General features: G+C 42.7%; 2 protein-coding genes across 2 annotated transcripts; one reads left to right on the forward strand and one right to left on the reverse strand.

The window, feature by feature from the left end:
* Nucleotides 1-47,245: 47,245 nt before the first annotated feature.
* Nucleotides 47,246-50,525, reverse strand: LOC311286774 (piggyBac transposable element-derived protein 3-like). The gene is made up of 2 exons (XM_084403047.1): nt 49,578-50,525; nt 47,246-49,039 (listed from the first exon to the last, which is right to left on the reverse strand). Exon 2 carries the CDS (start codon nt 48,855-48,857, stop codon nt 47,436-47,438), a length of 1,422 nt encoding a protein of 473 aa, XP_084259173.1. The 5' UTR covers nt 48,858-49,039; nt 49,578-50,525; the 3' UTR covers nt 47,246-47,435.
* Nucleotides 50,526-55,929: 5,404 nt separating this feature from the next.
* LOC311286005 (uncharacterized protein) lies at nt 55,930-58,026 on the forward strand. Its single transcript, XM_084401976.1, has 2 exons — nt 55,930-56,431; nt 57,037-58,026. Exons 1-2 carry the CDS (start codon nt 56,118-56,120, stop codon nt 57,932-57,934), a joined length of 1,212 nt encoding a protein of 403 aa, XP_084258102.1. The 5' UTR covers nt 55,930-56,117; the 3' UTR covers nt 57,935-58,026.
* Nucleotides 58,027-61,290: the final 3,264 nt, after the last annotated feature.

A 61,290-nucleotide genomic window follows, 5' to 3' on the forward strand; every position in this document is an offset into this window, starting at 1 on the left:
TAGGATATTTTGGGTGGTTGCTAGGCGGTTGCTAGGGTCTTTTGGGTGGTTGCTAGGGTCTTTTGGGTGGTTGCTAGGCGGTTGCTAGGGTTTTTTGGGTGGTTGCTAGGGTGTTCTGGGTGGTTGCTAGGCGGTTGCTAGGGTCTTTTGGGTGGTTGCTAGGGTCTTTTGAGTGGTTGCTAGGCGGTTGCTAGGGTGTTTTGGGTGGTTGCTATGGTGTTGCTAGGGTGTCCTAAGGTATTTTGGGTGGTTGCTAGGGTGTTCTGAGTGGTTGCTATGGTGTTGCTATGGTGTTCTAAGGTATTTTGGGTGGTTGCTAGGGTGTTCTGGGTGGTTGCTATGGTGTTGCTAGGGTGTTCTAAGGTATTTTGGGTGGTTGCTAGGGTGTTCTGGGTGGTTGTTAGGCAGTTGCTAGGGTGTTCTGAGTGGTTGCTAGGATGTTGCTAGGGTGTTCTAAGGTATTTTGGGTGGTTGCTAGGGTGTTCTGAGTGGTTGCTAGGGTGTTCTAAGGTATTTTGGGTGGTTGCTAGGGTGTTCTGGGTGGTTGCTAGGCGGTTGCTAGGGTGTTCTGGGTGGTTGCTATGGTATTCAGGGCGGTTGATATGGTGTTACTAGGTGGTTGGTAGTTGTCACAGATGGTTACTATGGAGTTTTTATAGAGTTCTTAGCATGATCTTGGCATGATTCAACACTTAACTAATTGCTATTAGCATGTAGCTATTCACTGCTAGCATGTGTAGCATGTTGGAAGTGCTGTTTGCTAGCATGAGTCAAAAGAGCCAAAACTCATCTCTATACGATGTTCTGATACAGAGATATAGGTCTTGCAAAACGGTTGCTAGGGTACTCAAGTTTGGTTGCTATGGAGTTGCTTGGGAGCTGGAAGCATTAAACTAAAGAAGTTTAAAGTGGTTTGAAGTTTAAAGTAGTTTAAAGTAGTTTGAAGTTTATGATAGATATATAAATAAGTTAGATAGATACACACAAACACACACACACACACACAAACACACACACACACACTCAGACTACCTCACTCAGACACACACACACACACTCAGAGTTTATGAGTTTAGAGTTTATATGTGTACGAGTTTTTGAGTTTAGAGTTTATAAGTTTAAATGAGTTTAGAGTTCAGAGTTTATTAATTTATGAGTTTAAGAGTTCATAAGTCTATGAATTCATGAGTTTATTAGTTAATTAGCTATTAAATTTAAGTTAATTATTTTATAAATGTATGAGATTAGAGTTTATTAGTTTAAATGAGTTTCATTGGCTAATATATATAGAACGGCAGTTTGGTTTAGTCTTCAAGGTGTTTAGATTTAAATTTTTGTCGGTTGGTGAGTTTGAATCTGGATTTGAATTTTTTAGAACTCCCCATTGTAAGTCAATGGGAGTTTTTCCGAGTTTTGATCGTCATTTGTAGGAAAACCGTAAGTCCGATCAGTCTGAAAAGATAAAGCAACGCGAGTCAGAACAGTTTGAGTGTCTGAGCCGAGTTTGGAGTATGTAGAGTTAAAGCTCTAGGACGAGTTTCATATAGAAATTTTAGTCTCGGAATAATAATAATAACTAGATGCGAAAGTTCGTCGAGACAAACTTTAAGTTGGCTTGAGAAAGTTTAGACCGGAAAGTATTTTGCTAGGCGGTTGTTAGGATGTTATGGGTGGTCGCTATGATGTTGCTAGGTGGTTGCTAAGGTATTCTGGGTGGTTGCTAGGCGGTTGCTAGGGTGTTTTGGGTGGTTGCTAGGCGGTTGCTAGGGTCTTTTGGGTGGTTGCTAGGCGGTTGCTAGGGTCTTTTGTGTGGTTGCTAGGTGGTTGCTAGGGTGTTCTGGGTGGTTGCTAGGATATTTTTGGTGGTTGCTAGGGTATTTTGGGTGGTTGCTAGGCGGTTGCTAGGGTCTTTTGGGTGGTTGCTAGGGTCTTTTGGGTGGTTGCTAGGCGGTTGCTAGGGTGTTTTGGGTGGTTGCTAGGGTCTTTTGGGTGGTTGCTAGGCGGTTGCTAGGGTATTTTGGGTGGCTACTAGGGTGTTCTGGGTGGTTGCTAAGCAGTTGCTAGGGTGTTATGGGTGGTTGCTAGGGTGTTTTGGGTGGTTGCTAAGATATTTTGGGTGGTTGCTAGGGTCTTTTGGGTGGTTGCTAGGCGGTTGCTAGGGTATTTTGGGTGGTTGCTAGGGTATTTTGGGTGGTTGCTAGGGTCTTTTGGGTGGTTGCTAGGCGGTTGCTAGGGTGTTTTGGGTGGTTGCTAGGGTCTTTTGGGTGGTTGCTTGGGTGTTCTGGGTGGTTGCTAGGCGGTTGCTAGGATATTTTGGGTGGTTGCTAGGCTGTTTTGGGTGGTTGCTAGGGTATTTTGGGTGGTTGCTAGAGTGTTTTGGGTGGTTGTTAGGCAGTTGCTACGGTGTTCTGAGTGGTTGCTATGGTGTTGCTAGGGTGTCCTAAGGTATTTTGGGTGGTTGCTAGGGTGTTCTGGGTGGTTGCTATGGTGTTGCTAGGGTGTTCTAAGGTATTTTGGGTGGTTGCTAGGGTGTTCTGGGTGGTTGCTATGGTGTAGCTAGGGTGTTCTAAGGTATTTTGGGTGGTTGCTAGGGTGTTCTGAGTGGTTGCTATGGTGTTGCTAGGGTGTTCTAAGGTATTTTGGGTGGTTGCTAGGGTGTTCTGGGTGGTTGTTAGGCAGTTGCTACGGTGTTCTGAGTGGTTGCTATGGTGTTGCTAGGGTGTTCTAAGGTATTTTGGGTGGTTGCTAGGGTGTTCTGGGTGGTTGTTAGGCAGTTGCTAGGGTGTTCTGAGTGGTTGCTATGGTGTTGCTAGGGTGTCCTAAGGTATTTTGGCTGGTTGCTAGGGTGTTCTGAGTGGTTGCTATGGTGTTGCTATGGTGTTCTAAGGTATTTTGGGTGGTTGCTAGGGTGTTCTGGGTGGTTGCTATGGTGTTGCTAGGGTGTTCTAAGGTATTTTGGGTGGTTGCTAGGGTGTTCTGGGTGGTTGTTAGGCAGTTGCTAGGGTGTTCTGAGTGGTTGCTATGGTGTTGCTAGGGTGTTCTAAGGTATTTTGGGTGGTTGCTAGGGTGTTCTGAGTGGTTGCTATGGTGTTGCTAGGGTGTTCTAAGGTATTTTGGGTGGTTGCTAGGGTGTTCTGGGTGGTTGCTAGGCGGTTGCTAGGGTGTTCTGGGGGGTTGCTATGGTATTCAGGGCGGTTGATATGGTGTTACTAGGTGGTTGGTAGTTGTCACAGATGGTTACTATGGAGTTTTTCTAGAGTTCTTAGCATGATCTTGGCATGATTTAACACTTATCTAATCGCTATTAGCATGTAGCTATTCACTGCTAGCATATGTAGCATGTTGGAAGTGCTGTTTGCTAGCATGAGTCAAAAGAGCCAAACCTCATCTCTATACGATGTTCTGATACAGAGATATAGGTCTTGCAAAACGGTTGCTAGGGTACTCGAGTTTGGTTGCTATGGAGTTGCTTGGGAGCTGGGAGCTTTAAACTTAAGAAGTTTAAATTGGTTTGAAGTTTAAAGTAGTTTGAAGTTTATGACAGAGAGATAGATAGATAAATAAGTTAGATAGATACACACACACACACACACACACACACACACTCACAGACTACCTCGCTCACACACTCACTCAGACACACGCACACACACTCAGAGTTTATGAGTTTAGAGTTTATAAGTGTATAAACTGATGAGTTTATAAGTGTATGAGTTTTTGAGTTTAGAGTTTATAAGTTTAAATGAGTTTAGAGTTCAGAGTTTATTAATTTATGAGTTTAAGAGTTCATAAGTCTATGAATTCATGAGTTTATTAGTTAATTAGTTATTAAATTTAAGTTAATTAGTTTATAAATGTATGAGATTAGAGTTTATTAGTTTAAATGAGTTTCATTGGCTAATATATATAGAACGGCAGTTTGGTTTAGTCTTCAAGGTATTTAGATTTGAATTTTTGTCGGTTGGCGAGTTTGAATCTGGATTTGAATTTTTTAGAACTCCCCAATGTAAGTCAATGGGAGTTTTTCCGAGTTTTGATCGTCATTTGTAGGAAAACCGTAAGTCCGATCAGTCTGAAAAGATAAAGCAACGCGAGTCAGAACAGTTTGAGTGTCTGAGCCGAGTTTGGAGTATGTAGAGTTAAAGCTCTAGGACGAGTTTCATATAGAAATTTTAGTCTCGGAATAATAATAATAACTAGATGCGAAAGTTCGTCGAGACAAACTTTAAGTTGGCTTGAGAAAGTTTGGACCAGAACGTTTTTTGCTAGGCGGTTGCTAGGATGTTATGGGTGGTCGCTATGGTGTTGCTAGGCGGTTGCTAGGGTATTTTGGGTGGTTGCTAGGCGGTTGCTAGGGTATTCTGGGTGGTTGCTAGGGTGTTTTGGGTGGTTGCTAGGCGGTTGCTAGGGTCTTTTGGGTGGTTGCTAGGCGGTTGCTAGGGTTTTTGGGTGGTTGCTAGGGTGTTTTGGGTGGTTGCTAGGCGGTTGCTAGGATATTTTGGGTGGTTGCTAGGGTATTTTGGGTGGTTGCTAGGCGGTTGCTAGGGTCTTTTGGGTGGTTGCTAGGATATTTTGGGTGGTTGCTAGGGTCTTTTGGGTGGTTGCTAGGCGGTTGCTAGGGTCTTTTGGGTGGTTGCTAGGGTGTTCTGGGTGGTTGCTAGGCAGTTGCTAGGGTGTTATAGGTGGTTGCTATGGTGTTGCTAGGTAGTTGACAGGGTATTTTGGGTGGTTGCTAGGGTGTTCTGGGTGGTTGCTAGGCGGTTGCTAGGGTATTTTGGGTGGTTGCTAGGGTGTTCTGGGTGGTTGCTAGGGTATTATTGGTGGTTGCTAGGTGGTTGCTAGGATATTTTGGGTGGTTGCTAGGGTCTTTTGGGTGGTTGCTAGGGTCTTTTGGGTGGTTGCTAGGTTATTTTAGGTGGTTGCTAGGGTCTTTTGGGTGGTTGCTAGGTTATTTTAGGTGGTTGCTAGGGTCTTTTGGGTGGTTGCTAGGCGGTTGCTAGGGTCTTTTGGGTGGTTGCTAGGGTGTTCTGGGTGGTTGCTAGGCAGTTGCTAGGGTGTTATAGGTGGTTGCTATGGTGTTGCTAGGCGGTTGCTAAGGTATTCTGGGTGGTTGCTAGGTGGTGGCTAGGGTGTTCTGGGTGGTTGCTAGGCTGTTTTGGGTGGTTGCTAGGGTGTTTTGGGTGGTTGCTAGGCGGTTGCTAGGGTGTTTTGGGTGGTTGCTAGGATATTTTGGGTGGTTGCTAGGCGGTTGCTAGGGTCTTTTGGATGGTTGCTAGGCTGTTTTGGGTGGTTGCTAGGGTCTTTTGGGTGGTTGCTAGGCGGTTGCTAGGGTGTTCTGGGGGGTTGCTATGGTATTCAGGGCGGTTGATATGGTGTTACTAGGTGGTTGGTAGTTGTCACAGATGGTTACTATGGAGTTTTTATAGAGTTCTTAGCATGATCTTGGCATGATTTAACACTTAACTAATCGCTATTAGCATGTAGCTATTCACTGCTAGCATATGTAGCATGTTGGAAGTGCTGTTTGCTAGCATGAGTCAAAAGAGCCAAACCTCATCTCTATACGATGTTCTGATACAGAGATATAGGTCTTGCAAAATGGTTGCTAGGGTACTCAAGTTTGGTTGCTATGGAGTTGCTTGGGAGCTGGGAGCTTTAAACTTAAGAAGTTTAAATTGGTTTAAAGTTTAAAGTAGTTTGAAGTTTATGACAGAGAGATAGATAGATAAATAAGTTAGATAGATACACACACACACACACACACACACACTCACACAGACTACCTCGCTCACACACTCACTCAGACACACACACACACACACACACACACACACACTCAGAGTTTATGAGTTTAGAGTTTATAAGTGTATAAACTGATGAGTTTATAAGTGTATGAGTTTTTGAGTTTAGAGTTTATAAGTTTAAATGAGTTTAGAGTTCAGAGTTTATTAATTTATGAGTTTAAGAGTTCATAAGTCTATGAATTCATGAGTTTATTAGTTAATTAGTTATTAAATTTAAGTTAATTAGTTTATAAATGTATGAGATTAGAGTTTATTAGTTTAAATGAGTTTCATTGGCTAATATATATAGAATGGCAGTTTGGTTTAGTCTTCAAGGTATTTAGATTTGAATTTTTGTCGGTTGGTCAGTTTGAATCTGGATTTGAATTTTTTAGAACTCCCCAATGCAAGTCAATGGGAGTTTTTCCGAGTTTTGATCATCATTTGTAGGAAAACCGTAAGTCCGATCAGTCTGAAAAGATAAAGCAACTCGAGTCAGAACAGTTTGAGTGTCTGAGCCGAGTTTGGAGTATGTAGAGTTAAAGCTCTAGGAGGAGATTGAGTGGAATTTTTTGGTAAGAAGAATAATAATAATAACTAGATGCGAAAGTTCGTCGAGACAAACTTTAAGTTGGCTTGAGAAAGTTTGGACCAGAACGTTTTTTGCTAGGCGGTTGCTAGGATGTTATGGGTGGTCGCTATGGTGTTGCTAGGGTATTCTGGGTGGTTGCTAGGCGGTTGCTAGGGTGTTCTGGGTGGTTGCTAGGCGGTTGCTAGGATATTTTGGGTGGTTGCTAGGGTCTTTTGGGTGGTTGCTAGGCGGTTGCTAGAGTCTTTTGGGTGGTTGCTAGGGTGTTCTGGAAGGTTTCTAGGCGGTTGCTAGGATATTTTGGGTGGTTGCTAGGGTCTTTTGGGTGGTTGCTAGGCGGTTGCTAGGGTGTTCTGGGTGGTTGCTAGGCGGTTGCTAGGATATTTTGGGTGGTTGCTAGGCTGTTTTGGGTGGTTGCTAGGGTATTCTGGGTGGTTGCTAGGCGGTTGCTAGGATATTTTGGGTGGTTGCTAGGGTCTTTTGGGTGGTTGCTAGGTGGTTGCTAGGGTATTTTGGGTGGTTTCTAGGGTGTTCTGAGTGGTTGCTAGGATGTTTTGGGTGGTTGCTAGGGTATTCTGGGTGGTTGCTAGGCGGTTGCTAGGATATTTTGGGTGGTCGCTAGGGTCTTTTGGGTGGTTGCTAGGCAGTTGCTAGGGTATTTTGGGTGGTTGCTAGGGTGGTTGCTAGGCGGTTGCTAGGGTATTATGAGTGGTTACTAGGATGTTTTGGGTGGTTGCTAGGGTGTTGCTAGGATATTTTGGGTGGTTACTAGGGTGTTCTGGGTGGTTGCTAGGCGGTTGCTAGGATATTTTGGGTGGTTGCTAGGCGGTTGCTAGGATATTTTCGGTGGTTGCTAGGGTCTTTTGGGTGGTTGCTAGGCAGTTGCTAGGGTATTTTGGGTGGTTGCTAGGGTGTTCTGGGTGGTTGCTAGGCAGTTGCTAGGGTGTTCTGGGTGGTTGCTATGGTGTTGCTAGGCGGTTGCTAAGGTATTCTGGGTGGTTGCTAGGCGGTTGCTAGGGTGTTCTGGGTGGTTGCTAGGATGGTCTGGGTGGTTGCTAGGCGGTTGCTAGGATATTTTTGGTGGTTGCTAGGGTCTTTTGGGTGGTTGCTAGGCGGTTGCTAGGGTATTTTAGGTGGTTGCTAGGGTGTTCTGGGTGGTTGCTAGGCGGTTGCTAGGGTGTCCTGGGTGGTTGCTATGGAGATTTTAGGCCATTACTTATTGGCTGCTCAATAATATAAATCCTCTGAGGGAGAGAGAGAGGGAGAGACGCAGGGCTGTCAGGCCCTTTTGGAGTCTGTGTGTGTGAAAACGGCGGTTTGGATATGAATATTTTTAGAATGCCCAATGTTAAGTCAATGGGAGTTTTTCCGAGTTTTGATCGTCATTTTTAGGAAAACCGTAAGTCCGATCAGTCTGAAAAGATATAGCAACTCGAGTCAGAACAGTTTGAAGGTCTGAGCCGAGTTTGGAGTATGTAGAGTTAAAGCTCTAGGAGGAGATTGAGTGTAATTTTTTGGTAAGAAGAATAATAATAATAAGTTTAAATAGGATTTCAGTAAGTTGGCTTTCTCAAGCCAACTTAATAAGTTTAAATAGGATTTCAATATGTTGGCTCTCTCAAGCCAACTTAATAATAATAATAATAAGTTTAAATAGGATTTCAATATGTTGGCTCTCTCAAGCCAACTTAACTAGATGCGAAAGTTCGTCGAGACAAACTTTAAGTTGGCTTGAGAAAGTTTGGACCAGAACGTTTTTTGCTAGGCGGTTGCTAGGATGTTATGGGTGGTCGCTATGGTGTTGCTAGGCGGTTGCTAGGGTATTTTGGGTGGTTGCTAGGCGGTTGCTAGGGTATTCTGGGTGGTTGCTAGGGTGTTTTGGGTGGTTACTAGGCGGTTGCTAGGGTCTTTTGGGTGGTTGCTAGGCGGTTGCTAGGGTTTTTGGGTGGTTGCTAGGGTGTTTTGGGTGGTTGCTAGGCGGTTGCTAGGATATTTTGGGTGGTTGCTAGGGTATTTTGGGTGGTTGCTAGGCGGTTGCTAGGGTCTTTTGGGTGGTTGCTAGGATATTTTGGGTGGTTGCTAGGGTGTTTTGGGTGGTTACTAGGCGGTTGCTAGGGTCTTTTGGGTAGTTGCTAGGCGGTTGCTAGGATATTTTGGGTAGTTGCTAGGGTCTTTTGGGTGGTTGCTAGGGTATTTTGGGTGGTTGCTAGGCGGTTGCTAGGGTCTTTTGGGTGGTTGCTAGGATATTCTGGGTGGTTGCTAGGGTGTTTTGGGTGGTTACTAGGCGGTTGCTAGGGTCTTTTGGGTAGTTGCTAGGCGGTTGCTAGGATATTTTGGGTAGTTGCTAGGGTCTTTTGGGTGGTTGCTAGGCGGTTGCTAGGATATTTTTGGTGGTTGCTAGGGTCTTTTGGGTGGTTGCTAGGCGGTTGCTAGGGTATTTTGGGTGGTTGCTAGGATATTTTGGGTGGTTGCTAGGGTATTTTGGGTGGTTGCTAGGGTATTTTGGGTGGTTGCTAGGGTGTTCTGGGTGGTTGCTATGGTATTCAGGGCGGTTGATATGGTGTTACTAGGTGGTTGGTAGTTGTCACAGATGGTTACTATGGAGTTTTTATAGAGTTCTTAGCATGATCTTGGCATGATTTAACACTTAACTAATTGCTATTAGCATGTAGCTATTCACTGCTAGCATGTGTAGCATGTTGGAAGTGCTGTTTGCTAGCATGAGTCAAAAGAGCCAAAACTCATCTCTATACCATGTTCTGGTACAGAGATATAGGTCTTGCAAAACGGTTGCTAGGGTACTCAAGTTTGGTTGCTATGGAGTTGCTTGGGAGCTGGAAGCATTAAACTTAAGAAGTTTAAAGTGGTTTGAAGTTTAAAGTAGTTTAAAGTAGTTTGAAGTTTATGATAGATATATAAATAAGTTAGATAGATACACACAAACACACACACACACACACACACTCAGACTACCTCGCTCACACACTCACTCAGACACACACACACACACTCAGAGTTTATGAGTTTAGAGTTTATAAGTGTACGAGTTTTTGAGTTTAGAGTTTATAAGTTTAAATGAGTTTAGAGTTCAGAGTTTATTAATTTATGAGTTTAAGAGTTCATAAGTCTATGAATTCATGAGTTTATTAGTTAATTAGCTATTAAATTTAAGTTAATTAGTTTATAAATGTATGAGATTAGAGTTTATTAGTTTAAATGAGTTTCATTGGCTAATATATATAGAACGGCAGTTTGGTTTAGTCTTCAAGGTGTTTAGATTTAAATTTTTGTCGGTTGGTGAGTTTGAATTAGTGGTGGAAAGTTTGATTCTTTCCAGAGACTCGTTCATTTTCAGTTCGTTCACCAAAATGATTCGTTCAGACTCGTTCACTGATTCGTTCAGTGATAATTTCTTCATATTAGATATATACTGCAGCAGGTGGCGAAAAAGAGTGTATTTTATGTTATGTTTTAATGAACGTATTTACTTGTTACAAAAAAAAAGTGATTTGGCTTTGTTAAAATGTGTGCCTTATTTACTAAATTAATAACATAAGTCTAAATAAGTGGTTCAGATGACCAAACCAAGGTTTTCTTGCATAATTAACATTTTAATTATTTAGTCAGACATACACATTCATAAATCTGGGATTATATTAAACGTTGATGTTCTGTATGTTGAATATGAATATAAACAATTATATGTGCACACCTATAACTGCGCTTTGAATGAGATTAAATCACATGCTAAATGACCGATCTACCCAGTACTCTCATTCACGAACGAAAGTACCAGTTCAATTCGTTCACGAACGAGATCTCTCCCTCTCGTTCAGACTCAAAACAGAGCGATCTCAGCAGTGATAGGCAAATTCGTTCAGTAGATCCAACCAAATACATGCCCCTTCACAGCCCGAACTGAAATGCTATTTGCTGACGTTATGAGACCTAACCAATACTGTCATATTTTTTTGGTTTGTTTTAGTTTTTAGAGAAGTGCATATGACATGAATAAAACGTAATGAATTCATTTTGATACTACAAAATGAACACAAGTAGTCAAGTAAATTGTTCAAAGTGCAAAATACCACAAAACTAAGACTAAAACACACAACCAAAATATAAGAAAAGCAGGTAACGAGAAGTGTAAATTTAAATCAGGTAAACAGTCAAGTGCGCCCCCCTTAACTCAAACCAAGTAAAAAATGACGATGTTAATTTGTCTTTGTTATATTTAACCAATATATTGCGTTATTAACCTGTTTTCATTACAATGGTAAAGTGTAAATTTGTTTATTTGATGCAAACATGCTAACTACACAAACCTAACTCTATCGGTTCGCCATCATTATCGTTCAAACAACTGGTTATTTTCGTTCATGAACGACATACCAGTTCGTTCAACTCGTACACAAACGATAAGATCTCTCTCTCGTTCAGACCTATGGTTCAGACTCAAAAGCAACTCGGTCAGTCAGTGAAGGGCGTATTCGTTCACTACATCCAACAAATCACATGCTCCGTCACATCTCATACTCGAAGGCTATTGGCTCGAGGTTCATTCTTTGACAGGTTGAAAACACCGGTTCACTGAGCTGCGCATGCGCTGCTAATAGCGCCGCACTGCTGTGGAGGGAGGGATTTCAGTGAACGAGAAATATGAGTCAATGGATTACGTGAACGAGAACGATTCGTTCACCTAAAGGATTCGTTCAAAAAGAACGATTCGTTCACGAACGTAACATCACTAGTTTGAATCTGGATTTGAATTTTTTAGAACTCCCCATTGTAAGTCAATGGGAGTTTTTCCGAGTTTTGATCGTCATTTGTAGGAAAACCGTAAGTCCGATCAGTCTGAAAAGATAAAGCAACTCGAGTCAGAACAGTTTTATAAGTTTAAATAGGATTTCAATATGTTGGCTTTCTCAAGCCAACTTCATAATAATAATAAGTTTAAATAGGATTTCAATATGTTGGCTTTCTCAAGCCAACTTAATAAGTTTAAATAGGATTTCAATATGTTGGCTTTCTCAAGCCAACTTAACTAGATGCGAAAGTTCGTTGAGACAAACTTTAAGTTGGCTTGAGAAAGTTTGGAGCAGAACGTTTTTTGCTAGGCGGTTGCTAAGATGTTATGGGTGGTTGCTAGGGTATTCTGGGTGGTTGCTAGGCGGTTGCTAGGGTATTTTGGGCGGTTGCTATGGTGTTCTGGGTGGTTGCTAGGTGGTTGCTAGGGTGTCCTGGGTGGTTGCAACCGCCCAAAATACCCTAGCAACCGCCTAGCAACCACCCAGAATACCCTAGCAACCACCCAAAACAGCCTAGCAACCACCCAGAATACCCTAGCAACCACCTAGCAACCACCCAAAATACCTTAGTACACCCTAGCAACACCATAGCAACCACTCAGAACACCCTAGCAACTGCCTAACAACCACCCAGAACACCCTAGCAACCGCCTAGCAACCACCCAGAATACCCTAGCAACCACCCAAAAGACCCTAGCAACCACCCAAAATATCCTAGCAACCGCCTAGCAACCACCCAAAACATCCTAGCAACCAGCCAGAACACCCTAGCAACCGCCTAGCAACCACCCAGAATACCCTAGCAACCACCCAAAATACCCTAGCAACCGCCTAGCAACCACCCAAAAGACCCTAGCAACCACCCAAAATATCCTAGCAACCGCCTAGCAACCACCCAAAACATCCTAGCAACCAGCCAGAACACCCTAGCAACCGCCTAGCAACCACCCAGAATACCATAGCAACCTCCTAGCAACACCATAGCGACCACCCATAACATCCTAGCAACCGCCTAGCAAAAAACGTTCTGCTCCAAACTTTCTCAAGCCAACTTAAAGTTTGTCTCGACGAACTTTCGTATCTAGTTAAGTTGGCTTGGGAAAGCCAACTTACTGAAATCCTATTTAAACTTACTGAAATCCTATTTAAACGTATTAAGTTGGCTTGAGAAAGCCAACTTACTGATATGGTACCTAAACTTATTAAGTTGGCTTGAGAGAGCCAACATATTGAAATCCTATTTAAACTTATTATTATTATTAAGTTGGCTTGGGAGAGCCAACATATTGAAATCCTATTTAAACTTATTATTATTATTATTATTAAGTTGGCTTGAGAGAACCAACATATTGAAATCCTATTTAAACTTATTATTATTCTTCTTCTGACCGGAAAAAAAAGTATATGTATCTCCTCCTAGAGCTTTAACTCTACATACTCCAAACTCGGCACAGACACTCAGACTGATCTGACTCGGTGTGCTCTATCTTTTCAGACTGATCGGACTTACGGTTTTCCTAAAAATGATGATCAAAACTCGAAAAAACTAATTCAAAAACTCCCATTGACTTACATTGGGGAGTTCTAAAAAATTCAAACCGACAAAAATTTAAATCTAAACACCTTGAAGACTAAACCAAACTGCCGTTCTATATACTATATGAGCCATTGAGACTCATTTAAACTAATAAACTCTAAACTATAAACACTTATAAACTAATTAACTTATAAACTCATGAATTCATAGACTTATGAACTCTTAAACTCATGAATTCATAGACTTATGAACTCTTAAACTCATTTAAACTTATAAATTCTGAACTCTTAAACTCATTTAAACTTACAAACTCTAAACTCAAAAACTCTTACACTTATAAACTCATCAATTTATACACTTATAAACTCTAAACTCATAAACTCTGAGTGTGTGTGTCTGAGTGAGTGTGTGAGCGAGTTAGTGTGTGTGTGTGTGTGTGTGTGTGTGTGTGTGTGTGTGTGTGTGTGTGTGTGTGTGTGTGTGTGTGTGTGTGTGTGTGTGTCTATCTATCCAACTTATTTATCTATCTGTCATAAACTTCAAACTACTTTAAACTTCAAACCACTTTAAACTTCTTAAGTTTAAAGCTTCCAGCTCCCAAGCAACTCCATAGCAACCAATTTTTGAGTACCCTAGCAACCGTTTTGCAAGACCTATATCTCTGTATCAGAACATCGTACAGAGATGAGGTTTGGCTCTTTTGACTCATGCTAGCAAACAGCACTTCCAACATGCTACACATGCTAGCAGTGAATAGCTACATGCTAATAGCGATTAGTTAAGTGTTAAATCATGCCAAGATCATGCTAAGAACTCTATAAAAACTCCATAGTAACCATCTGTGACAACTACCAACCACCTAGTAACACCATATCAACCGCCCTGAATACCATAGCAACCACCCAGAACACCCTAGCAACCGCCTAGCAACCACCCAGAACACCCTAGCAACCACCCAAAAGACCCTAGCAACACCCTAGCAACCACCCAGGACACCCTAGCAACCACCTAGCAACCACCCAAAATACCCTAGCAACACCAAAGCAACCACCAAAAATATCCTAGCAACCACCCAAAATACCCTAGCAACCACCTAGCAACCACCCAAAAGACCCTAGCAACCACCGAAAATATCCTAGCAACCGCCTAGCAACCACCCAAAAGACCCTAGTAACCACCCAAAATATCCTAGCAACCGCCTAGCAACCACCCAAAAGACCCTAGCAACCATCAGAAATATCCTAGCAACCGCCTAGCAACCACCCAGAATACCCTAGCAACCACCTAAAACATCCTAGTAACCACTCAGAACACCCTAGCAACCACCCAAAAGACCCTAGCAACCACCCAAAATATCCTAGCAACCTCCTAGCAACCACCCAGAATACCCTAGCAACCACCCAAAATATCCTAGCAACCGCCTAGCAACCATCCAGAACACCCTAGCAACCACCCAAAAGACCCTAGCAACCGCCTAGCAACCACCCAGAACACCCTAGTAACCACCCAAAATACCCTAGCAACACCCTAGCAACCATCCAAAACATCCTAGTAACCACTCATAACACCCTAGCAACCGCCTAGCAACCACCCAAAAGACCCTAGCAACCACCAAAAATATCCTAGCAACTGCCTAGCAACCACCCAGAATACCCTAGCAACCACCCAGAACACCTTAGCAACCGCCTAGCAACCACCCAGAATACCCTAGCAACCACCTAGAACACCCTAGCAACCACCCAAAAGACCCTAGCAACCACCCAGGACACCCTAGCAAACACCTAGCAACCACCCAGAACACCCTAGCAACCGCCCAAAATACCCTAGCAACACCATAGCAACCACCCATAACATCCTAGCAACCGCCTAGCAAAAAAACGTTCTGCTCCAAACTTTCTCAAGCCAACTTAAAGTTTGTCTCGACGAACTTTCGCATCTAGTTAAGTTGGCTTCAGAAAGCCAACTTACTGATATTGTACTTAAACATATTATTAAGTTGGCTTGAGAAAGCCAACTTACTGATATTGTACTTAAACATATTATTATTATTATTATTATTATTCTTACTAAAAATGTATACTCTATCTCGCCCTAGAGCTTTAACTCTACATACTCCAAACTCGGCTCAGACACTCAAACTGACGAACTTTCGCATCTAGTTATTATTATTATTCTTACTAAAAATTTATACTCTATCTCCTCATAGAGCTTTAACTCTACATACTCCAAACTCGGCTCAGACACTCAAACTGACGAACTTTCGCATCTAGTTATTATTATTATTCTTACTAAAGATTTATACTCTATCTCCTCATAGAGCTTTAACTCTACATACTCCAAACTCGGCTCAGACACTCAAACTGATCTGACCAGGTGTGCTCTATCTTTTCAGACTGATCGGACTTACGGTTTTCCTAAAAATGACGATCAAAACTCGGAAAAACTCCCATTGACTTAGCATTGGGCATTCTAAAAAAATTCAAATCCAAACCGACGTTTTCACACACACAGACACAAAGGGCCTGACACCCCTGCGTTTCTCTCTCTCTCTCTCTCCCTCAGAGGATTTATATTATCGAGCAGCCAATAAGTAATGGCCTAAAATCTCCATAGCAACCACCCAGGACACCCTAGCAACTGCCTAGCAACCACCCAGAACACCCTAGCAACCACCCAGAACACCCTAGCAACCACCTAGCAACCACCCAGAACACCCTAGCAATCACCCAAAATACTCTAGCAACCGCCTAGCAACCACCCAAAAGACCCTAGCAACCACCCAGAAACCCTAGCAACCGCCTAGCAACCACCCAAAACACCCTAGCAACCGCCTAGCAACCACCCAAAAGACCCTAGCAACCACCCAAAAGACCCTAGCAACCGCCTAGCAACCACCCAACATATCCTAGCAACCGCCTAGCAAAAAAACGTTCTGCTCCAAACTTTCTCAAGCCAACTTAAAGTTTGTCTCGACGAACTTTCGCATCTAGTTAAGTTGGCTTCAGAAAGCCAACTTACTGATATTGTACTTAAACATATTATTAAGTTGGCTTGAGAAAGCCAACTTACTGATATTGTACTTAAACATATTATTATTATTATTATTCTTACTAAAAATGTATACTCTATCTCGCCCTAGAGCTTTAACTCTACATACTCCAAACTCGGCTCAGACACTCAAACTGACGAACTTTCGCATCTAGTTATTATTATTATTCTTACTAAAAATTTATACTCTATCTCCTCATAGAGCTTTAACTCTACATACTCCAAACTCGGCTCAGACACTCAAACTGATCTGACCAGGTGTGCTCTATCTTTTCAGACTGATCGGACTTACGGTTTTCCTAAAAATGACGATCAAAACTCGGAAAAACTCCCATTGACTTAGCATTGGGCATTCTAAAAAAATTCAAATCCAAACCGACGTTTTCACACACACAGACACAACGGGCCTGACACCCCTGCGTTTCTCTCCCTCTCTCTCTCCCTCAGAGGATTTATATTATCGAGCAGCCAATAAGTAATGGCCTAAAATCTCCATAGCAACCACCCAGGACACCCTGGCAACTGCCTAGCAACCACCCAGAACACCCTAGCAACCACCCAGAACACCCTAGCAACCACCTAGCAACCACCCAGAACACCCTAGCAATCACCCAAAATACTCTAGCAACCGCCTAGCAACCACCCAAAAGACCCTAGCAACCACCCAGAAACCCTAGCAACCACCCAAAACACCCTAGCAACTGCCTAGCAACCACCCAAAAGACCCTAGCAACCACCCAAAAGACCCTAGCAACCGCCTAGCAACCACCCAAAATATCCTAGCAACCGCCTAGCAACCACCCAAAAGACCCTAGCAACCACCAGAAATATCCTAGCAACCGCCTAGCAACCACCCAGAATATCCTAGCAACCACCCAAAACAGCCTAGCAACCACCCAGAACACCCTAGCAACCGCCTAGCAACCACCCAAAAGACCCTAGCAACCGCCTAGCAACCACCCAAAAGACCCTAGCAACCACCCAAAACACCCTAGCAACCGCCTAGCAACCACCCAAAAGACCCTAGCAACCACCCAGAATACCCTAGCAACCACCCAAAACAGCCTAGCAACCACCCAGAACACCCTGGCCACCACCTAGCAACCACCCAGAATACCTTAGCAACGCCTAGCAACACCATAGCAACCACCCAGAACACCCTAGCAACTGCCTAGCAACCACCCAGAACACCCTAGCAACCACCCAAAATACCTTAGCAACCGCCTAGCAACACCATAGCAACCACCCAGAACACCCTAGCAACTGCCTAGCAACCACCCAGAACACCCTAGCAACCACCCACAATACCCTAGCAACCGACTAGCAACCACCCAAAACACCCTAGCAACCACCCAAAACACCCTAGCACCCGCCTAGCAACCACCCAAAAGACCCTAGCAACCACCCAAAATATCCTAGCAACCACCCAGAACACCCTAGCAACCACCTAGCAACCGCCTAGCAACCACACAAAAGACCCTAGCAACCACCTAGCAACCACCCAAAACACCCTAGCAACCACCCAAAATACCCTAGCAACCGCCTAGCAACCACCCAGAATACCTTAGCAACCGCCTAGCAACACCATAGCGACCACCCATAACATCCTAACAACCGCCTAGCAAAAAACTTTCCGGTCCAAACTTTCTCAAGCCAACTTAAAGTTTGTCTCGACGAACTTTCGCATCTAGTTATTATTATTATTCTTACTAAAAATTTATACTCTATCTCCTCCTAGAGCTTTAACTCTACATACTCCAAACTCGGCTCAGACACTCAAACTGATCTGACCAGGTGTGCTCTATCTTTTCAGACTGATCGGACTTACGGTTTTCCTAAAAATGACGATCAAAACTCGGAAAAACTCCCATTGACTTAGCATTGGGCATTCTAAAAAAATTCAAATCCAAACCGACGTTTTCACACACACAGACACAAAGGGCCTGACACCCCTGCGTTTCTCTCCCTCTCTCTCTCCCTCAGAGGATTTATATTATCGAGCAGCCAATAAGTAATGGCCTAAAATCTCCATAGCAACCACCCAGAACACCCTAGCAATCACCCAAAATACTCTAGCAACCGCCTAGCAACCACCCAAAAGACCCTAGCAACCACCCAGAACACCCTAGCAACCACCTAGCAACCACCCAGAACACCCTAGCAATCACCCAAAATACTCTAGCAACCGCCTAGCAACCACCCAAAAGACCCTAGCAACCACCCAGAACACCCTAGCAACCACCTAGCAACCACCCAGAACACCCTAGCAATCACCCAAAATACCCTAGCAACCGCCTAGCAACCACCGAAAATATCCTAGCAACCGCCTAGCAACCACCCAAAACACCCTAGCAACCACCGAAAATATCCTAGCAACCGCCTAGCAACCACCCAAAAGACCCTAGCAACCACCCAAAATATCCTAGCAACCGCCTAGCAACCACCCAGAACACCCTAGTAACCACCCAAAATACCCTAGCAACACCCTAGCAACCACCCAAAACACCCTAGCAACCGCCTAGCAACCACCCAAAAGACCCTAGCAACCACCCAAAATATCCTAACAACCACCCAAAAGACCCTAGCAACCACCCAAAACAGCCTAGCAACCATCCAGAACACCCTAGTAACTACCCAAAATACCCTAGCAACCACCTAGCAACACCCTATCAACCACCCAAAACACCCTAGCAACTACCCAAAATACCCTAGCAACCACCCAAAAGACCCTAGCAACCACCCAAAATATCCTAGCAACCGCATAGCAACCACCAATAATACCCTAGCAACCACCCAGAACACCCTAGCAACCACCCAGAATACCCTAGCAACCGCCTAGCAACACCCTAGCAACCACCTAGCAACCACCCAAAATACCTTAGCAACCGCCTAGCAACACCATAGCAACCACCAGAACACCCTAGCAACTACCCAAAATACCCTAGCAACCACCCAAAAGACCCTAGCAACCACCCAAAATATCCTAGCAACCACCTAGCAACCACCAATAATACCCTAGCAACCACCCAGAACACCCTAGCAACCACCCAGAATACCCAAGCAACACCCTAGCAACCGCCTAGCAACACCATAGCAACCACCCAGAACACCCTAGCAACCACCTAGCAACCACCCAAAATACCTTAGCAACCGGCTAGCAACACCATAGCAACCACCAGAACAACCTAGCAACCGCCTAGCAACCACCCAAAATACCCTAGCAACCGCCTAGCAACCACCCAAAATATCCTAGCAACCGCCTAGCAACCACCCAGAATACCCTAGCAACCCCCCAAAACAGCCTAGCAACCACCCAGAACACCCTAGCAACTGCCTAGCAACCACCCAGAACACCCTAGCAACTGCCTATCAACACCCTAGCAACCACCCAAAATACCTTAGCAACCGCTTAGCAACACCATAGCAACCACCCAGAATACCCTAGCAACCGCCTTAGCAACACCATAGGGACCACCCATAATATCCTAGCAACCGCCTAGCAAAAAACTTTCTGTTCCTAACTCCCTCAAGCCAACTTAAAGTTTGTCTCGACGAACTTTCGCATCTAGTTAAGTTGGCTTGAGAAAGCCAACTTACTGATATTGTACTTAAACTTCTTCTTCTTCTTCTTCTTCTTCTTCTGACCCTTAAAATTTACAATTTTAATGCAGCCTAGAGCTTTAACTCTACATACTCCAAACTCGGCTCAGACACTCAGACTGTTCTGACTCGGTATGCTATATCTTTTCTAACTGATCGGACTTACGGTTTTCCTAAAAATGGCGATCAAAACTCGGAAAAAATCATTTGAATTAAAATTGCGGAATGTTCAGGTTTTTTAAACTGCCAAACTGCCAAAAATTCCAATTTAAATCCCTTGAAACCCTAAACTAAATCAAACTGCCAAAAATTCAAATCTAAACTCCTTGAAACCCTAGACTAAATCAAACTGCCATTCTATATAATATAAAAGCCTTTGAGACTAATTTAAACTAATAAACTCATCTATCTATCTACTTCAAACTATTTTAAACTTCAAACTACTTTAAACTTAAAACTAAATTAAACTTTAAACTAATTAAAACTTTTTAAACGTCAAACTTATATAAACTACTGAATTTACTTCATTTTAACTTATAAACTCTAAACGCATGTAAACTCTGAGTGTGTAAGTGTTATCGAGTTAGTGTGTGTGTGTGTGTGTGTGTGTGTGTGTGAGTGTATGTGAGTTAATGTATGTGTGTGTGTGTGTGTGTGTGTGTGTAACCGCCTAGAACACCATAGCAACCACTGAGAACACCCTAGCAACCGCCTAGCAACCACCCAGAACACCCTAGCAACCACCCAAAATACCTTTGCAACCACCTAGCAACCACCCAGGACACCATAGCAACCACCCAGAACACCCTAGCAACCACCCAGAATACCATAGCAACCACTCAAAACACCCTAGCAACTGCCTAACAACCACCCAGAAAACCCTAGCAACCACCCAAAATAACTTAGAACACCCTAGCAACACCATAGCAACCACTCAGAACACCCTAGGAACCACCCAAAATACCTTAGGACACCCTGGCAACACCATAGCAACCACTCAGAACACCCTAGCAACTGCCTAGCAACTACCCAAAAGACCCTAGCAACCACCCAGAACACCCTAGCAACCGCCTAGCAACCACCCAGAACACCCTAGCAACCACCCAAAATACCCTAGCAACCACCCAAAACACCCTAGCAACCACCCAAAATATCCTAGCAACCACCCAAATCACCCTAGCAACCGCCTAGCAACCACCCAAAAGACCCTAGCAACCACCTAGCAACCACCAAAAATATCCTAGCAACCACCCAAAACACCCTAGCAACCGCCTAGCAACCACCCAAAGGACCCTATCAACCACCCAAAAGACCCTAGCAACCACCAAAAATATCCTAGCAACCACCCAAAAGACCCTAGCAACCGCCTAGCAACCACCCAAAAGACCCTAGCAACCACCGAAAATATCCTAGCAACCGCCTAGCAACCACCAAAAATATCCTAGCAACCACCCAAAATACGTTAGCAACCGCCTAGCAACCACCCAAAAGACCCTAGCAACCACCGAAAATATCCTAGCAACCGCCTAGCAACCACCCAAAAGACCCTAGCAACTACCCAAAATATCCTAGCAACCGCCTAGCAACCACCCAAAAGACCCTAGCAACCGCCTAGCAACCACCCAAAAGACCCTAGCAACCACCCAAAACAGCCTAGCAACCACCCAGAACACCCTAGCAACCGCCTAGCAACCAGCCAAAACATCCTAGCAACCACCCAGAACACCCTAGCAACCACCTAGCAACCACCCAGAATACCTTAGCAACCGCCTAGCAACACCATAGCGACCACCCATAACATCCGAGCAACCGCCTAGCAAAAAACGTTCTCCTCCAAACTTTCTCAAGACAACTTAAAGTTTGTCTCAACGAACTTTCGCATCTAGTTAAGTTGGCTTGAGAGAGCCAACATATTGAAATCCTATTTAAACTTATTAAGTTGGCTTGAGAGAGCCAACATATTGAAATCCTATTTAAACTTATTATTATTATTATTATTATTATTCTGACCGGAAAAAAAAGTATATGTATCTGCTCCTAGAGCTTTAACTCTACATACTCCAAACTCGGCACAGACACTCAAACTGATCTGACTCGGTGTGCTCTATCTTTTCAGACTGATCGGACTTACGGTTTTTCTAAAAATGACGATCAAAACTCGAAAAAACTCATTCAAAAACTCCCATTGACTTACATTGGGGAGTTCTAAAAAATTCAAACCGACAAAAATTTAAATCTAAACACCTTGAAGACTAAACCAAACTGCCGTTCTATATACTATATGAGCCATTGAGATTCATTTAAACTAATAAACTATAAACTATAAACACTTATAAACTAATTAACTTATAAACTCATGAATTCATAGACTTATGAACTCTTAAACTCATAAATTAATAAACTCTGAACTCTTAAACTCATTTAAACTTATAAACTCTGAACTCTTAAACTCATTTAAACGTATAAACTCTAAACTCAAAAACTCTTACACTTATAAACTCATCAATTTATACACTTATAAACTCTAAACTCATAAACTCTGAGTGTGTGTGTCTGAGTGAGTGTGTGAGCGAGTTAGTGTGTGTGTGTGTGTGTGTGTGTGTGTGTGTCTATCTATCCAACTTATTTATCTATCTGTCATAAACTTCAAACCACTTTAAACTTCTTAAGTTTAATGCTTCCAGCTCCCAAGCAACTCCATAGCAACCAAACTTGAGTACCCTAGCAACCGTTTTGCAAGACCTATATCTCTGTATCAGAACATCGTATAGAGATGAGTTTTGGCTCTTTTGACTCATGCTAGCAAACAGCACTTCCAACATACTACACATGCTAGCAGTGAATAGCTACATGCTAATAGCAATTAGTTAAGTGTTAAATCATGCCACGATCATGCTAAGAACTCTATAAAAACTCCATAGTAACCATCTGTGACAACTACCAACCACCTAGTAACACCATATCAACCGCCCTGAATACCATAGCAACCACCCAGAACACCCTAGCAACCGCCTAGCAACCACCCAGAACACCCTAGCAACCACCCAAAATACCCTAGCAACCACCCAAAAGACCCTAGCAACCACCCAAAATATCCTAGCAACCACCCAAAACACCCTAGCAACCGCCTAGCAACCACCCAAAAGACCCTAGCAACCACCAAAAATATCCTAGCAACCACCCAAAATACCCTAGCAACCGCCTAGCAACCACCCAAAAGACCCTAGCAACCACCGAAAATATCCTAGCAATCGCCTAGCAACCACCCAAAAGACCCTAGCAACTACCCAGAACACCCTAGTAACCGCCTAGCAACTACCCAAAAGACCCTAGCAACCACCCAAAATACCCTAGCAACCACCCAAAAGACCCTAGCAACCACCCAAAATATCCTAGCAACCACCCAAAACACCCTAGCAACCGCCTAGCAACCACCCAAAAGACCCTAGCAACCACCCAGAACACCCTAGCAACCACCCAAAATACCCTAGCAACCACCCAAAAGACCATAGCAACCACCCAAAAGACCATAGCAACCACCCAAAACACCCTAGCAACCGCCTAGCAACCACCCAAAAGACCCTAGCAACCACCCAAAACATCCTAGCAACCACCCAAAAGACCCTAGCAACCGCCTAGCAACCACCCAAAAGACCCTAGCAACCACCCAAAAGACCCTAGCAACCACCTAGCAACCACCTAAAATATCCTAGCAACCGCCTAGCAACCACCCAAAAGACCCTAGCAACCACCCAAAATATCCTAGCAACCACCTAGCAACCACCCAAAAGACCCTAGCAACCATCAGAAATATCCTAGCAACCGCCTAGCAACCACCCATAATACCCTAGCAACCACCCAAAACAGCCTAGCAACCACCCAGAAAACCCTAGCAACCGCCTAGCAACCACCCAGAATACCCTAGCAACCACCTAGAACACCCTAGCAACCACCCAAAATACCCTAGCAACCACCTAGCAACCACCCAAAATACCCTAGCAACACCATAGCAACCACCATAGCAACCACCCATAACATCCTAGTAACCGCCTAGCAAAAAACGTTCTCCTCCAAACTTTCTCAAGCCAACTTAAAGTTTGTCTCGACGAACTTTCGCATCTAGTTATTATTATTAAGTTGGCTTGAGAGAGCCAACTTACTGAAATCCTATTTAAACTTATTATTATTATTCTTCTTACTAAAAAATCTGACTCAAACTCCTCCTAGAGCTTTAACTCTACATACTCCAAAATCGGCTCAGACCTTCAAACTGTTCTGACTCGGTGTGCTATATCTTTTCAGACTGATCGGACTTACGGTTTTCCTACAAATGACGATCAAAACTCGGAAAAACTCCCATTGACTTAACATTGGGCATTCTAAAAAATTCAAATCCAGATTCAAACTCACCAACCGACAAAAATTAAAATCTAAACACCTTGAAGACTAAACCAAACTGCCGTTCTATTTATATTAGCCAATGAAACTCATTTAAACTAATAAACTCTAATCTCATACACTTATAAACTAATTAACTTAAATTTAATAACTAATTAACTAATAAACTCATGAATTCATAGACTTATGAACTCTTAAACTCATAAATTAATAAACTCTGAACTCTTAAACTCATTTAAACTTATAAACTCTAAACTCAAAAACTTGTACACTTATAAACTCATCAATTTATACACTTATAAACTCTAAACTCAAACTCTGAGTGTGTGTGTCTGAGTGAGTTAGTGAACGTGTCTGTGTGTGTGTGTGTGTGTGTGTGTGTGTGTGTGTGTGTGTGTGTGTGTGTGTGTGTGTGTGTGTGTGAAAGTTTGTGTGAGTGCGTGTGGGCTTGTATGAGTGTATGTGCGTGTGTGTGAGATAGTGTGTGTGAGTTAGTGAGCGCATCTGTGTGTGTGAGATTTTGTGTGTGTGAGTTAGTGAGCGTGTCTGTGTGTGAGCGAGTTAATGTGTGTGTGTGTGTGTGTGTGTGTGTGTGTGTGTGTGTGTGTGTGTGTGTGTGTGTGTGTGTGTGTGTGTGAAAGTGTGTGTGAGAGAGTTAATGTGTGTGTGTGAGAGAGTGTGTGTGAGTAAGTGAGCATGTCTGCTTGTGTGTGTGTGTGTGTGTGTGTGTGTGTGTGTGTGTGTGTGTGTGTGTGTGTGTGTGTGTTTAAACTTATAAACTCTAAACTAAAAAACTCTGAGTGTGCATGTGTCTGAGTGAGTGTGTGAGCGAGTTAGTGTGTGTGTGTGTGTTTATCTATCAATTATATTAATTTCAACTTATAAACTCTAAACGCATATAAACTCTGAGTGTGTAAGTGTTATCGAGTTAAGGCCCGTTCACACCAAGCACGATAACTATAAAGATAACGATAAAGATATAATTCTAAAAATCGTTCTCCATATTAAAGAATAACAGAGTTCACACCACAACTATAACGATAAAGATATGAGGAACGATATCGTTGGGATCACTTTCAGAACGATTTTTTTTCCAGCTGTCGAACGATAAAACACTGACAGCCAATCAGAATCCACTCTAATTTAAAGGTCTCGCGCATTTAAAATGGATCTGGATCATCCGGGCGCTCGCGTGCTTAGAATAAAAAGACCGTTATCGGTCGCTGGTGTGGACACATATATAGTTATCTTTATCGTTATCTTTATAGTTATCGTGCTTGGTGTGAACGGGCCTTTAGTGTGTGTGTGATTGTATGTGAGTTAATGTGTGTGTGTGTGTGTGTGTGTGTGTGTGTGTGTAACCGCCTAGAACACCATAGCAACCACTGAGAACACCCTAGCAACCGCCTAGCAACCACCCAGAACACTCTAGCAACCACCCAAAATACCTTTGCAACCACCCAGGACACCATAGCAACCATCCAGAACACCCTAGCAACCACCCAGAATACCATAGCAACCACTCAAAACACCCTAGCAACTGCCTAACAACCACCCAGAAAACATTAACAACCACCCAAAATACCTTAGAACACCCTAGCAACCACCCAGGACACCATAGCAACCATCCAGAACACCCTAGCAACCACCCAGAATACCATAGCAACCACTCAGAACACCCTAGCAACCACCCAAAATACCTTAGAACACCCTAGCAACACCATAGCAACCACTCAGAACACCCTAGCAACTGCCTAACAACCACCCAGAACACCCTAGCAACCCCATAGCAACCACTCAGAACACCCTAGCAACCACCCAAAATACTTTAGAACACCATAGCAACACCATAGCAACCACTCAGAACACCCTAGCAACCACCCAAAATACCTAGGACACCCTAGCAACACCATAGCAACCACTCAGAACACCCTAGCAACCACCCAAAATACCTTAGAAAACCCTAGTAACAACATAGCAACCACTCAGAACACCCTAGCAACCACCCAAAATACCTTAGGACACCCTAGCAACACCATAGCAACCACTCAGAACACCCTAGCAACTGCCTAACAACCACCCAGAAAACCCTAGCAACCACCCAAAATTCATTAGAACACCATAGCAACACCATAACAACCACTCAGAACACCCTAGCAACCACCCAAAATACCTTAGAACACCATAGCAACCACTCAGAACACCCTAGCAACCACCCAAAATACCTTAGAACACGATAGCAACCACCCAGAACACCCTAGCAACTACCCAAAATATCTTAGAACACCATAGCAACCACTCAGAACACCCTAGCAACCACCCAAAATACCTTAGGACACCCTAGCAACTGCCTAACAACCACCCAGAACACCCTAGCAACCACCCAAAATACCTTAGAAAACCCTAGTAACACCAAAGCAACCACTCAGAACACCCTAGCAACCACCCAAAATACCTTAGAAAACCCTAGTAACACCATAGCAACCACTCAGAACACCCTAGCAACCACCTAGCAACCACCCAAAATACCTTAGAACATCCTAGCAACACCATAGCAACCACTCAGAACACCATAGCAACTGCCTAAAAAACACCCAGAACACCCTAGCAACCACCCAAAATACCTTAGAACACCCTAGCAACACCATAGCAACCACTCAGAACACCCTAGCAACAGCCTAGCAACCACCCAGAATACCCTAGAAACCACCCAAAATACCCTACCAACCTCCCAAAAGACGCTAGCAACCACCCAGGACACCCTAGCAAACACCTAGCAACCACCCAGAACACCCTAGCAACCACCCAAAATACCCTAGCAACACCATAGCAACCACCCATAACATCCTAGCAACCATCTATCAAAAAACTTTCTGCTCCAAACTTTCTCAAGCCAACTTAAAGTTTGTCTCGACGAACTTTCGCATCTAGTTAAGTTGGCTTGAGAAAGCCAACATATTGAAATCCTATTTAAACTTATTAAGTTGGCTTGAGAAAGCCAACATATTGAAATCCTATTTAAACTTATTATTATTAAGTTGGCTTGAGAAAGCCAACTTACTGATATTGTATTTAAACATATTATTATTATTATTCTGACCCTAAAAATTTACAAGACAAACTCCTCCTAGAGCTTTAACTCTACATACTCCAAATTCGGCTCAGACACTCAAACTGATCTGACTCGAGTTGCTTTATCTTTTCAGACTGATCGGACTTACGGTTTTCCTACAAATGACGATCAAAACTCGAAAAAACTCATTCAAAAACTCCCATTGACTTACATTGGGGAGTTCTAAAAAATTCAAACCGACAAAAATTTAAATCTAAACACCTTGAAGACTAAACCAAACTGCCGTTCTATATACTATATGAGCCATTGAGACTCATTTAAACTAATGAACTCTAAACTATAAACACTTATAAACTAATTAACTTATAAACTCATGAATTCATAGACTTATGAACTCTTAAACTCATAAATTAATAAACTCTGAACTCTTAATCTCATTTAAACTTATAAACTCTAAACTGATTTAAACGTATAAACTCAAAACTCAAGAACTCATACACTTATAAACTCATCAATTTATACACTTATAAACTCTAAACTCAGACACACACACTGAGTTTGAGTGAGTGTGTGAGCGAGTTAGTGTGTGTGTGTGTGTGTGTGTGTGTGTGTGTGTGTGTGTGTGTGTGTGTGTGTGTGTGTGTGTGTGTGTGTGTGTGTGTGTGTGTCTATCTAACTAATTTATCTATCTGTCATAAACTTCAAACTACTGTAAACTACTTTAAACTTCAAACCACTATAAACTTCTTAAGTTTAAATCTTCCAGCTCCCAAGCAACTCCATAGCAACCAAACTCGAGTACCCTAGCAACCGTTTTGTAAGACCTATATCTCTGTATCAGAACATCGTACAGAGATGAGGTTTGGCTCTTTTGACTCATGCTAGCAAACAGCACTTCCAACATGCTACACATGCTAGCAGTGAATAGCTACATGCTAATAGCGATTAGTTAAGTGTTAAATCATGCCAAGATCATGCTAAGAACTCTATAAAAACTCCATAGTAACCATCTGTGACAACTACCAACCACCTAGTAACACCATATCAACCGCCCTGAATACCATAGCAACCCCCCAGAACACCCTAGCAACCGCCTAGCAACCACCCAGAACACCCTAGCAACCACCCAAAATACCCTAGCAACCACCCAAAAGACCCTAGTAACCACCCAAAATATCCTAGCAACCACCCAAAACACCCTAGCAACCGCCTAGCAACCACCCAAAAGACCCTAGCAACCACCAAAAATATCCTAGCAACCACCCAAAATACCCTAGCAACCGCCTAGCAACCACCCAAAAGACCCTAGCAACCACCGAAAATATCCTAGCAACCGCCTAGCAACCACCCAAAAGACCCTAGCAACTACCCAAAATATCCTAGCAACCGCCTAGCAACAACCCAAAAGACCCTAGCAACCACCCAGAACACCCTAGCAACCGCCTAGCAACCACCAGAACACCCTAGCAACCACCCAAAATACCCTAGCAACCACCCAAAAGACCTTAGCAACCACTCAAAATATCCTAGCAACCACCCAAAACACCCTAGCAACCGCCTAGCAACCACCCAGAACACCCTAGCAACCACCCAAAAGACCCTAGCAACCACCCAAAACACCCTAGCAACCGCCTAGCAACCACCCAAAAGACCCTAGCAACCACCCAAAATATCCTAGCAACCACCCAAAACACCCTAGCAACCGCCTAGCAACCACTCAAAAGACCCTAGCAACCACCCAAAACATCCTAGCAACCACCCAAAACACCCTAGCAACCGCCTAGCAACCACCCAAAAGACCCTAGCAATCACCCAAAATATCCTAGCAACCGCCTAGCAACCACCCAAAAGACCCTAGCAACCATCAGAAATATCCTAGCAACCGCCTAGCAACCACCCAGAATACCCTAGCAACCACCCAAAACAGCCTAGCAACCACCCAGAAAACCCTAGCAACCGCCTAGCAACCACCCAGAATACCCTAGCAACCACCTAGAACACCCTAGCAACCACCCAAAATACCCTAGCAACCACCCAAAAGACCTTAGCAACCACCCAGGACACCCTAGCAACCACCTAGCAACCACCCAGAACACCCTAGCAACCGCCCAAAATACCCTAGCAACACCATAGCAACCACCCATAACATCCTAGCAACCGCCTAGCAAAAAACGTTCTGCTCCAAACTTTCTCAAGCCAACTTAAAGTTTGTCTCAACGAACTTTCGCATCTAGTTATTATTATTATTCTGACCCTAAAAATTTACAACTCAAACTCCTCCTAGAGCTTTAACACTACATACTCCAAACTCGGCTCAGACCTGCAAACTGTTCTGACTCGAGTTGCTTTATCTTTTCAGACTGATCGGACTTACGGTTTTCCTAAAAATAACGATCAAAACTCGAAAAAACTCATTCAAAAACTCCCATTGACTTACATTGGGGAGTTCTAAAAAATTCAAACCGACAAAAATTTAAATCTAAACACCTTGAAGACTAAACCAAACTGCCGTTCTATATACTATATGAGCCACTGAGACTCATTTAAACTAATAAACTCTAAACTATAAACACTTATAAACTAATTAACTTATAAACTCATGAATTCATAAACTTATGAACTCTTAAACTGATTTAAACTTATAAACTCTAAACTGATTTAAACTTATAAACTCAAAACTCAAGAACTCATACACTTATAAACTCATCAATTTATACACTTATAAACTCTAAACTCAGACACACACTGAGTTTATGAGTGAGTGTGTGAGCGAGTTAGTGTGTGTGTGTGTGTGTGTGTGTGTTTGTTTGTGTGTGTGTGTGTGTGTGTGTGTGTGTGTGTGTGTGTCTATCTAACTTATTTATCTATCTGTCAAACTTCAAACTACTGTAAACTACTGTAAACTTCAAACCACTATAAACTTCTTAAGTTTAAATCTTCCAGCTCCCAAGCAACTCCATAGCAACCAAACTCGAGTACCCTAGCAACCGTTTTGTAAGACCTATATCTCTGTATCAGAACATCGTATAGAGATGAGGTTTGGCTCTTTTGACTCATGCTAGCAAACAGCACTTCCAACATACTACACATGCTAGCAGTGAATAGCTACATGCTAATAATGATTAGTTAAGTGCTAAATCGTGCCAAGATCATGCTAAGAACTCTATAAAAACTGCATAGTAACCATCTGTGACAACTACCAGCCACCTATTAACACCATATCAACCGCCCTGAATACCTTAGCAACCGCCTAGCAACACCATAGCAACCACCCATAACACCCTAGCAACCGCCTATCAACCACCCAGAACAGCCTAGCAACCACCCATAACACCCTAGCAACCGCCTAGCAACCACCCAGAAGACCCTAGCAACCACCCTAAACATCCTAGCAACCGCCTAGCAACCACCCAAAACACCCTAGCAACCACCTAGCAACCACCCAAAACACCCTAGCAACCACCCAGAATACCCTAGCAACCACCCAAAAACCCTAGCAACTGCCTAGCAACCACCCAAAAGACCCTAGCAACCACCCAAAATACCCTAACAACCGCCTAGCAACCACCCAAAACACCCTAGCAACCACCCAAAAGACCCTAGCAACCACCCAAAACACCCTAGCAACCACCCAGAATACCCTAGCAACTGCCTAGCAACCACCCAAAACACCCTAGCAACCACCCAAAATACCCTAGCAACCGCCTAGCAACCACCCAAAACACCCTAGCAACCACTCAAAATATCCTAGCAACCGCCTAGCAACCACCCAAAATACCCTAGCAACCGCCTAGCAACCACCCAAAAGACCCTAGCAACCACCCAAAATATCCTAGCAACCACCCAAAAGACCCTAGCAACCGCCTAGCAACCATCCAAAAGACCCTAGCAACCACCCAAAATATCCTAGCAACTGCCTAGCAACCACCCAAAACACCCTAGCAACCACCCAGAATACCCTAGCAACCACCCAAAATACCCTAGCAACCGCCTAGCAACCACCCAAAAGACCCTAGCAACCGCCTAGCAACACCATAGCGACCACCCATAACATCCTAGCAACCGCCTAGCAAAAAACGTTCTGGTCCAAACTTTCTCAAGCCAACTTAAAGTTTGTCTCGATGAACTTTCGCATCTAGTTATTATTATTCTTCTGACCCTAAAAAAATCTATATCAAACTCCTCCTAGAGCTTTAACTCTACATACTCCAAACTCGGCTCAGACACTCAAACTGATCTGACTCGGTATGCTATATCTTTTCAGACTGATCGGATTTACGGTTTTCCTAAAAATGACGATCAAAACTTGAAAAAACTCATTCAAAAACTCCCATTGACTTACATTGGGGAGTTCTAAAAAATTCAAACCGACAAAAATTTAAATCTAAACACCTTGAAGACTAAACCAAACTGCCGTTCTATATACTATATGAGCCATTGAGACTCATTTAAACTAATAAACTCTAAACTATTAACACTTATAAACTAATTAACTTATAAACTCATGAATTCATAAACTTATGAACTCTTAAACTCATAAACTAATCAACTCTGAACTCTTAATCTCATTTAAACTTATAAACTCTAAACTGATTTAAACTTATAAACTCAAAACTCAAGAACTCATACACTTATAAACTCATCAATGTATACACTTATAAACTCTAAACTCAGACACACACACTGAGTTTATGAGTGAGTGTGTGAGCGAGTTAGTGTGTGTGTGTGTGTGTGTGTGTGTGTGTGTGTGTGTGTGTGTGTGTGTGTGTGTGTGTGTGTGTGTGTGTGTGTGTTGTGTGTGTGTCTATCTAACTTATTTATCTATCTGTCAAACTTCAAACTACTGTAAACTACTGTAAACTTCAAACCACTATAAACTTGTTAAGTTTAAATCTTCCAGCTCCCAAGCAACTCCATAGCAACCAAACTCGAGTACCCTAGCAACCGTTTTGTAAGACCTATATCTCTGTATCAGAACATCGTATAGAGATGAGGTTTGGCTCTTTTGACTCATGCTAGCAAACAGCACTTCCAACATACTACACATGCTAGCAGTGAATAGCTACATGCTAATAGTGATTAGTTAAGTGTTAAATCATGCCAAGATCATGCTAAGAACTCTATAAAAACTCCATAGTAACCATCTGTGACAACTACCAGCCACCTAGTAACACCATATCAACCACCCTGAATACCTTAGCAACTGCCTAGCAACACCATAACAACCACCCAGAACACCCTAGCAACCGCCTAGCAACCACCCAAAACACCCTAGCAACCACCCAAAACACCCTAGCAACCACCCAGAATACCCTAGCAACCGCCTAGCAACACCATAGCAACCACCCAGAACACCCTAGCAACTGCCTAGCAACCACCCAGGACACCCTAGCAACCACCTAGCAACCACCCAGAACACCCTAGCAACCGCCCAAAATACCCTAGCAACACCATAGCAACCACCCATAACATCCTAGCAACCGCCTAGCAAAAAACGTTCTGCTCCAAACTTTCTCAAGCCAACTTAAAGTTTGTCTCGACGAACTTTCGCATCTAGTTATTATTATTCTTCTGACCCTAAAAAAATCTGACTCAAACTCCTCCTAGAGCTTTAACTCTACATACTCCAAAATCGGCTCAGACACTCAAACAGATCTGACTCGGTGTGCTCTATCTTTTCAGACTGATCGGACTTACGGTTTTCCTAAAAATGATGATCAAAGCTCGGAAAAACTCCCATTGACTTACATTGGGGAGTTCTAAAAAATTCAAATCCAGATTCAAACTCACCAACCGACAAAAATTCTAATCTAAACACCTTGAAGACTAAACCAAACTGCCGTTCTATATATATTAGCCAATGAAACTAATTTAAACTAATAAACTCTAATCTCATACACTTATAAACTAATTAACTTAAATTTAATAACTAATTAACTAATAAACTCATGAATTCATAGACTTATGAACTCTTAAACTCATAAATTAATAAACTCTGAACTCTTAAACTCATTTAAACTTATAAACTCTAAACTCAAAAACTCATACACTTATAAACTCATCAATTTATACACTTATAAACTCTAAACTCATAAACTCTGAGAGTGTGTGTGTGTGTGTGTGTGTGTGTGTGTGTGTGTGTGTGTGTGTGTGTGTGTGTGTGTGTGTGTGTGTCTGAGTGAGTGTGTGAGCGAGGTAGTCTGAGTGAGTGTGTGTTTGTGTGTGTGTGTGTGTGTATCTATATAACTTATTTATCTATCTATCTCTGTCATAAACTTCAAACTACTTTAAACTTTAAACCACTATAAACTTTCTTAAGTTTAAATCTTCCAGCTCCCAAGCAACTCCATAGCAACCAAACTCGAGTACCCTAGCAACCGTTTTGTAAGACCTATATCTCTGTATCAGAACATCGTATAGAGATGAGGTTTGGCTCTTTTGACTCATGCTAGCAAACAGCACTTCCAACATACTACACATGCTAGCAGTAAATAGCTACATGCTAATAGTGATTAGTTAAGTGTTAAATCATGCCAAGATCATGCTAAGAACTCTATAAAAACTCCATAGTAACTATCTGTGACAACTACCAGCCACCTATTAACACCATATCAACCGCCCTGAATACCTTAGCAACCGCCTAGCAACACCATAGCAACCACCCATAACACCCTAGCAACCGCCTATCAACCACCCAGAACAGCCTAGCAACCACCCATAACACCCTAGCAACCGCCTAGCAACCACCCAAAAGACCCTAGCAACCACCAAAAATATCCTAGCAACCACCCAAAATACCATAGCAACCGCCTAGCAACCACCCAAAAGACCCTAGCAACTACCCAAAATATCCTAGCAACCACCTAGCAACTACCCAAAAGACCCTAGCAACCACCCAGAACACCCTAGCAACCGCCTAGCAACCACCCAGAACATCCTAGCAACCACCCAAAAGACCCTAGCAACCACCCAAAACACCCTAGCAACCGCCTAGCAACCACCCAAAAGACCCTAGCAACCACCCAGAACACCCTAGCAACCACCCAAAATACCCTAGCAACCACCCAAAAGACCCTAGCAACCACCCAAACACCCTAGCAACCGCCTAGCAACCACCCAAAAGACCCTAGCAACCACCCAAAATATCCTAGCAACCACCCAAAACACCCTAGCAACCGCCTAGCAACCACCCAAAAGACCCTAGAAACCACCCAAAACATCCTAGCAACCACCCAAAACACCCTAGCAACCGCCTAGCAACCAACCAAAAGACCCTAGCAACCACCCAAAACATCCTAGCAAACACCCAAAACACCCTAGCAACCGCCTAGCAACCGCCTAGCAACCACCCAAAAGACCCTAGCAACCACCCAAAAGACCCTAGCAACCACCTAGCAACCATCCAAAAGACCCTAGCAACCACCTAAAATATCCTAGCAACCGCCTAGCAACCACCCAAAAGACCCTAGCAACCATCAGAAATATCCTAGCAACCACCCAGAAAACCCTAGCAACCGCCTAGCAACCACCCAGAATACCCTAGCAACCACCTAGGACACCCTAGCAACCACCCAAAATACCCTAGCAACCACCCAAAAGACCTTAGCAACCACCCAGGACACCCTAGCAACCACCTAGCAACCACCCAGAACACCCTAGCAACCGCCCAAAATACCCTAGCAACACCATAGCAACCACCCATAACAACCTAGCAACCGCCTAGCAAAAAACGTTCTGCTCCAAACTTTCTCAAGCCAACTTAAAGTTTGTCTCGACGAACTTTCGCATCTAGTTAAGTTGGCTTGAGAGAGCCAACATATTGAAATCCTATTTAAACTTATTATTATTATTCCGAGACTAAAATTACTATATGAAACTCGTCCTAGAGCTTTAACTCTACATACTCCAAACTCGGCTCAGACACTCACACTGTTCTGACTCGCTTTGCTTTATCTTTTCAGACTGATCGGACTTACGGTTTTCCTACAAATGACGATCAAAACTCGGAAAAACTCCCATTGACTTACATTGGGGAGTTCTAAAAAATTCAAATCCAGATTCAAACTCGCCAACCGACAAAAATTCAAATCTAAATACCTTGAAGACTAAACCAAACTGCCGTTCTATATATATTAGCCAATGAAACTCATTTAAACTAATAAACTCTAATCTCATACATTTATAAACTAATTAACTTAAATTTAATAACTAATTAACTAATAAACTCATGAATTCATAGACTTATGAACTCTTAAACTCATAAATTAATAAACTCTGAACTCTAAACTCATTTAAACTTATAAACTCTAAACTCAAAAACTCATACACTTATAAACTCATCAGTTTATACACTTATAAACTCTAAACTCATAAACTCTGAGTGTGTGTGTGTGTGTCTGAGTGAGTGTGTGAGCGAGGTAGTCTGTGAGTGTGTGTGTGTGTGTGTGTGTGTGTGTGTATCTATCTAACTTATTTATCTATCTATCTCTCTGTCATAAACTTCAAACTACTTTAAACTTCAAACCAATTTAAACTTCTTAAGTTTAAAGCTCCCAGCTCCCAAGCAACTCCATAGCAACCAAACTTGAGTACCCTAGCAACCGTTTTGCAAGACCTATATCTCTGTATCAGAACATCGTATAGAGATGAGGTTTGGCTCTTTTGACTCATGCTAGCAAACAGCACTTCCAACATGCTACATATGCTAGCAGTGAATAGCTACATGCTAATAGCGATTAGATAAGTGTTAAATCATGCCAAGATCATGCTAAGAACTCTATAAAAACTCCATAGTAACCATCTGTGACAACTACCAACCACCTAGTAACACCATAGCAACCACCTAGCAACACCCTAGCAACCACACAGAATACCCTAGCAACACCATAGCAACCTTCAAAACACCCTAGTAACCACCTAGCAACACCATAGCAACCACCCAGAACACCCTAGCAACCACCCAAAACACCCTAGCAACCACCCAGAACACCCTAGCAACCGCCTAGCAACACCATAACAACCACCCAGAACACCCTAGCAACCGCCTAGCAACCACCCAAAACACCCTAGCAACCACCCAAAACACCCTAGCAACCACCCAGAATACCCTAGCAACCGCCTAGCAACACCATAGCAACCACCCAGAACACCCTAGCAACTGCCTAGCAACCACCCAGAACACCTTAGCAACCGCCTAGCAACCACCCAGAATACCCTAGCAACCGCCTAGCAACCACCCAGAACACCCTAGCAACCGCCTAGCAACACCATAGCAACCACCCTGAATACCTTAGCAACCGCCTAGCAACACCTAGCAACCACCCATAACACCCTAGCAACCACCTAGCAACCACCCAAAATACCCTAGCAACCACCCAAAATATCCTAGCAACCACCCAAAACACCCTAGCAACCGCCTAGCAACCACCCAAAAGACCCTAGCAACCACCAAATATATCCTAGCAACCACCCAAAATACCCTAGCAACCGCCTAGCAACCACCCAAAAGACCCTAGCAACCACCGAAAATATCCTAGCAACCACCCAAAAGACCCTAGCAACTACCCAAAATATCCTAGCAACCGCCTAGCAACTACCCAAAAGACCCTAGCAACCACCCAGAACACCCTACCAACCGCCTAGCAACCACCCAGAACACCCTAGCAACCACCCAAAATACCCTAGCAACCACCTAAAATATCCTAGCAACCACCCAAAAGACCCTAGCAACCGCCTAGCAACCACCCAAAAGACCCTAGCAACCGCCTAGCAACCACCCAAAAGACCCTAGCAACCACCTAAAATATCCTAGCAACCACCCAAAAGACCCTAGCAACCGCCTAGCAACCACCCAAAAGACCCTAGCAACCACCTAAAATATCCTAGCAACCGCCTAGCAACCACCCAAAAGACCCTAGCAACCACCCAAAATATCCTAGCAACCGCCTAGCAACCACCCAAAAGACCCTAGCAACCACCGAAAATATCCTAGCAACCACCCAAAACACCCTAGCAACCGCCTAGCAACCACCCAAAAGACCCTAGCAACCACCGAAAATATCCTAGCAACCACCCAAAACACCCTAGCAACCGCCTAGCAACCACCCAAAAGACCCTAGCAACCACCAAAAATATCCTAGCAACCACCCAAAAGACCCTAGCAACTACCCAAAATATCCTAGCAACTACCCAAAAGACCCTAGCAACCACCCAGAACACCCTACCAACCGCCTAGCAACCACCCAGAACACCCTAGCAACCACCCAAAAGACCTAGCAACCGCCTAGCAACCACCCAATAGACCATAGAAACCACCCAAAATACCCTAGCAACCACCCAAAACACCCTAGCAACCGCCTAGCAACCACCCAATAGACCATAGAAACCACCCAAAATACCCTAGCAACCACCCAAAACACCCTAGCAACCGCCTAGCAACCACCCAAAAGACCCTAGAAACCACCCAAAATACCCTAGCAACCACCCAAAACACCCTAGCAACCGCCTTGCAACCACCCAAAAGACCCTAGCAACCACCCGAAATATCCTAGCAACCACCCAAAACACCCTAGCAACCGCCTAGCAACCACCCAAAAGACCCTAGCAACCACCCAAAACATCCTAGCAACCGCCTAGCAACCACCCAAAAGACCCTAGCAACCGCCTAGCAACCACCCAAAAGACCCTAGCAACCACCTAAAATATCCTAGCAACCACCCAAAAGACCCTAGCAACCGCCTAGCAACCACCCAAAAGACCCTAGCAACCACCTAAAATATCCTAGCAACCGCCTAGCAACCACCCAAAAGACCCTAGCAACCACCCAAAATATCCTAGCAACCGCCTAGCAACCACCCAAAAGACCCTAGCAACCACCTAAAATATCCTAGCAACCACCCAAAAGACCCTAGCAACCGCCTAGCAACCACCCAAAAGACCCTAGCAACCACCTAAAATATCCTAGCAACCACCCAAAACACCCTAGCAACCGCCTAGCAACCACCCAAAAGACCCTAGCAACCACCAAAAATATCCAAGCAACCACCCAAAATACCCTAGCAACCGTCTAGCAACTACCCAAAAGACCCTAGCAACCACCGAAAATATCCTAGCAACCACCCAAAAGACCCTAGCAACTACCCAAAATATCCTAGCAACCGCCTAGCAACTACCCAAAAGACCCTAGCAACCACCCAGAACACCCTACCAACCGCCTAGCAACCACCCAGAACACCCTATCAACCACCCAAAATACCCTAGCAACCACCCAAAATATCCTAGCAACCACCCAAAAGACCTAGCAACCGCCTAGCAACCACCCAAAAGACCCTAGCAACCACCCAAAACACCCTAGCAACTGCCTACACTCTAAAAAATGCTGGGTTAAAAACAACCCAATTTGGGTTATTTTGGCAACCCAGCGCTGGGTCAAAAAGGGACGTACCCAGCGCTGGGTTGTTTTAACCCAACTATTTGGGTTAAATGTTTGACCCAGCATGCTGGGTTGTCATTTTAACCCAATTATGGGTTAAAAATTACTACAGTGCTGGGTTTATGTAACCCAAAATGGGTTGGAATTTTAAACTAGAAAGTTTTGTAAATAAAATTACTAAAATAACACATCTACAGCAATACAGACTTCAGAAATCAAAATATTAACATTTATTTTTGTTTTATCAAGTAAAATTGTCCATTTGTGAATACATTTTTTTTTTTTTTTTATCACTCCCTCCCCATTGACAAAATTCAATGAAAATGCATGAAACCATATCACAGAAAGACTTGAAATAACTTCTTGAAGAAAATATTAAGTGAAATCTAAAAACATTTCACAACATTTACATCAAGATCTTGAGCATAAGATATCATGTGAGAGAAATACTCGGTAAGAATCAATTGTAGTGTAATTGTACTGTAGAAGTAAAGTACAAGTATTTAGAAGTAATAGTAAATAATAAAGAACAACAGCATAAAAGAGGCAAGGTCGCAGACAGTAATAACCTGTTTGTCAGCAAAAATGAGTCAGAAAAATTAACCTTTTGAAGAAAATATGAATTTGAAGTCTTAACACATTTCAAAGCATTTACATCAACATCTTGAGCATAACATCATGTGAGAGAAATACTCACAGTAAGAATCATTGTAGTGTAATTGTACTGTAGAAGAAAAGTACAAGTAGAAGTAATAGTTTAGAAGTAATAGTTTAGAAGTAATAGTAGTAAATATAAAAAGAACAAACAGCATAAAAGAGGCAAGGTCACAGACAGTAATAACAAAAACTACTGTTTGTCAGCAAAAACTCTCATTGTTGGTGTTTCATCCCCAGAAAGTCCATACACCACAGTCTGTAAAAACTGCCACACTGTGGAACACTGTTTCGGATAGTCTATGTCAAATACGTAGAACTCCTTAAAGCAAACATCAACTGCAGCAAGCAATGTATTTTGCTCGAGTGCCTCTCCGTTTATAATGGCAAAGGCTTGAAAGCACTGGTTGTCTCCAAGCATGAGAAAATGTGGAAATTCAGAGTCTTTTGAGCGCAGGTACTCAGCCATATTGGTCCCAATCTAACACAAAAAAAAAGAAAAAAAAAGAAAGAATTAGCATCAATTTAGAAAGCAAAAATTTGAAACTAATTTAAATACCTTTAATAACAGTAAAGGCTATGACACACCAAGCCAACCATCGGCCAATGTTAGAACTAGTCGGACCCCTGTTGGCAGGGGTTGGCCCTTGGCCATAGCTTTTGCAGTGTGTTCCAACTTTTTGATGATGCAAATCATTTTTGGTTGACACTACTGTATGTTTTCACTCAAAAATTAAAAATTAAATTAAAAAAATTACTAGATTTGTGACGTTGATAATTGTTAAAATGTCTCAGTCTGTGAAAAAGGTCCATACAATATATTGTAAATACTTAAATCATGTAGTTTTAGCAATGGCTGTTAACTTACAGGCTGTATGTCTATGAAGGCCTTCCGGGTTTCAATGAAAGTTGGTTTAAACGTCTTCCTTCCAATCTTGTACACTGATGTTGGAAGGACTACAGAAAGTACTTGTAAAGCGACATCACTCTGCGTCTCTTTAGAATACAATGAAAAAATGTTCACAAAAATCACTCAAAATTAAAAAAAAAGAAAAATTCTTCATAAAACTGCAATAAAATCGTTAGTAGAGACTCCGACCAGAAATACATGGGTCAGAAAAGGCAGTGCTTCTCAAACCTGTCCTGGGACCCCCACCACTGAACATTTTGTATGTCTCCCAGACACACCCAATTCAAGTCTTGCAATCTACTAATGAGCTGGTCAGGTGTTAAATGTGCAATGGTGGGAGGTCCCCAAAACATGATCTGAGAAGAGCACGTGCTAGTGCTGTAACCTTTAAGCACAGATTTAAAAACAGCAATTATTTCATACTTCTAAGGTCAGAAATTCAGAAGTCTGTATAAATACAGCAAAATTACATCCCTGTGTTAGACACTGTACTCACATAGCCTTTACCCTGGCAATCCTTAAGGCATGGAAACTGTTCAACTACTGATGAAGCCAGGGTGACTTTTGTACCTGCACTTGGGCTAAAAGAAACAATTTCATATTTTGAATTTTAACAATAGTACAAATGTACACGCCAAGACATTTAATATATCAAAAAATGTAAAATATTACTACTTACCTTCAAATGTGGGAATTAACTCTTCAAGATTCCATTCTCTTAGTTTAGCTTTCACATATTCGGCCATCTAAGATAAAATAACAGATAAAATACATTTTATGACTTAATTATGTACATCCCAATTACAGATTGGCAAGGCAAAATTGGCGGTCATAATGCTAGTTAACATTATTGAACTAGGCAACTGTAGTCAGGTTTATAGAACTGAAACGTCTCATTCATTGCTCTTTAATAATAGTGAAATCAGGGTCGATAATGTAAAATATAACTTACAAGGCTTAACAGAGTTGAAATTAGAAGTGGAAAAATGAGACGGAACAGTTAACTTAGCTGGATTTAACACTTTTCTGCGTCAAAGCAGCATTTGGCAAAAAAGTTTATTTATGAAATAAATAACATCATTTAACAAATACAACAGTAACAAAAAGGTCTTACTGTTTTGCATTTATTTTTCAATGTCCTTCGATGCACTTTCCAGTCATTTCAGTAAGATCACAGTGCTTGCTGCCTTTACATTCTCTAAAACAAAAATGAATGTCAGTCAAAAGGCATTTTATTATCACAGAAAACTTGAGAAAAGCTCAAATTATCCCGGGAGTAGCACGGACAAAATGGCGGTCGATGTAACGTAAAAAAAAAAATTTAAATTAAAAAGGTAAAAATGTAAAGTAAGTATAGTGAGTAGTATGCTCATAGTAAATTAATAACATCTACTGTTACTATTGTACAGTTAAACGAAAGCAGAGCGGAACATTTGTGAAGTAACGTTATGTTCTGACAGAAGACCAAGCTAACGTTAGCAAAGTAAGTTAAACTTCTCCGAATCAAACCCGTAACGTTAGCTAATACAGCAAATCATATATAATAAAGTAAAGTTAACATATTCAGAAGCAAATTTTAAAAATGGACTTACCTTTTCCCTTCCTAAGGCCAGCGTCGCGATGACAGTGTGACGCACTTTCTTCCTAGTCCACTGAGCAGAGTCGTATCGTATGAGGCGCGCGCAGCGCGGCTGTCATGGCAACGTTAATCTCAATTGAGCTGAGAGCGTAAAACTGCGTTTATACAGTAAAATCGTTAGAGAAATATTGAATGTAAGGGATAATGTATTGTGACTCTATTAACAGAATGTTTGGAAATAAGACATAAGAAAACCAATAAAAGCAGCAGTTAAGACTTGAGGCAAAACCCGCGAATATTTCCATATAAGCTCTTTTCTGACTTTTCCACCTTCCACGAGATCTCAAAATACCCTCGGATAAAAACCAATTGAAAACTACTTGAAATATGTATATTTATTTACCTTAAACTGCATAAACGTCTTTTATTTGCTTCCACCTGAAGGCGCTAAGAAAATGGCGGCTTCTCCAACTGGTGTCGTCCTTGTTGTTGCGTGACGTGCGTGCTCTCTTTCACGTCCGCGTTCCCAACCCAGCACCGCTGGGTTACATATTAAGAACGATTTTCAACCCAAATTGGGTTACATCAACCCAGCATCCTTACCCAACAGTCTCAACCCAGCATTTGGGTTGAAAAAACAACCCAGCATTTTTTAGAGTGTAGCAACCACCCAAAAGACCATAGAAACCACCCAAAATATCCTAGCAACCACCCAAAACACCCTAGCAACCGCCTAGCAACCACCCAAAAGACCCTAGAAACCACCCAAAATACCCTAGCAACCACCCAAAACACCCTAGCAACCGCCTAGCAACCACCCAAAAGACCCTAGAAACCACCCAAAATACCCTAGCAACCACCCAAAACACCCTAGCAACCGCCTAGCAACCACCCAAAAGACCCTAGCAACCACCCAAAATATCCTAGCAACCACACAAAACACCCTAGCAACCGCCTAGCAACCACCCAAAAGACCCTAGCAACCACCCAAAAGACCCTAGCAACCGCCTAGCAACCACCCAAAAGACCCTAGCAACTACCCAAAATATCCTAGCAACCGCCTAGCAACTACCCAAAAGACCCTAGCAACCACCCAGAACACCCTACCAACCGCCTAGCAACCACCCAGAACACCCTAGCAACCACCCAAAATACCCTAGCAACCACCCAAAAGACCCTAGCAACCACCTAAAATATCCTAGCAACCACCCAAAAGACCCTAGCAACCGCCTAGCAACCACCCAAAAGCCCCTAGCAACCGCCTAGCAACCACCCAAAAGACCCTAGCAACCGCCTAGCAACCACCCAAAAGACCCTAGCAACCACCTAAAATATCCTAGCAACCGCCTAGCAACCACCCAAAAGACCCTAGCAACCACCCAAAATATCCTAGCAACCGCCTAGCAACCACCCAAAAGACCCTAGCAACCACCTAAAATATCCTAGCAACCACCCAAAAGACCCTAGCAACCGCCTAGCAACCACCCAAAAGACCCTAGCAACCACCTAAAATATCCTAGCAACCACCCAAAACACCCTAGCAACCGCCTAGCAACCACCCAAAATACCCTAGCAACCACCCAAAATATCCTAGCAACCGCCTAGCACCCACCCAAAAGACCCTAGCAACCACCCAAAAGACCCTAGCAACCGCCTAGCAACCACCCAAAATATCCTAGCAACCGCCTAGCAACCACCCAGAATATCCTAGCAACCACCCAAAACAGCCTAGCAACCACCCAGAACACCCTAGCAACCGCCTAGCAACCACCCAAAAGACCCTAGCAACCGCCTAGCAACCACCCAGAACACCCTAGCAACCACCCAAAAGACCCTAGCAACCACCCAAAAGACCCTAGCAACCGCCTAGCAACCACCCAAAACACATTAGCAACCACCCAAAACACCCTAGCAACCGCCTAGCAACCACCCAAAAGACCCTAGCAACCACCCAGAATACCCTAGCAACCACACAAAACAGCCTAGCAACCACCCAGAACACCCTGGCCACCACCTAGCAACCACCCAGAATACCTTAGCAACGCCTAGCAACACCATAGCAACTACCCAGAACACCCTAGCAACTGCCTAGCAACCACCCAGAACACCCTAGCAACCACCCAAAATACCTTAGCAACCGCCTAGCAACACCATAGCAACCACCCATAACACCCTAGCAACTGCCTAGCAACCACCCAGAACACCCTAGCAACCACCCAAAATACCCTAGCAACCGCCTAGCAACCACCCAAAACACCCTAGCAACCACCCAAAACACCCTAGCAACCGACTAGCAACCTCCCAAAAGACCCTAGCAACCACCCAAAAGACCCTAGCAACCACCCAAAATATCCTAGCAACCACCCAGAACACCCTAGCAACCACCTAGCAACCGCCTAGCAACCACACAAAAGACCCTAGCAACCGCCTAGCAACCACCCAAAACACCCTAGCAACCACCCAAAATACCCTAGCAACCGCCTAGCAACACCATAGCGACCACCCATAACATCCTAACAACCGCCTAGCAAAAAACTTTCCGGTCCAAACTTTCTCAAGCCAACTTAAAGTTTGTCTCGACGAACTTTCGCATCTAGTTAAGTTGGCTTGAGAGAGCCAACTTACTGAAATCCTATTTAAACATAGTATTATTATTCTTCTGAGACAAAAAAAAACTAAATGGATCTCCTCCTAGAGCTTTAACTCTACATACTCCAAATTCGGCTCAGACACTCAAACTGATCTGACTCGAGTTGCTATATCTTTTCAGACTGATCGGACTTACGGTTTTCCTAAAAATGACGATCAAAACTCGAAAAAACTCATTCAAAAACTCCATTGACTTGCATTGGGGAGTTCTAAAAAATTCAAATCCAGATGCAAACTGACCAACCGACGAAAATTCAAATCTAAACACCTTGAAGACTAAACCAAACTGCCGTTCTATATACTATATGAGCCATTGAGACTCAATTAAACTAATAAACTCATCTATCTATCTACTTCAAACTATTTTAAACTTTACACTACTTTAAACTTCAAACTAAATTAAACGTCAAACTAATATACACTTTAAACTACTTTAAACTTCAAACTTAAGCTTTAACTCATTTAAACTTATAAACTCTAAACTCATTTAAACTTATAAACTCAAAACTCATTTAAACTTACAAACTAAACTCAAAAACTTGTACACTTATAAACTCTAAACTCATAAACTCTGAGTGTGTGTGTGTGTGTGTGTGTGTGTGTGTGTGTGTAAACTCTAAACTCATTTAAACAAGCTCTAAACTCATTTAAACTTATAAACTCAAAACTCAAAAACTCGTAATCTACTTTAAACTTCAAACCACTTTAAACTTCTTAAGTTTAAAGTTCCCAGCTCCCAAACAACTCCATAGCAACCAAACTCGAGTAACCTAGCAACCGTTTTGTAAGACCTATATCTCTGTATCAGAACATCGTATAGAGATGAGGTTTGGCTCTTTTGACTCATGCTAGCAAACATCACTTCCAACATACTACACATGCTAGCAGTGAATAGCTACATGCTAATAGTGATTAGTTAAGTGTTAAATCATGCCAAGATCATGCTAAGAACTCTATAAAAACTCCATAGTAACCATCTGTGACAACTACCAGCCACCTAGTAACACCATATCAACCACCCTGAATACCTTAGCAACCGCCTAGCAACACCTAGCAACCACCCATAACACCCTAGCAACCACCTAGCAACCACCCAAAAGACCCTGGCAACCACCTAGCAACCACCCAAAATATCCTAGCAACCACCCAAAACACCCTAGCAACCGCCTAGCAACCACCAAAAATATCCTAGCAACCACCCAAAATACCCTAGCAACCGCCTAGCAACCACCCAAAAGACCCTAGCAACCACCGAAAATATCCTAGCAACCACCCAAAAGACCCTAGCAACTACCCAAAACACCCTAGCAACCGCCTAGCAACCACCCAAAAGACCCTAGCAACCACCCAAAACATCCTAGCAACCACCCAAAACACCCTAGCAACCGCCTAGCAACCACCCAAAAGACCCTAGCAACCACCTAAAATATCCTAGCAACCACCCAAAAGACCCTAGCAACCGCCTAGCAACCACCCAAAAGACCCTAGCAACCACCTAAAATATCTTAGCAACCAACCTAGCAACCACCCAAAAGACACTAGCAACCACCCAAAATATCCTAGCAACCGCCTAGCAACCACCCAAAAGACCCTAGCAACCATCAGAAATATCCTAGCAACCGCCTAGCAACCACCCAAAACAGCCTAGCAACCACCCAGAAAACCCTAGCAACTGCCTAGCAACCACCCAGGACACCCTAGCAACCACCTAGCAACCACCCAGAACACCCTAGCAACCGCCCAAAATACCCTAGCAACACCATAGCAACCACCCATAACATCCTAGCAACCGCCTAGCAAAAAACGTTCTGCTCCAAACTTTCTCAAGCCAACTTAAAGTTTGTCTCGACGAACTTTCGCATCTAGTTAAGTTGGCTTGAGAAAGCCAACATATTGAAATCCTATTTAAACTTATTATTATTACTCTTCTTACCAAAAAATTACACTCAATCTCCTCCTAGAGCTTTAACTCTACATACTCCAAACTCGGCTCAGACCTTCAAACTGTTCTGACTCGAGTTGCTTTATCTTTTCAGACTGATCGGACTTACGGTTTTCCTACAAATGACGATCAAAACTCGGAAAAACTCCCATTGACTTACATTGGGGAGTTCTAAAAAATTCAAATCCAGATTCAAACTCACCAACCGACAAAAATTCAAATCTAAACACCTTGAAGACTAAACCAAACTGCCGTTCTATATATATTAGCCAATGAAACTCATTTAAACTAATAAACTCTAATCTCATACATTTATAAACTAATTAACTTAAATTTAATAACTAATTAACTAATAAACTCATGAATTCATAGACTTATGAACTCTTAAACTCATAAATTAATAAACTCTGAACTCTAAACTCATTTAAACTTATAAACTCTAAACTCAAAAACTCGTACACATATAAACTCTAAACTCATAAACTCTGAGTGTGTGTGTGTGTGTGTGTGTCTGAGTGAGTGTGTGAGCGAGGTAGTCTGAGTGAGTGTGTGTGTGTGTGTGTGTGTGTGTGTGTGTGTTTGTGTGTATCTATCTAACTTATTTATATATCTATCATAAACTTCAAACTACTTTAAACTACTTTAAACTTCAAACCACTTTAAACTTCTTAAGTTTAATGCTTCCAGCTCCCAAGCAACTCCATAGCAACCAAACTTGAGTACCCTAGCAACCGTTTTGCAAGACCTATATCTCTGTATCAGAACATCGTATAGAGATGAGGTTTGGCTCTTTTGACTCATGCTAGCAAACAGCACTTCCAACATGCTACATATGCTAGCAGTGAATAGTTACATGCTAATAGCGATTAGTTAACCCTCTACCGCACGCATTATGCTAGACCTATATAAAAAAATATTTGACTCTTTTTCTTTTCTTAGAATGGCTTAACTTGAAGTGCTGTAGAATTAAAAAAAAAAAAAAATATTATTCTAAGGTACTTTATGATATGTTGCCATACGGCAACAACATACAATAGTGGAAATGACTTAGAATAAGTGTAAATTTACTTATAGTTAATATTTTTGTTGTTTGTGTTGATTCAATTTGTGCTATAATAAGCTTTAACACAGTACTTATAAACAACACCTTATACATACTTTCCAACAAATGATTCTTCCAACTGATTCTATTTATTCCATTCTTTTTAACTGAATAATGCTTTATATTCTTTGAATTTCATAAATTTTTTTATTAATATTATTAAATTGCAAATGTATACAGTTAATATCAAATATAATACTGTTCATCATGTATCTTACAACATTGACATAAAACCATTTACATAAAAACATTGCAGTTCATGGAAATTCAACATTACCCAATCTTATGAGAGAAAGACTGAACATGACCCCCATCCCATAATCCTTGAAACTTCACCTTTTTTCTGTATGAAGCTTCACGAAGCAGTTTTTTTCAGAGGTGAGGCACAGGTACACCTCACATTTGGTGCACTTCACCCTAACAATACCCTTACAGCCAGGATACTTGCACCTGCCTTTTTGAGACACCATGGTAGGCCAGTGGTTGGTCTGGTCCAGTCGTACTGGCTGTGGTGGCAGTGGGCAGGCAGGTCTCCGATGTTTTTTCCCATCCAAAGCTGATTCAGTGCTCTGTGAGGGCCTACCTTTGCGCTTCAGCCCTCCCTTGTTTTCTTTGCAAAGGCAGTGAGCAATGTCAATTTTAAAGTCAAGCAGACTCAGTTGTGCATTTTGTGTGAGCCCCACATCCTTACAGTCTCTGCGGTAGAGCAGCCAGCTTTCCACCGTGGTCAAGTCCAACATATGAAACACAATGCGGTGGTACCACTTCTTTGAGCGGATTTTGGTGCGGTAAAGAGCAATGAGAGAATCCATGAGATCCACCCCACCCATGCTTTCGTTGTAGAGTTGAATGATGTTTGGACGCGTCACTGTAATGACCTCCTTCCTCTTCTTGTCCCACCGCTCCACATTTGAGGTTGGAGTGGCTGCTGCAAATGTGCTCAGGAGGGTAACTGGGCGGTTGTCGAACCATTTCACTGCTGTTAGTGCTGTACCGTCATGTGTGGTCTCTTTTTCTTCATATGTTCCACGTCTGTAGGTCTTCATAACCTTGTCCTCTGTGAAGGTGCATCCAGCCAGACGATTTTGTCTTACAGTTCCCACACTGTGGATCCCTACTTTCTCAAGCTGCAACTGAAGATCAACACCACAAAACCAGTTGTCATAAAACATTTTGTGGGACATATACTGCACCACAATCGAGGCCAACTTCAAAACAATATTTCCGCTGGCACCAATGTCTGGAAAACCCTCCGCTGAAGTGATTGGACCAGTGTAGAAATCAAAATTGTAGGCGATGCCATTCCGATCACACAGCACAAAGATCTTGTAGCCCCAACGCTTCGGCTTCATTGGAATGTACTGCTTCAGCTGGCTTTTACCTTTGAATGGTACAATCTGCTCATCAACACATAGGTGCTCATCCATTGGGATGTGATTAAAACTCTCCTGTAAAGCTGTTAGGAGTGGCCTCACTTTGAACAGCTTGTCATAGCCAGGCTGTCCAGCAGGCACCTGTTCGTCATTGTTGGCAAAGTGTAGAAAGCGTTTGATAGCCTCCCATCTTTTCATTGACATTGTGTCAGCCACACAATCCACTCTTGTCTTTGTGCCCCAAAACATTCGGGTATGTGGCAGGCCATGTACAGACATGTGAAGGCATATCCCCATGAACTGCTCTATCTCCTCAAAAGTGACATTCAAGGGCGTGGTTGGGTCACACTGGATGGCATAGAGATTGCTCTGGAACACCATATTTTCAATTGTGTTTCTGCTCAGAAGACCCCTGAAGTATGCAATGGGCTCCTTAACATGGTCAGCATGAGGGAGGCTGCCCTTCCATCCTGGAACGGCAGCAGTGCTCCTCTTTTTCCTCCATTTCAGGTTCTTCGTCTTTTGGAATGGTGGGCACAGGGCAGCTCTAACCTCTTCTTGATCTAATGAAACATAAGCAAACATGCATTAATGTTATGTGAAAAACATGTAGGAAGCTACGGATGATTCGATTTCTGGACCTATTCTTTAACCTGACCCATAACTCTGTCTCTTTGTCACTTTCTGCACAAGTACAAACCTACACACGCACACACACACATGTCTGGTTCACTACACTAAACTGTATATTCTCTCCTCTTACACTAACCCTAGCCCTAAACCTACCCATCACTCTCACACACACACACACACGTCTGGTTCACTATCTTTGTGGGGACTCTCCATAGATGTAATGGTTTGTATACACTACAAACTGTATATTACCCATCACACAAAACTTTCTGCATTTTTACATTTTCAAAAAAAACTCATCCTGTATGATTTATAAGCTTGTTTCCTCAATTTAGGTCTCCACGGTGACACGAGTCCCCATGAGTCTGTGTGCATTCAGGTTGAAGTCCCCCACCAGGATAGAAAAAACATGAACACACACACACACACACACACAGTTCTCTATAACAATAGATAGCATTTATGTACCTCTCTCTTCGGTTGCTGGCACAATTCCCTCTTCAGTTTCAAACTGCAGCTCTTCATCTGCTGAAAGGATTAAAAAGTATTCAAAACAATACAGTGTTTGTGTTGACAGACAATATACAGTAGGTCCAATACATATTATAATTAATAAAAAACAAGTCTAACGTATCCAGATGCATCAGAATAATCTACCTAACACTGTTTGCTAGACTAATACCTGTCTTGTCTGCTTCTGAGCTAACTTACCTGAACTGTCTCCATCACTGCTCCCATCTACTGTCCAATCCACATCATCCTCATGGTCACTAAATCCTATCTCATCCTCACTTTCATCTGCAGGAAGAGCCAGTTCTGCCCTTCTCTTCTTTACCTTGCCATAGAATATGGCAGTGCTCACTGATATATCTGTATTCATACTGTATCTAATCAAAAGTAAAAATGCCATTTAAATTAGATTTTTTTTTCCATAATACAAATGCCTAGGCAGTCCTTAACATATGACTAATAAACATTATATCACTGGCATTAATATTGTTATTGTTACAGCTTAACAGATTGCAGCTGACCTTTCTGGCTAGCTAAACTATTGCAATAATGTCATTCCACTATTGCACAGTGTTGCCGCTTGGCAACATAGACATTTGATCGATTTACCAAAAACTAATTTCATAAAAACTTTTTTGAGTGGTGAATATGTCATCATAACTTACCTGAGGTGAAGTTTCCGTTTTTTGTGTGTTTGTGATATGGGCTGGTCCTTGTTTCTGAATGACGTTTAAATTTGCTTTCAGAAACTACCGACAAGAGACGCAGTCTGTCAGAAATCGCGCCAGAAAAAAAACCTGCATGTCATGTGACTTAACCAAAGCACATCATTGGCTAAACTAAGGTCTTCTCATTCCAACAAAAAACACGAGAATGTTTTCTTAAAGAGACCGTGGCAAGGAAATGAACAGAAAGAGTATGTTGCCATATGGCAACACCATGCGGTAGAGGGTTAAGTGTTAAATCATGCCAAGATCATGCTAAGAACTCTATAAAAACTCCATAGTAACCATCTGTGACAACTACCAACCACCTATAGTAACACCATATCAACCGCCCTGAATACCATAGCAACCCCCCAGAACACCCTAGCAACCGCCTAGCAACCACCCAAAAGACCCTAGCAACCACCCAGAACACCGTAGCAACCACCCAAAAGACCCTAGCAACCACCCAAAAGACCCTAGCAACCACCTAGCAACCACCCAAAAGACCCTAGCAACCACCCAAAACACCCTAGCAACCGCCTAGCAACCACCTAAAAGACCCTAGCAACCACCAGAAATATCCTATCAACCGCCTAGCAACCACCCAAAAGACCCTAGCAACCACCAGAAATATCCTAGCAACCGCCTAGCAACCACCCAGAATATCCTAGCAACCACCCAAAACAGCCTAGCAACCACCCAGAACACCCTAGCAACCACCCAAAAGACCCTAGCAACCACCCAAAAGACCCTAGCAACCACCCAAAAGACCCTAGCAACCGCCTAGCAACCACCCAAAACACCCTAGCAACACCATAGCAACCACCCAGAACACCCTAGCAACTGCCTAGCAACCACCCAGAACACCCTAGCAACCACCCAAAATACCCTAGCAACTGCCTAGCAACCACCTAAAAGACCCTAGCAACCACCGAAAATACCCTAGCAACTGCCTAGCAACCACCCAAAAGACCATAGCAACCACCCAAAATACCCTAGCAACCGCCTAGCAACCACCCAAAAGACCCTAGCAACCACCCAAAATATCCTAGCAACCGCCTAGCAACCACCCAGAATACCCTAGCAACCACCCAAAACAGCCTAGCAACCACCCAAAATATCCTAGCAACCGCCTAGCAACCACCCAGAACACCCTAGCAACCGCCCAAAAGACCCTAGCAACCACCCAAAATATCCTAGCAACCGCCTAGCAACCACCCAGAACACCCTAGCAACCACCTAAAATACCCTAGCAACCGCCTAGCAACCACCCAGAACACCATAGTAACCACCCAAAATACCCTAGCAACCACCCAAAACATCCTAGTAACCACTCATAACACCCTAGCAACCACCCAGGACACCCTAGCAACCGCCCAAAATACCCTAGCAACACCATAGCAACCACCCATAACATCCTAGCAACCACCTAGCAAAAAAGATTCTGCTCCAAACTTTCTCAAGCCAACTTAAAGTTTGTCTCGACGAACTTTCGCATCTAGTTATTATTATTCTTCTTACCAAAAAATTACACTCAATCTCCTCCTAGAGCTTTAACTCTACATACTCCAAACTCGGCTCAGACCTTCAAACTGTTCTGACTCGAGTTGCTTTATCTTTTCAGACTGATCGGACTTACGGTTTTCCTACAAATGACGATCAAAACTCGGAAAAACTCCCATTGACTTACATTGGGGAGTTCTAAAAAATTCAAATCCAGATTCAAACTCGCCAACCGACAAAAATTCAAATCTAAATACCTTGAAGACTAAACCAAACTGCCGTTCTATATATATTAGCTAATGAAACTCATTTAAACTAATAAACTCTAATCTCATACATTTATAAACTAATTAACTTAAATTTAATAACTAATTAACTAATAAACTCATGAATTCATAGACTTATGAACTCTTAAACTCATAAATTAATAAACTCTGAACTCTAAACTCATTTAAACTTATAAACTCTAAACTCAAAAACTCATACACTTATAAACTCATCAGTTTATTCACTTATAAACTCTAAACTCATAAACTCTGAGTGTGTGTGTGTGTGTCTGAGTGAGTGTGTGAGCGAGGTAGTCTGTGAGTGTGTGTGTGTGTGTGTGTGTGTGTGTGTGTATCTATCTAACTTATTTATCTATCTATCTCTCTGTCATAAACTTCAAACTACTTTAAACTTTAAACCAATTTAAACTTCTTAAGTTTAAAGCTCCCAGCTCCCAAGCAACTCCATAGCAACCAAACTTGAGTACCCTAGCAACCGTTTTGCAAGACCTATATCTCTGTATCAGAACATCGTATAGAGATGAGGTTTGGCTCTTTTGACTCATGCTAGCAAACAGCACTTCCAACATGCTACATATGCTAGCAGTGAATAGCTACATGCTAATAGCGATTAGTTAAGTGTTAAATCATGCCAAGATCATGCTAAGAACTCTATAAAAACTCCATAGTAACCATCTGTGACAACTACCAACCACCTAGTAACACCATATCAACCGCCCTGAATACCATAGCAACCCCCCAGAACACCCTAGCAACCGCCTAGCAACCACCCAAAAGACCCTAGCAACCACCCAGAACACCGTAGCAACCACCCAAAAGACCCTAGCAACCGACTAGCAACCACCCAAAAGACCCTAGCAACCACCCAAAATATCCTAGCAACCACCCAGAACACCCTAGCAACCACCTAGCAACCGCCTAGCAACCACACAAAAGACCCTAGCAACCGCCTAGCAACCACCCAAAACACCCTAGCAACCACCCAAAATACCCTAGCAACCGCCTAGCAACACCATAGCGACCACCCATAACATCCTAACAACCGCCTAGCAAAAAACTTTCCGGTCCAAACTTTCTCAAGCCAACTTAAAGTTTGTCTCGACGAACTTTCGCATCTAGTTAAGTTGGCTTGAGAGAGCCAACTTACTGAAATCCTATTTAAACATAGTATTATTATTCTTCTGAGACAAAAAAAAACTAAATGGATCTCCTCCTAGAGCTTTAACTCTACATACTCCAAATTCGGCTCAGACACTCAAACTGATCTGACTCGAGTTGCTATATCTTTTCAGACTGATCGGACTTACGGTTTTCCTAAAAATGATGATCAAAACTCGAAAAAACTCATTCAAAAACTCCATTGACTTGCATTGGGGAGTTCTAAAAAATTCAAATCCAGATGCAAACTGACCAACCGACGAAAATTCAAATCTAAACACCTTGAAGACTAAACCAAACTGCCGTTCTATATACTATATGAGCCATTGAGACTCAATTAAACTAATAAACTCATCTATCTATCTACTTCAAACTATTTTAAACTTTACACTACTTTAAACTTCAAACTAAATTAAACGTCAAACTAATATACACTTTAAACTACTTTAAACTTCAAACTTAAGCTTTAACTCATTTAAACTTATAAACTCTAAACTCATTTAAACTTATAAACTCAAAACTCATTTAAACTTACAAACTAAACTCAAAAACTTGTACACTTATAAACTCTAAACTCATAAACTCTGAGTGTGTGTGTGTGTGTGTGTGTGTGTGTGTGTGTGTGTGTGTGTGTGTGTGTGTGTGTGTGTGTGTAAACTCTAAACTCATTTAAACAAGCTCTAAACTCATTTAAACTTATAAACTCAAAACTCAAAAACTCGTAATCTACTTTAAACTTCAAACCACTTTAAACTTCTTAAGTTTAAAGTTCCCAGCTCCCAAACAACTCCATAGCAACCAAACTCGAGTAACCTAGCAACCGTTTTGTAAGACCTATATCTCTGTATCAGAACATCGTATAGAGATGAGGTTTGGCTCTTTTGACTCATGCTAGCAAACATCACTTCCAACATACTACACATGCTAGCAGTGAATAGCTACATGCTAATAGTGATTAGTTAAGTGTTAAATCATGCCAAGATCATGCTAAGAACTCTATAAAAACTCCATAGTAACCATCTGTGACAACTACCAGCTACCTAGTAACACCATATCAACCACCCTGAATACCTTAGCAACCGCCTAGCAACACCTAGCAACCACCCATAACACCCTAGCAACCACCTAGCAACCACCCAAAAGACCCTGGCAACCACCTAGCAACCACCCAAAATATCCTAGCAACCACCCAAAACACCCTAGCAACCGCCTAGCAACCACCAAAAATATCCTAGCAACCACCCAAAATACCCTAGCAACCGCCTAGCAACCACCCAAAAGACCCTAGCAACCACCGAAAATATCCTAGCAACCACCCAAAAGACCCTAGCAACTACCCAAAACACCCTAGCAACCGCCTAGCAACCACCCAAAAGACCCTAGCAACCACCCAAAACATCCTAGCAACCACCCAAAACACCCTAGCAACCGCCTAGCAACCACCCAAAAGACCCTAGCAACCACCTAAAATATCCTAGCAACCACCCAAAAGACCCTAGCAACCGCCTAGCAACCACCCAAAAGACCCTAGCAACCACCTAAAATATCTTAGCAACCAACCTAGCAACCACCCAAAAGACACTAGCAACCACCCAAAATATCCTAGCAACCGCCTAGCAACCACCCAAAAGACCCTAGCAACCATCAGAAATATCCTAGCAACCGCCTAGCAACCACCCAAAACAGCCTAGCAACCACCCAGAAAACCCTAGCAACTGCCTAGCAACCACCCAGGACACCCTAGCAACCACCTAGCAACCACCCAGAACACCCTAGCAACCGCCCAAAATACCCTAGCAACACCATAGCAACCACCCATAACATCCTAGCAACCGCCTAGCAAAAAACGTTCTGCTCCAAACTTTCTCAAGCCAACTTAAAGTTTGTCTTGACGAACTTTCGCATCTAGTTAAGTTGGCTTGAGAAAGCCAACATATTGAAATCCTATTTAAACTTATTATTATTACTCTTCTTACCAAAAAATTACACTCAATCTCCTCCTAGAGCTTTAACTCTACATACTCCAAACTCGGCTCAGACCTTCAAACTGTTCTGACTCGAGTTGCTTTATCTTTTCAGACTGATCGGACTTACGGTTTTCCTACAAATGACGATCAAAACTCGGAAAAACTCCCATTGACTTACATTGGGGAGTTCTAAAAAATTAAAATCCAGATTCAAACTCACCAACCGACAAAAATTCAAATCTAAACACCTTGAAGACTAAACCAAACTGCCGTTCTATATATATTAGCCAATGAAACTCATTTAAACTAATAAACTCTAATCTCATACATTTATAAACTAATTAACTTAAATTTAATAACTAATTAACTAATAAACTCATGAATTCATAGACTTATGAACTCTTAAACTCATAAATTAATAAACTCTGAACTCTAAACTCATTTAAACTTATAAACTCTAAACTCAAAAACTCGTACACTTATAAACTCTAAACTCATAAACTCTGAGTGTGTGTGTGTCTGACTGAGTGTGTGAGCGAGGTAGTCTGAGTGTGTGTGTGTGTGTGTGTGTGTGTGTGTGTGTGTGTTTGTTTGTGTGTATCTATCTAACATATTTATATATCTATCATAAACTTCAAACTACTTTAAACTACTTTAAACTTCAAACCACTTTAAACTTCTAATGCTGCGTTCACACCAAACGCGAATCTGCGTCAAAATTCGCGCCTGCCGCGTCTAGTTATACGCGTGACCACTTTGTGTGCATTCGCGCGTCAAGAGCGAAATAAGTTTGAAGCGAAATTTACGCGCGTCACGCGCGTCAGAGGCGAAAGTTTCAAAAGTTTCGAACCCCGTTGGCGGCCATCTTTTTACAAGATGTCTGTTATTGATCGGTCATTTATCGAGAGAGTCGCCGCTCTGTATTTGCTCTGGAGAGCAGAACAGCGGCGTAGGGATCATCGTCGCCGTATTTGGGTCCATCAGACCCTTCGGAGGCGAACCCAGTTCGGCGAGTTTCATCATTTGCTCCAGGAGCTGCGCCTGGATGACGGCCGCTTTCAGCGGTACTTCCGCCTGTCCCGCGCCCAGTTCGATGACCTGCTGTCCCGCATCGGAGCGAGGATCACCCTCCAAGACACCAACTACAGGCGCTCTATCCCGGCTGCGGAGCGCCTGTCCATCTGTCTTCGGTTAGTAAATGTATATGATATTTTACAATATATTCAATATGCTATCAATGTTTTTTTTTTTTAACTGTGGGACAGATACCACTGTTGGCGCTCTTTCTAGTGATACTGAGTTAACTGCTATAACCTAGACATTAACCTAGAAATTATTCTCTTGGCAGACGTGATAACGTTACTATCATGTTTCTCTGTAAATACAGTGATCTTTCTAGTGATACCGAGTTAACTGCTATAACCTAGACATTAACCTAGAAATTATTCTCTTGGCAGACGTGATACTGTCATGTTTCTCTGTATAAACACAGTGATCTTTCTAGTGATACCGAGTTAACTGCTATAACCTAGACATTAACCTAGAAATTATTCTCTTGGCAGACTGATACTGTCATGTTTCTCTTTATAAATACAGTGATCTTTCTAGTTGTACTGAGTTAACTGCCATAAGATTAACCTAGAAATTAAATATCTCTATCTGTAAGCAAAATGTAGTGCTTGATTATTGGCATTTTAATATACCATAAACCATTTACTAGTATACCTGTTGATTGTATAGTTGAATATGTAACTACAAGTGTACTTGTAATAATATTTATAAAAATGTTTTCTAGGTTTCTTGCCACAGGGGACTCATTCAGAACGATAGCGTCCAGCTACCGGGTTGGTGTCTCCACTGTGTGCCAGATCGTCGCCCTGGTAGTGACTGCCATCTGGGACTGCCTTGTGGAGGACTACATGGCTGTGCCCACCACCGAAGACTGGAGGTCCATCGCAGAGGGATTTCAGGAGCGGTGGAACTTCCCTCTGTGCGTTGGAGCAGTGGATGGGAAGCATGTGGTGCTGAAGGCACCCCCAAACTCAGGATCCCAGTTCCACAACTACAAGGGAACGTTCTCCATCGTTCTGCTTGCAGTTGTGGATGCGAAGTATCGCTTCCGGGTGATTGATGTTGGGGGGTACGGCAGGACCAGTGATGGTGGGATTCTGGCGAACTCCACCTTTGGACAGGCTCTCCAGGCTGGCACTCTTCATCTGCCTCCTGACCGTCCTCTATCTGGTGCTGAAGACAGAGGACCCCAGCCCCATGTCTTTGTGGCTGATGAGGCGTTCCCGCTGCGGAGGAACCTCATGCGGCCCTTCCCTGGACGCACGCTTCCTCCAGAGAGGCGTGTCTTCAATTACCGTCTCTCCAGAGCCAGGCTGGTGGTGGAGAACGCCTTTGGCATCCTCTCCTCACAGTGGAGGATGTACCGGCGGCTCATCGAGGTCCACCCTGAAGTTGCGGAGAAGTGTGTGAAGGCGACGTGTGTTCTCCACAATTTCATGAGGTGTTCGGAGGGGAGAGAGGCACCTGCTGTGAGGGGCGCGGGACAAGCTGAAGAGGAGCCACTGCCAGGTCTGGGTCGGGTTGCAGCAAACAACTCCTCCAGAGAGGCAGTCCGAGTGAGGGACGTCTTCATGGAACACTTCTCGGCGGAGGGAGCAGTACCATGGCAGCCGACGGAGTAGTGTTTGAAGTCCTCCTCACGACTTCCCCACAACGGCTCTTTTAAGAGCCACCCACAAACCTATAAAGAGCATGACTATCTTAAAATAGTTTTACCTCCATTATTTATATATATATATATATACACACACACACACACATATATATATATATATATATATATATATATATATATATAAAATTTTATTTTTTTTAATTAAATGCAATATGTTGATTGTTGGTTTGTATGTTGTTTTGTTCTGCCTCCTCTCTGTTTGCAGGTCATGTCTGGTCTATCTGTCTGCTCGACTCCTGCTGGCCCAGTTCCAGGCTGTCAGGTCCACCACAACATGCACATTTAATAATTTTAGACCCTGAGTCATTAACTTTTTCAAATGGTAGGTTTTCCACGTTAGTTTATAAGGTAAAGTGATAAAAACATACATTTTTAGTAGGCCTATTATTAATATAACATGATAAACAATCCCATATTTGTTGTTCATCTAATTCAGAAATGTATGACTGCAAGTGTTCAGTGTCACATTCATAGTTAACAATGTCATTCCTCCTTTGTTCAGGTTATTACTGTAAAATCTGTTATTTATTTTTGTTTTGATGATAAATGGAGCCAACCTCCAAAAGTATTTAACCTGTCCTGTGATTTCTTTGTTTTCCTCACACAACACTGTTCACACACTAAAGTATACACACTATTATAGTTATTATTGTTCTGTTATTATAGTGTAGTAGACACACTACACTATAATACTATTTCATATAATTAAGATTTAGATATGGAATAAATAGCATTCAATACAAAATGAATATGTGTCATATATGTGATAAAACACTTGCTTTGTTGTGCATTAGAACCACACTAGGCATTTAGTCATATTTCAAAATAATTTATTCAGGCCAAACATAAAATAATTTGATTATAAATTTAAAATGACAAAATAAACTTTAAAAAATACAATATTGTACAAACTATTTACATACAGAGACAGAAATAAAAAGGACCTCGCTTGGAAGATGCAAGAGTGGAAAAGCCTCAGGGAACAAAGGAGAAGAGGAAGGAGGGCATTCTGCGTTTCCTGCAGAGCCTGCTGCCTCATTTAAAAAAAAATTTAAAGCCTACTATGGGCTGTGGGGGTCTAATTGTTCCAAATTTAACACAACGGTGCTGTTTTCCATTGCCAATTTATACATTTTAAATTTGACAATTTCTTTTGTTTGAGGCGGCATGCTCTGCAGAAAAGGCAGAAGGCTGAGGAGGAAGTGTTCATCCGCAGACAGCGGTGGTGGCGGTGGTGGTGGCGGTGGTGGAGGTGGAGCTGGAGCTGGAGGACACCTCAGGAGCTCGAGCAGCGTCTGCTCCACCTCCGACGTACCGTCACGGGGCCGCCGGGTGCCTCTCCTCCTCTGTTGGCCTGTGAAATCAAAAATACAACACACAGTGCAATGAGAAGACAGAAAGATGATAATTGAAATAACAAAATTGTCTAGATATTGGGAGAATAATATCTGTGCCTGTGTGAGTGACATAGCCAGTGCTTAAATACAAGTGTGAAATTATTTTGAACTTGCTTTAACATATTTTACATAAAGACATATAAACATCAGGAACATAAACATGCAAATGAACAGTAATTTAAAAGTATGTATGCAGATGATTGGTGGCATACATTGCAATAGAATTTAGTCTGCATTTACAAATACAATGATTATTAGTGAATGTTAAAGCTATGAGTGGATACTGTACTGATGTTTTCTGCACGTAACATGTTCACACACCTGTGGGTGCAGCAGCAGGGGGCGAAGCACCAGGGACTGGGGAGACAGGAGAAGCGGCAGGGGATCTTGGATCAGCCTCTTCATTATCAGTAGGCTCTGTCAAGACAATATTAAATGTTACTAGTCATAGAGAAATTACATTATACTATTCATCTGTAAACAATGACAGCATATGCCTTGTAAATTGGCTTAATTGGAAAACTCACCTATTTCCGTATCCCCTGCCTCCGCCTCTCCCTCTCCCTGGTCCCTGGGGTGGTTGTACTCCATGACCTGGGCCTCGACCCCCCCCATGTTACTGGTGGTCTCCCTTGGGGTGACGAAGGGGTCGAGGAATCCCAGGATCTGTGAGTACTTCCACTTCTTCACCGACCCTGCTGCTGACCCACTCCTCTTATTATCCATCTCCTTCCTCTTCTCCTTCAGGTATGTGTCCCTGAGGCTCTTCCATTTTTTCCTGCACATGTCCTCTGAATAAACACATTATTTTGTTAGCAAAAAGTAGCTGTATATTAGGGGGAAAATAGTTGTAAAAAAACGCAGGTCTGTACGTGACTCAAAAGTGAAATGTGTAACTTATTTACAACTTACCAGGTTGCCCAATCTCCTTACCGACACTCTTCCAAGCGAGGTCCTTTTTATTCCTGTCTCTATAGAAATAAGAAGTACTGTCGTACAACTCAGGCCGACTGCTCACTGCCAAAATTAAACTCTCCTCCATTTTGAATGAGTGACTCCGAGCGGGCCTGCCGCCACAGCATCAAGCAGGCTCCTGATTGGTTAACGCGGCGCGAATTGACGCAGAAGTTCAGATTTTTCAACTCGGGCGGCAGACGCGAATTCGCGTCAAACGCGTGAATGCACAAATAGCACTAATAAATTTCGCGCGTAACCAAACGCTCAATTCGCGCGAATGAGGCGAATTCGCGTCTACCGCGCCGCGCTAAACGCCTCATTCGCGCCGCAAGACCTCCAGACGCGCGTAAACGCGTCTTACCATTGACTTAACATTGAAATCACTCGCGCCAGACGCAGATTCGCGTTTGGTGTGAACGCAGCATTAAGTTTAATGCTTCCAGCTCCCAAGCAACTCCATAGCAACCAAACTTGAGTACCCTAGCAACTGTTTTGCAAGACCTATATCTCTGTATCAGAACATCGTATAGAGATGAGTTTTGGCTCTTTTGACTCATGCTAGCAAACAGCACTTCCAACATGCTACATATGCTAGCAGTGAATAGCTACATGCTAATAGTGATTAGTTAAGTGTTAAATCATGCCAAGATCATGCTAAGAACTCTATAAAAACTCCATAGTAACCATCTGTGACAACTACCAACCACCTAGTAACACCATATCAACCGCCCTGAATACCATAGCAACCCCCCAGAACACCCTAGCAACCGCCTAGCAACCACCCAAAAGACCCTAGCAACCACCCAGAACACCGTAGCAACCACCCAAAAGACCCTAGCAACCACCCAGAAACCCTAGCAACTGCCTAGCAACCACCCAAAAGACCCTAGCAACCACCCAAAACACCCTAGCAACCGCCTAGCAACCACCCAAAAGACCCTAGCAACCA

Source organism: Rutilus rutilus (genome assembly GCF_951802725.1).
Source record: "Rutilus rutilus genome assembly, chromosome: 2".
Taxonomy (NCBI): Eukaryota; Metazoa; Chordata; class Actinopteri; order Cypriniformes; family Leuciscidae; genus Rutilus; species Rutilus rutilus.

What these genes read in the sequence shown, in the direction of transcription:
- LOC311286005 (XM_084401976.1), top strand. Translation starts at nt 56,118, where the DNA reads ATGTCTGTTATTGATCGGTCATTTATCGAGAGAGTCGCCGCTCTGTAT. An exon ending in CGCCTGTCCATCTGTCTTCG is followed by an intron (nt 56,432 to 57,036) that starts GTTAGTAAATGT and finishes AATGTTTTCTAG; the next exon opens with GTTTCTTGCCACAGGGGACT.
- LOC311286774 (XM_084403047.1), bottom strand. Translation starts at nt 48,857, where the DNA reads ATGGTGTTCCAGAGCAATCTCTATGCCATCCAGTGTGACCCAACCACG.